The sequence below is a fragment of the Salmo salar genome, chromosome 27 (genome assembly GCF_965601325.2).
Source record: "Salmo salar chromosome 27, fSalSal1, whole genome shotgun sequence".
NCBI classification, from domain to species: Eukaryota; Metazoa; Chordata; class Actinopteri; order Salmoniformes; family Salmonidae; genus Salmo; species Salmo salar.
This window is the reverse complement of record NC_138317.1, coordinates 27,004,155-27,076,243: the sequence shown is the minus strand read 5'-3', so window position 1 is coordinate 27,076,243 and position 72,089 is coordinate 27,004,155. Positions and strand designations below refer to the sequence as shown.

The 72,089-nt window shown below is 43.9% G+C and overlaps 1 protein-coding gene across 5 annotated transcripts; it reads left to right on the top strand.

The window, feature by feature from the left end:
- Window positions 1-35,651: 35,651 nt before the first annotated feature.
- On the top strand, window positions 35,652-69,310 carry LOC106588736 (sorting nexin-13). 5 transcript variants are annotated; one of them, XM_045709232.2, is made up of 26 exons: window positions 35,669-35,919; window positions 52,345-52,457; window positions 52,612-52,714; window positions 52,816-52,905; window positions 53,490-53,611; window positions 53,700-53,821; window positions 53,939-54,040; window positions 54,664-54,752; window positions 55,068-55,151; window positions 55,320-55,458; window positions 57,200-57,288; window positions 57,421-57,520; window positions 59,033-59,223; window positions 59,429-59,536; window positions 59,681-59,813; window positions 60,109-60,146; window positions 60,457-60,526; window positions 61,282-61,487; window positions 61,913-62,020; window positions 62,117-62,227; window positions 62,717-62,878; window positions 63,951-64,022; window positions 64,136-64,281; window positions 64,370-64,438; window positions 64,525-64,637; window positions 64,738-69,310. In XM_045709232.2, the coding sequence occupies exons 1-26, from the start codon at window positions 35,869-35,871 to the stop codon at window positions 64,971-64,973; spliced, it is 2,967 nt and encodes a 988-aa protein (XP_045565188.1). In that variant the 5' UTR covers window positions 35,669-35,868; the 3' UTR covers window positions 64,974-69,310. The 5 variants fall into 5 exon arrangements, with proteins under 5 accessions (XP_045565190.1, XP_045565188.1, XP_014033492.1 ...); XM_014178017.3 differs by having other exon boundaries at window positions 35,670-35,919; window positions 61,282-61,493; XM_014178020.3 differs by having other exon boundaries at window positions 35,672-35,919; window positions 61,345-61,487.
- Window positions 69,311-72,089: the final 2,779 nt, after the last annotated feature.

Sequence of the window (72,089 nt, the reverse complement as noted above, 5' to 3'; positions counted from 1 at the left end):
TTATGTAGGCCCTTGTCCTGGGGGGTGGTTGGGTCAGATGGGCTTCCTCCAAAGATGCCTTCAACAACAGGTTGCCCACTGTTTTGACTGAGGGACATCTCTTCAGCCTCTGTGAGTGGTGGTGGTGGACCCCCACCTGTTTTGACTGAGGGCCATCTCTTCAGCCTCTCTGAGTGGTGGTGGTGGACCCCCACCTGTTTTGACTGAGGGCCATCTCTTCAGCCTCTCTGAGTGGTGGTGGTGGACCCCCACCTGTTTTGATTGAGGGCCATCTCTTCAGCCTCTCTGAGTGGTGGTGGACCCCCACCTGTTTTGACTGAGGGCCATCTCTTCAGCCTCTCTGAGTGGTGGTGGTGGACCCCCACCTGTTTTGACTGAGGGCCATCTCTTCAGCCTCTGTGAGTGGTGGTGGTGGACCCCCACCTGTTTTTCGGCCCTCAGCCTTTTTTCTATTGGCTGTAATGGAGGTCAAATTTGAACGTGTCCAGTAAGCACAACATGTAGAGACATGTATGTATAAAGGCATTTAGATGTTACTTTCAAATAGACAGTATTAAATACTGGCAGTGCTGGAATGGCTGAAAAATGCTCATTTTTTTGCTTAGAAAGTTTCACTAACTACTTAAATATATCACATGTTGAATGTAGCCACTGCTTCATTCACAATTGCTTGTAATGAAATTATACCTTACCTGTTTGCAGTATATTTTAAATGTCATCTTCAGCTGCTACAAAGTACGTTTTGTGCCTGTTGGGTTGCACCTGCATAAATATTAAACACACACACACACACACACACACACACACACACACACACACACACACACACACACACACACACACACACACACACACACACACACACACACACACACACACACACACACACACACACAAATGTTGAATAAGTGGAACACTCAAGAATTTTTTTTTTTTTTTTCAGGTAATACTCACGCATGGACTCGATCAGCAATTTTCTGCCACGCCAGCTCACGTTCGTTTGCTGCTGCTAATGTATTGCTTTTTTTCTTAAATATATACTCATATTTTGCATACGCATTCATTAATATTTCTAACTTCACTGGGCAGAAGTAGGAGGTTCAAGCACTTTTTTCCCCTGTTGCCATGATGAATCATGTTAGCTGCGTTCCATTGATGAGGGCTTTTTATCTCCTCATGTACGCGCTTTACTCAGGGCAAACTTAACTCAGAGTTGATTGAACTAATTGTTATCACCTGTTCTGAAACCGAAAACTCTGAATTTGACAACTTGGAGTTAGTTAACCCAGAGTTCAGGTTTAAACTCAGAGTTTGTTAAACCTGCTTTCTGAAACAGGGCCATGGTCTATTTGATGACTCTGGGAAGATTTACCACTGGGGATTTCTGACCCCGGTTTCTCCTGTTGGCCTGTGGGAACTCTGCAAAAAAAGTTATATTTAGTCATTTTTTTTGGTAATATGAGTCAGGTAAAATATGAGCATATATGAATATGAGTCAGGTAAAACCAGGGCAATCTGGGATTCAAATAACAGTGGTTAACCAACCCCTTTTTTTGTAAACAGCTGAGGGATGGGGATGGAGAAATGTAACCACCTTTGTAGGCATTGAATAAATACATTTACATGAGAAAAAAAATGTATAATATTTTTGGGATACTTCTAGAGGTCTTAAAATTCAAAATGAAATAGAAAAATTATCCTTGGTATGACCTTCTTAAAACAATTCAATACAGCTTATTAGAAAACACCCTCCTTTCATAGCATTATAAGGCTGCGCTGTGACAATGACTTATCAATGACCCAAGCCCAGCTCACTTAATCCCTATAATTGTGTTGCTGAGATTTCATAATGCTTTAGCAAATGTACATTATCCAATGGGTGTTGGTAGACACAATGTAAGTAACATAATTTACTGTATGTCCCTTTAACTGCCTTGAATGCCTCTGCTAATCCTACAGCTATTGTATGCAGTAATCATGTGCCTGTGAACAAAAGTTATACTGTTAACACTGAGGCGGTGTGCCCTAGTAGGAAGTCCACTGTGTGCAGCTTACCCTGCACTAACATAAATAGCATGAGCATGTCTACTTCTGCTAAGCTTCCCAGTAAAGCAATGAAAACAATCAAGCATCCCAGAAAAGTGGTAAAAATAGCTCACATTAACATATGTAGCTTAAGAAACAAGGTTCATGAAATCAATCATGTGCTAGAAAAAGATGACGTTCATATTCTGGCTCTCTGAAACTCACTTACATAATACCTTTGACGATATAGTGGTAGCAATATATGGTTATAACATCTACAGGAAAGACAGTAATGTCAATGGTGGAGGTGCTGCTGTTTAAATTCAGAACCACATTCCTGTAAAGCTTAGAGAGGATCTCATGTTAAATACTGTTGAAGTAATATGGCTACAGGTTCATCTGCCTCACCTAAAGCCCCTTATTGTGGTGCTAACAGTCACTATCTGGATAACATGTGTGAAATGCTTGATAATGTATGTGAAATCATCAGAGGTATACTTTCTTACTGGTTGTTGATTGAAATAATATTTGTTGGTCTGTGGTGTTTAATGAGGAGCAACCAGATTCTGCACTTGACATATTTATGAAATTGCTTATTCCAGTTACTAATAAGCATGCTCCCATTAAGAAAATGATTGTCAAAACTGTTACATCCTTGTGGATTGATGAGGAATTTAACAATTTTATGTTTGAGAGGGATGAGGCAAAAGGAATGGCAAATAAGTCTGGCTGCACAACTGATTGGCAAACGTACTGCAAATTGAGAAATAATGTGACTAAACTGAATAAAAAGAAGAAGAAACTATACTACAAAACAAAGACAAATTATATAAAAAATGATGTAAAAATGTCACGTGTGCTCCCTCTCCGGCCTCTAGGTCACCAGGCTGCTCGTTATGGTGGACATCTGTCACCATTGTTACGCGCACGTGCGTGTCGTCAGACTCACCTGGACTCCATCACTTCCTTGATTACCTGCCCTATATGTCACTCCCTTTGGTTCCTTCCCCAGGCATCATTGTTTCTGTTTCATGTCTGTGTGTTGTTCGATGGTCTTGTTTTGCATTATGTTCCGTTTATTTTATTAAAACACTCACTCCTTGAACTTGCTTCCCGACTCTCAGCGCACATCGTTACAAATATGCTTTGGAGCACTTAAATTACATTTTGGGCAAAAAGGCAAACTCACCTCCATCATTCATTGAATCAGATAACTCATTCGTCACAAAACACACTGAAATTGCCAATTTCAGCATTTTTTAATTGGCACATTTGCAAACTTAAGCATGAAATGCCAGCAACAAATGCTGATACTACACATCCAAGTATAACTGATCAAATTATAAAAGACAACCATTGCAATTTTTTATTCCATAAATTGAGTGTGGAAGAGGTTAAAAAATGATTGTTGTCTATCAACAATGATAAGCCACAGGGGTCAGACAACTTGGATGAAAAATTATTGAGGATAATAGCGGACAATATTGCCACTCCTATTTGCCATATCTTCAATTTAAGCCTACTAGAAAGTGTGTGCCTTCAGGCCTGGAGGGAAACAAAAGTAATTCTGCTACCCAAGAATATTAAAGCCCCCTTTACCGGCTCAAATAGCCAAACAATCAGCCAGTTACCAACCCTTGGTAAACCTTTGGAAAAAATTGTGTTTGACCAGATACAATGCTATTTTACTGTAATTAAATTGACAACAGACTTTCAGCACGCTTATAGGGAAGGACATTCAACAAGCACGACACTTACACAAATGACCGATAATTGGCTAAGAGAAACTGATACATTTTTTGATAAATTGATAAAAAGATTGTGGGAGTTGTTTTGTTAGACTTCAGTGCAGCTTTTGACATTATCAATCATAGTCTGCTGATGGAAAAACGTATGAGTTATGGCTTTAAACACCCTGCTATATTGTAGATAAAGCGTTACCTATCTAATAGAACACAGAGGGTGTTCTTTCATGGAAGCCTCTCTAACATAATCCAGGTAGAATCAGGAATTCCCCATGGCAGCTGTCAGGGCCCTTACATTTTTCGATCTTCACTAATGACATGCCACTGGCTTTGAGTAAAGTCAGTGTGTCCATGTATGCAGATGACTCAACACTATACACTAGTAGTGCAATGGATCACAAAACTCATGGTTCGGATCGTATCATGGTTTTGAGTCATGGATTGGATAATTTTTAGGATCAGCAATAAAAAAAGAGAGACAAATATAACTTCGCTTTCCATTTCTTCCTTAAGGAACTTTTCAATGTTTAAATAAAATATAAAAATAAAATATTCAATACTCAATTCTTAAATTAAAGTTCAATATGAGGCATGATACCTTCTTCATTTAAACAATAGTGAATGAAGAAATTGCCTGTGTCTTTAAAAAAGAGTTTAAAAAAAGAAAGAAAGCAAAGCAGGCTTGAGCTAATAACTACAAATCATTTTTCAAAATGATGAGGATGTCTACATAGTCTGGGGAGAGGGTAGACCTCTTTGCAGTTACTATGGAGAACACCCTCTCGCTAGGAACTGAAGTGCCAGGCATAGCCAGGTAGCATCTTGCCATCATGGCAATGTGAGGGTATTTACACTCATTGCTTTTCCACCATGCAAGTGGATCACCATCCACTGGAATACTGGTCGCTGCCTTGTAGGATGCCACCTCCTCTTTGATGGTGTTGGCAAACGTCTTGCCTGTGTCTTTGCTCATAAAGGTCTCCCCAAAAAGCTCCTTCACGGCCAAATTATTTAGTGGAGGAGATGCCTCTGAGTCTGGTCCTGTCGGCTCTGTGGCTTGACCCTGCAGAAAAAATGACTTGATCTATTAAACTAATAATTTATTTTCATATTTCATAGAACTATGATTGTGGCAATAACATTTAATATAAGCCATTGTAATTCCAAATAAAAAATGGATGATTCCAATAGCAATAGCATAGACTAAGATTAGACTGCAGTATATTTATTATGTTAGTAATTCGCTCTTATTTATTGTTTTACCTCTTCAGTGGCCACAATCTCAGTGGTGAGCTCACTGTATGTCCTCCGGTGTAGGGCAGGGTCTAGGTGAGACAGGGACTTGAACCTTGGATCCAGTGCAGTAGATCTATGAAGGTAGTTCTGTAGATTAGGGGGTATCTGGGGTTCAGGTCCTCTCTAATGGCAGCCTTGACATCTCTAGTGATGGTGCTGTCTTCCTCACTTTGGGCCATAGATTGTAGAATCCTTGTTTTCAGAGGTAGGATCATGGACACAGACGGTGCAGTTTCAGTGCTCAATAGGGTTGTAACCGTTTTGAGGGGGTTGAGCACCTGGAGGAACTCCTCGGCCACCTTCTCATCATCAAACAAGGTGAAGATGTCTATTTTCTTCCAGGGTCTTGTCTGTCAGTGCAGAGTATACAGCTGCCTGCTGCTCAAGATAGTGCTCCAACATGTCAGAAGTGGAGTTCCATCTTGTTGTGACATGGTGTATGAGCTTGTGGGTTGGTAGCTGTAGCATTTCTTGCTTAGTCTTAAGCACATGAGCGGCAGTTGTGCTTCGGTGGAAAAAGAAGGCGGTCCACCTGGTTCACTGAGATTCCCCTTTAGGATGCTAAATTTATCACATGTGCAAAGCAAGCTATCTGTGGCCCCAGTCCATCTTCTATCACAGCATTATCTGGCATTATCTGTGATGATTGGGATATTGTTATTGGGCCTCTCTAGCTTCCACTCTGCTACTGCTCCTAGCAGTACCTGCGCTAGATTTGTACCTGTGTGACTCTCATAGAGGGGGTGTGTCTGTAGCACCGGACTTCGCATCTCCCACTCCTCTGTGGTGTAGTGAGCAGTCACAGTCACGTAGCTTTCCGTTGCCCTGGAGGTCCACCCATCTGTGGTGAGGGCAACAGAGGATGCCTTGGATAATTTGTCGATTTCGTAGCGTGGCTCAAGCACTTTCATCGTATTTTAAAAGTTTTGTTTTCCACAACATAATATGGTCTCATGTCTGCAGTGATAAACATCCCAACACGCATATGTCTTGTCTTTATCTTTTCACTGCAACTCTGCATCGAGATGTAGGGAATTATTACTTCGAAAAACAGCGGCAGTAAAACTGTATTTCACACAATCATATTAGATAGACACTCACACCTAACAGTAGGCCTAGCAATCTATTTCTCACCTGTGTGTTCAGCTCTGTTTTCCATTCTGTTCCTCTCAGGAAGTGAGGGGAGGGTTGTGGATCAACATATTTGAAATGACTCTGCACTCCCCCTCCCTGTATAAACCGTCCAGATTGTATAATAATAACTTCCTGGTAAACAATGTGACAAACTGTACAACATGTAACAACACACCCACTCAGGTGACTTGGGGAGGTGTTTTTGAGGACATACAGTACATCACTCAATGACCAGCCACATCTACAATTATAACTGCTATCCTCTACCACACAAACTTATGAAAGGCACACAACACAGTCACTTCCAAATCCATAATTATTTAAGGAATATAAACACTTTTCTCTGCTTTACTGAAGCCTTCAATGTGGCACCTATACAAACGTAGAAGGGCTGGACACTAGCAACATGTTTCCCTCTTTCTGAGACCGTGAGGAAAACGGCATAAAACAACAAACAACCTATCCAAAATGGCATTCTACATAATGCACTACTTTTGGCAAGGGCAGGCCCTATAGAATAGCCCAATGTGGCCCTGGTCAAAACTAGTGCACTCCATAGGGAATTGGCTTCCATTTCAGATTGAAGATTGACACGTTTAAGACACTGGTTAAGACTTGTTGAACAACCCTACAGCATGTTGATGTGCTCTAGTGATAGCTAGAAGGGTAAAGCTGTAGTTCTAAAATAAATTACTTCTGCAGGTTTCTATAGGAAACAATGTAAACAGCTGTGAGAAGGATCACCCCAACAACATGGGAGTCCTGGGGATGTGATTAGCTAAATAAACAAAGTCACCAGGTCTACTTAAGGCATTTCCTTATAGTCGTCATCATGGTCATCATCACCATCTTTTAATGTTCATTCAGTTTCACAAAATAATCTTGCTTCAGTCTTTTAGTCAGTGTCACAGTCATATTTATTTTTCTTCTTCTTGGTTTTGGGCGTTTCAGAATCGCCATGGAGACAGGACACGATATCATCTCCCCGTTTTCTCTTCCTGTTTAGCTTGTCACTATGGTAACCGCTGGAGTTTCTCCCCTTCAACTCCACGGGAGACCTCCACTCCACTGCCCTCTCCTCGTCTTTCTGTCGCGTCACATTCTTTTCCTTCTTCTTCTCCTCCTATATGTGGCTGTTAGTGCCGCTGTCCTTTGCTGTTCCAAACACAGCGCCTCCGTGCTTGTCGGGTGTTGTTACTGCAGTCTCCTCCTCTGTTTTTCTTTCTCCTCCTCTTGAGTTTCCCAGTGGCGTCGGGCAAGTCCTGGCTTGGTTCTAGATCAGGTTCTAGAGCAGGTTCTGTGTCTGGTTCCTCCAGCTGCTCTGCAGGATTGTTGGGATCAAAACTCTCTCATGCTGTCATCAGCTCCTGAACCCTGAGAGTGAAAAAACCACAACACACACACACACACATCCACACACACACACACACACACACACACACACACACACACACACACACACACACACACACACACACACACACACACACACACACACACACACACACACGACTGTGTCTGAGTCCAGCTGACAGACCTCAAACTCCAGCTCCGCTCCTATTCTGGGCCCTGCCTCCCTCCAGGTCTCCATGGTGACGTGGGCTGGCTTCGGAATACTGGCGTTAAAAGAGCCGTGGATCAGACTCATGACTCACACCAAGCTTATTTACTCTACCCTGGAGAGGAAAGGAAGGGGAGAGAGGGGTAGGGGTAGGGAGAGGGGACGAGGGATGGGAGAGGAGAGAGTTAGCTTCAACTAGACCTTTCAAAGCAGTGTTTCTGACCCTTTCCATATGCACTATGTTATCATTGTAACTAACTACAACATATCCACACTGCAGACTTCTGTAAGTCACATCTGTTCTGTGTCGATTTCATGTCACACCCACAGTTACAAAGCTCTCACCAGTAGTTTCTGTCCTCTCTGGGGGGGGGGAGATGACAAAGTTGGCTTGTATGTCGAGGTGAATGTATCCGTTATCGTCGTAGATGTCTCCATGCTGCCCCAGCACACAGACGTCATCATTGGTCAGAGGCACACCCTTCAGATTGCACAGGTAGACAGATAGGCAGTGTCATATTAATTAGTGCACTGCACACTGTAGCAAACTGAAAACCAGTTTGTCTTTTGGACAAATTCAGGTAGGTCCCTCCCCATTTCGACCAGTTTGCTTCTGTTTGGGTCCTAGTGAATATGACCCAGGTGTGTTGTCAGAAGAGAACATTGGGAGTGGTGCATGCCAAATACACAGATATGTGCAGGCCAGTGGAGGCTCCCTCAGAGGAAGAAGGGAAGGCCAATCCTCCTCAATGAATTCCATTTAAAAAAATTGTGAAACATTAAAAAAGCTATCATTTTTAGATAAAACGATACTAAACATATTCACGTGATGTCACCAAATAATTTATTAAAGCACACTGTTTTGCAGTGAAGGTCTACAGTAGCCTCAGCAGCACTCTGTAGGGTAGCACCATGATGTAGCCGGAGGACAGCTAGCTTCCTTCCTCCAAAGATCAGAGAATGAATCTAGGTCATGAAAGCATAAGCTACAGCTAGCTAGCATTGCAGTGGATAAATTGTGGTTAGTAGTTGACTCAAAGAGAGGAAGACAGTAGTTTAAATGTTTTGAAATTTAATTTTTTTAAATGATGAAGCAAGAGAGAGAGGGAGAGACAGAGCTAGTTATATTTTAATGTATTTTTTTCACTTTCACAGCTAGCTAGTGTAGCCAACTCAAACACCCGGCTCAAACAGCAAGGCATGCTATGTTAGGTAGCTGGCTATAGCTATCCAACACTGGAACTATTCCAAGCCAAGGTAAGCTTTTGGTTTTATAAATGTATTTCCACCTCTGCCCGCCAGTGTAACTGCTAAAGTGCTTGTTGACTGTAGAGGGCAGAGGGCACGAAAAAACCTACTCAGGAGACTGAAAAGATTTGGCATTGGTCCTCAGATCCTCAAAAGGTTCTACAGCTGTACCATCGAGAGCATCCTGACAGGTTGAATCACTGCCTGGTATGGCAACTGCTCGGCCTCCGACCGCAAGGCACTACAGAGGGTAGTGCATACGGCCCAGTACATCACTGGGGCAAAGCTTCCTACCTTCCAGGACCTCTGTACCAGGCGGTGTCAGAGGAACGCCCTAAAAATTGTCAAAGACTCCAGCCACCCTAGTCATAGACTGTTCTCTCTGCTACTGCACGGCAAGCGGTACCGGAGCGCCAAGTCTAGGTCCAAAAGGTTTCTTAATTCTACACCCAAGCCATAAGCCTCCTGAACATCTAATCAAATGGCTACTATTCCCCCTCTCTTTTACACCGATGCTACTCTCTGTTATCATCTATGAATAGTCACTTTAATAACTCTACCTACATGTACATATTACCTCAATTACTTCGACCAACCAGTGCCCCCGCACATTGATTCGATACCGGTACCCCCATATATAGTCTCGCTATTGTTATTTTACTGCTGCTCTTTAATTACTTGATACTTGTAATGGCCGTCGTTCAAATGAGACCATGGTGCAGCGGAGGATGTGTTCATCATGAAAGGATTTAATGATCAACGAACACTATACAAAAGATACAAAAGAAACCAAAAAAACAACTAGCAACAGTTCTGTCAGGAACACACTAAACAGAAAACAATCACCCACAAAAATCCAAAGGAAAAACAGGCTACTTATGTGTGACTCCCAATCAGCAACAACGAACTACAGCTGTGCCTGATTGGGAGCCACACACACACACACACACACGGCCCAAAACAAAGAAATACAAAAACATAGAAAAATTAACATAGAACAATGTAACACCCTGGCCTAACCAAAATAAAGAACAAAAACCCCTCTCTATGGCCAGGGCGTTACAATACTTTTATTTCTTATTCTTATTTGTACTGCATTGTTGGTTAGGGGCTCGTAAGTAAGTATTTCACTGTAAGGTGAATACCTGTTGTATTCGGCGCATGTGACTAATACAGTTTGATTTTATTTGGACTTGGTCTTTTACCAAATAGGGCTATCTTCTGTGTACCACCACTACCTTGTCACAACACAACTGATTGTCTCAAACGCATTAAGGATAGAAATTCCACAAATGAACTTTTAACAAAGCACACCTGTTAATTGAAATGCATTCCAGGTGACAACCTCATGAAGCTGGTTGAGAGAATGCCAAGTGTGTGCAAAGCTGTCATCAAGGCAAAGGGTGGCTACTTTGAAGAATTTCAAATATAAATATATTTTAATTTGTATAACACTTTTTTGGTTACTACATAATTCCATGTGTTATTTCATAGTTTTGATGTCTTTACTTTTATTCTACAATGTAGAAAATAGTAAAAGAAAGAAATATCCTTGAATATGTAGGTGTCCAAACTTTTGACTGGTACTGTATGTTGACTATGACTTTAGATAATATGGTGACAACCATGTAGCGTTTAGCGGTTATGATATGAAGATTTGGCTTGGAAAGGTGCATTCATTCCGGAAAGTTGTATTCAGGGTGGTATTCATTCCGCCGATTCTGTTGAAAAAAAACATCTATCGATGTTACATTGAGCTGGGTGAATGGAATATGAATGACAGTCATCCAAAATGCTGAAATAGAAATAAGGCCATGCTCATAAAATAAATTATCGCCCCCCTCATCTTACATTTACATTTTAGTCATTTACCAGACGCTCTTATCCAGAGCGACTTACAGTAGTGAATGCATACATTTCATACATTTTTTTTTCTGTGCTGGCCCCCCGTGGGAATCGAACCCACAACCCTGGTGTTGCAAACACCATGCTCTACCAACTGAGCTACAGGGAAGGCTGCCACTGATGTGGGCCTGTGCAGGTTAGAAGAACAATAGGCCTATATGTATTGGGAACCACTCATTGTGTTTAGCTGTTATGATCATACAAACTGTTGTGATTCTGTTCTCGTGCTCAGGCACGCAACAGCAAGGATATTCTAAATAGTAGCTATTTCGGAAAGATATGCATTTGATCTGCAAAGTAGATCGTATGCTAGCTCTGGTCCAGGGTGTCATTTAGCTGCGCTCTCAATAACAAATTGTTCAGGGGAATTTTGTTTAGTGGCTGGCGTCAATATATAGCCTTGCTACTTTTGTAGCTCACCAAAGTAAAGATTATGCTAGAGTGGCGAACATTTCTCTGTATGCACAGGCTGTCAGTTCTCCAAAATACGAAATAAAGTCCTTTTGAGCACTTTGTTTACCTCCAAACTACCTCTGGCGCACATGCATCCGATCTGTAGTACGAGTATTCAGCAGATTCCTGCCCTACCGTTGGGCTTGTTTACACTGAGCTGCCCTGGGGTAGGAACGCCATCATGGTTAGTTGGCTCAAAACAAAAGCAAATTAATTAAGCAAGTGGGGTGATGAGTAGGATACTGTTTTCACATACAAAAGTTATTGCTTTTGATAAAAACACATTATCTGCCTTCCCAAGGAATATTCAACATTTATTTAATGGAAAAGTGATATGTTGCTGGATGATGCACTTTGTTGATTTGCCTTGTTGATTTTAAATGATACAATGACTGAGGTTAAAGTGCAGACAGTCATCTTTAATTTGGGGGTATTTTCATCCATAGCGGTATGTGTATTAAAGTAGTAAAAAGTAAAGTATTTGGTCCCATATTCATAGCACGCACTGACTACCTCATTTGCACACACTGTATATAGACTTTTTCTCTATTGTGTTATTGACTGTATGTTTGTTTATTCCATGTGTAACTCTGTGTTGTTGTTTGTGTCGCACTGCTTTGCTTTATCTTGGCCAGGTCGCAGTTGTAAATCAGAACTTGTTCTCAACTTGCCTACCTGGTTAAATAAAGGTGAAAATATATATATAAATAAAAACTACATCAAGCTTGTGACTCTACAAATGTGTTGGATGCATTTGCTGTTTGTTGTTGTTGTTTTTTCTTTTATAGATGACCTGGAGTCAGTTGGTTTGGCGACGAATATGTAGCGAGGACCAGCCAACGAGAGCGTACAGGTCGCAGTGGTGGGTAGTCTATGGGGCTTTGGTGACAAAATGGATGGCACTGTGAGACTGCATCCAATTTGCTGAGTAGAGTGTTGGAGGCTATTTTGTAAATGACATCGCCGAAGTCAAGGATTGGTAGGATAGTCAGTTTTACTAGGGTATGTTAGGCAGCATGAGTGAAGGATGCTTTGTTACGAAATTGGAAGCCGATTCTGGATTTAATTTTGGATTGGAGATGCTTAATGTGAGTCTAGAAGGAGAGTTTACAGTCTAGCTAGACACCTGGGTATTTGTAGATGTCCACATATTCTAAGTCAGAACCTTCCAGAGTAGTGATGCTGGACGGGCGGCAGGTGCTGGTAGCGATCGGTTGAAGAGCATGCATTTAGTTTTACTTGCATTTAAGAACAGTTGGAGGCCATGGAAGGAGAGTTGTATGGCATTGAAGCTCGTCTGGAGGTTAGTTAACACAGTGTCCAAAGAAGGGCCAGAAGTATACAGAATACAGAATGGTAATGTCACGCCCTGACCATAGAGAGCCTTTGGTTCTCTATGGTATAGTAGGTCAGGGCGTGATTGGGGGTGTTCTATGTTGCTTATTTCTATGTTGGTGTGCTTGGTATGGTTCCCAATCAAAGGCAGCTGTTTAGCGTTGTCTCTGATTGGGGATCATATTTAGGCAGCCATTTCCCCACTGTGTTTTGTGGGATCTTGTTTTTGTGTAGGTGCCTATTTGCACTTCACTGTCTTCACGTTTCGTTTGATCATTTATTGTTTTTGTATTTTGCTGAAGTTTCACGTTATAATAAAGATGCTACTCACGTTGTGCCTTGGTCCAATCATTACGACGAACATGACAGAAGATCCCACCACAACAGGACCAAGCAGCGTGCCCAGGAGGAGAGTGTATCCTGGACTTGGGAGGAGATCCTGGATGGGAAGGGATCCTGGACTTGGGAGGAAATCCTGTCAGGACAGGATCGCCTTCCTTGGCAGGAGCGGCAGACGGAAGGTTATGATGGAGGACAGCGATGACGCCGGGGTTCGCGGCCACATAGGGGTGGTCGGCGAAGCCGAGGAGTGAACCAGAGCCAGTCTGGGAGGAGAGGGAGAAACTGGAGGAGAGTGAACGGAGAGAATCAGAGACCGTCAGTGAGTTGAGGGAGAATTTGGAGGAGAGAGAAATGACAGTTATTGAATTGGTGGAGGATGCACAACATTTGCACTAAGGAGCGTGTTATCGGTTTAATGCCACCTGAGTCAGCTCTCCGTACTCGTCCTGAGGAGCGTGCTATCAGTCTGGGGAAAGTTGTGCCGGCTTCACACACCAGGTCTCCAATACGCCTACCCAGCCCTGTACGTCCTGTGCTAGCTCTCCACACTCGCCTTGAGGAGCGTGTCATTTGTCCGGTGCCATGTGTGCCGATCCTACGCACCAGGTCTCCAGTGCGCCTCCACAGCCCAGTACGTCCTGTTGCAGCTCCACGCACCAGACCTCCACTGCGCCTCCCCAGTCCGGTACATCCTGTGCCGGCCCCACGCATCAGGCCTCCAGTGCGCCTTCCCAGTCCAGAGCTTCCAGCGACAGTTCCCAGTCCAGAGCTTCCGGTGACAGTTCCCAGTCCAGAGCTTCCGGCGACTTTCCACAGTCCGGAACCTCCTGAGAGGGTCCACAGTCTGGAACCTCCTGAGACGGTCCACAGTCCGGAATCTCCTGAGACGGTCTACAGTCCAGAACCTCCTGAGACGGTCCACAGTCCGGAACCTCCTGAGACGGTCCACAGTCCGGAACCTCCTGAGACGGTCCACAGTCCGGAACCTCCTGAGACGGTCCACAATCCGGAACCTCCTGAGACGGTCCACAGTCCGGAACCTCCTGAGACAGTCCACATTCCGGAACCTCCTGAGACGGTCCCCAGTCCAGAGCGTCCGGCCACGGTTCCCAGTCCAGAGCTTCCGGCGACGTTCCACAGTCCGGAACCTCCTGAGACGGTCCACGGTCCGGAACCCCCTGAGACGGTCCACGGTCCGGAACCCCCTGAGACGGTCCACGGCCCGGAACCCCCTGAGACGGTCCACGGCCCGGAACCCCCTGAGACGGTCCACGGCCCGGAACCCCCTGAGACGGTCCACGGCCCGGAACCTCCTGAGACGGTCCACGGCCCGGAACCTCCTGAGACGGTCCACGGCTCCGGAACCTCCTGAGACGGTCCACGGTCCCGGAACCTCCTGAGACGGTCCACGGCCCGGAACCTCCGGCGACGGTCCACGGCCCGGAACCTCCGGCGACGGTCCTCGGCCCGGAACCTCCGGCGACGGTCCACGGCCCGGAACCTCCTGAGACGGTCCACGGCCCGGAACCTCCTGAGACGGTCCACGGCCCGGAACCTCCTGAGACGGTCCACGGTCCGGAACCTCCTGAGACGGTCCACGGTCCGGAACCTCCTGAGACGGTCCACGGCCCGGAACCTCCTGAGACGGTCCACGGCCCGGAACCTCCTGAGACGGTCCACGGCCCGGAACCTCCGGCGACGGTCCACGGCCCGGAACCTCCTCAAACCCTTCACACCTGAAAGAGCTAAACTACAATTAACCCAGAGACTCAGGAGTAAACCTGCTCTCTGCTGTACTGAATGATCCACTCTGTGAACTGGAGAAACTCAGGTAAATAATAAATATGTGGTGGGCTGAAATAATACATTTGTTTTATACGGTTTACTTTATACACTTTCCATACTGGTTGTGTATGTCCATACTCAGTCTGTTCTTCAGTTTCATTAGCGTGGACCATGATGGAAAGGGCAGGATCAAACCTGGGCTTATGAAATGTAAGTCATCATGACTTCTGTGGAGAGTTAGTATGCATTTTAAGACAAGAAGGAAATGCAGAGTATAAACAGAGGATCAATGCAACTACATTTCGGCTGGAATTCTATAAAACCCGTCTTTGTTACAAACGACTGCACTTTTTATCCTGAAAACATCTGTGAGGTGAGTCTACCAGGTCGTAGTAAAGGGTTTTGACTCAAACCCATTCTGCCATTTCACCACGAGGAAAAGGGCTACTGCATAGATATTATGATGGGGCTACAATTGAACTGAGCACGTGTTGATAAGTTTGTGAGTTTTGTACATTCGTATGAGTTTTATGACATTGTAATATTGATTTTTCTATTCATTTTGTCTTCTCATTCTCATTCAGATGCCAGTGAGCTCACTCTGGACCCAAACACAGCACATACAGTAAATACCTCTCTCTTTCTGAGGGAAACAGACGAGTAACACGGATGTGGATGCAGCAGCCCTATCCTGATCACCCAAAGAGATTGAAGGTCTGGCTACAGGTGCTGTGTGGACAGGGTCTGACTGGGCACTGTTACTGGGAGGCAAATTGGATTGGGAGAGGGGCTTATATAGGAGTGACATATCAAGGAATCAACAGGAGAGGAATTGATGAAGACCGTTTGCTTGGATACAATGACAAGTCCTGGAGTCTGAACTGAGATGATGACAGTTACTTTGCCAGGCACAATGGGAAGAGTACTGCCATACATGTCCCCCACTCACACTCCAACTCTCTTGGAATGGATCTGGACAGGCCAGCTGGCTAACTGTCCTCTGAAAAACTGACCCACCTGCACACATTCCACTCCACATTCACTGAGCCCCTCTACCAAGGGTTTGGATTGAATCTTCTCTGACTTTGTGCCATGCTTGAAATTCATTCAAATAAACTCAAATGTAACAGAGTGACATGATATAATTTCCACTTACTGTCAGAAGAGGAGTGGTGTGTTTTCCCATGCGCGGTTGGATGTACAGCGGTTCCCTTTCCTCGATGTCAAGGGGTAGGCAACCCTGGTCCTGGAGGGCCGCAGGCACTTCATGTTTTTGATTTAACTGACCTGGAAGACCAGGTGTGTTGAATTTAAGCAATCACTGAACTGATCAATTTGCTCAGTTGGCCAGGGCTTCGTTCTGTACATAAAAACAGAACAGAACATTCAATTGAACGGAAACGGTGGTGTAAGGAATGACTAGTTCACACCCCGGCACTAAGCCACACCCCTGCACACCCACTGAATGGAGCAAACGTATCTCAAAGTCTGTTCAAGAACGTACAAGAACGTTTTGGGAAAACATGTCATTCAGTACAAATCGTGCCCAACATAGCACACGTTCTAGCAAACTGAATGCACCCCTGGTGTGGAAGCTAGTTAGAACAGAATCCTGCAGTACCTGCGCCACTCCGGGAACAGGGTTGCCTACCCCTGTTCTGTTTAGTGGGTGGGATGATCAAACTATTCTGCTTGTACAAAATGTTATGCTGTTTCCAAATGAAATAAAATACCTTTCTCTTGTTAAAGCTTTTATAATTGATTTGTTTGTCTATGTGCTCATGTGCAAAAGAGACATTGACCTCAGCATGACTCCCTGTCAAAATAAAAAGTTGAATAAAAAAATGTAGTCAGTTTGATTTGAACCATTCATTTGAACTATTAGATGGCAGCGTCCTGTATAGAATATGACTCCAGCTTGGCTCTATTTTAAAACATCAGTCCTGTTACTGTGTATGCCCTCGCTCTGGATTAGAGCATTAGGTAAATGACTTAAATATAAATTCAAACATGCAATCATTTCTATTTCAGAAAATAATTATAAAAATGAAATAATTACACTCTACAAAACTAGAAATGCATTTAGAAATTGACCCATTCTTCACTGTTGTACATCAATAAATACATAGTTATTTCAGAATCCCAGGAGAAAAAAAAGCAGTATAACTTTGTATAAACTTGTAGATACAGAAACTGATACTTCATCTGTTTCCAATCCCCATGGGGGGAAATAGTGTAGAGGTCACTTGGTGCAGTCTGCCAGTCTGTGTAAACACTTGGTGCAGTCTGCCAGTCTGTGTAAACACTTGGTGCAGTCTGCCAGTCTGTGTAAACACTTGGCACAGTCTGCCAGTCTGTGTAAACACTTGGCACAGTCTGCCAGTCTGTGTAAACACTTGGTGCAGTCTGCCAGTCTGTGTAAACACTTGGTGCAGTCTGCCAGTCTGTGTAAACACTTGGTGCAGTCTGCCAGTCTGTGTAAACACTTGGTGCAGTCTGCCAGTCTGTGTAAACACTTGGTGCAGTCTGCCAAACAGTGTAAACACTTGGTGCAGTCTGCCAGTCTGTGTAAACACTTGGTGCAGTCTGCCAGTCTGTGTAAACACTTGGTGCAGTCTGCCAGTCTGTGTAAACAGGTGAATTTAAATAATGTTAATAAATATATTGTTAAACAATAATTATTGATTAGTGTAATTCGGTAATCAAACTTGTCTTTATTTGTGTGTTGTACATCAATCGCAGAACGAATGTAAGAAAGTGAGAAATAAAACCCCAGCCTACCCTGTTTGTGCCTCTACAGTGGAGTGAGGAGTGAGAGCTAGTGTGATGTACCAGACCTGGACCATGCTCCCTCCTCCCTCCTCCGTCCTCCCTCCTCAATACTGAGAAGGCATAGCTCAGATGCTCGTGGGCCACATAACCACAGATGGATGCTGCAGACACAGGCCCCTCATTCAAATCCAGATCCATCCCTTTGCCCTGCAGCACGTGGTGGAGGAAGTCTAGAATAAGAAGAAGAAGAATCATCAACATCGCCTTCATCATCATCATCATCATCGTTATTTCTTTGGCACCTTTTATAATGAAATTGCAGCCCAAAATGCTATACAAGATTCGCACCTCAAATTATGACATAAAAGCACTTTAAATTATAACCACTCAAATAAGCCATTAATTGATTGGTTAATTGGTTAATTAAATCATCATCATAACAGTAGGTAGCCTACCTTGTTACCGCATGGCCAGTTTGAGTGTCTGCATCTTGCTGAGTTTGTCTGAGGGCAGCGCAGGGATGATCTATCGTGGTGAGGCGAAGGCCTGGTTGAGTGACTGGGCCCTCTGTCGCTCCCATACGTTGGCCATGACACACTGACTCTGCACATCCTCCAGAGATCTGGGTGGGCTGCTCACGCTGCTGATATCCCTCCCATCACTTCTGTCACTTCATCTCCTCCTCTTCCATCTCTTCTTCACAGGGTTGCAGCTTTTCCGGTTCCCCTCTTCTTCCTCTTTGTCCTGCACCCTCGGTCTTCTTCAGCTTGCCCGCTGTTTTCCGGTGCCTCTCCAGGGCCTCCGGTGTTGAACTGTCTCCTCCTCGCTGTTCCCAATGCTGTAAACCGGAGACTGACAACCCAATGGGGAAAGCATCAAGTCCCCAAACATCACCTGATCACTGACCCTTAATCCCTGACCAATGTACTTAGACCCTGACCCGGGTCACAGCATTGGTACACAGCCCCTGGTAACCTAGTGGATCCTTTCCCTTTAACAGAGGAGTAAAGATCTGTATTTTTCTCTCTCTCTCACTCCCTACTTCTTTTCTCTCTCTTTCCCTTCCCCTCTCTCTTTTTCTTTCTTTCACTCTCCCATACAGCTTTGTCCCTTTCAGAGAGGAGTGTAGATAGTTAACGTTGATCCAGTCTGGCGCCAGCTCCGTGCATCAAGGAGGGGATTCTCTGCCAGTTGGAGGTCTTTATAACAGTGAAGCGCGCCGCGCGGAAATTTTGGGGAGCGGCGTGATTGGGTGAGATCATAATGTGACAGCAGGAGGGGGTGGGTGGGTGGAAGGAGCAGGAGGAACGTTTCCGTTATAAGAAACTAATCTCGCTCATGGTCCATTATGCCTTCTGAGCCAAAAACACCAGAGTACCCAGAAATGATTTCAGAATGTTTTATGTTTTACCAATGCATAGTTGCACATGGGAAGTTTGGGAAAGACTGATTTTAAAAAGTAAAATGTGCATATTTTGATGTATTCAAAGCTGGCAAGGTTAATAGGAGAGATGTAGCGGTGCTTGTCAAATCTTCCTCCGTGGGTTCTACACTAGGGCACAAATGCGCAATTTGGTGTTTCCAAAAGACCATTCAAATTAATTGGATTTCTTTAAGCAAATCAGTCAGGTTTAATTTGTACAATTTACCTTAACTCTTGTAAAGGTCATGAAAACAGTCATAGCCAAATGATAAGTATAGTTATTTGCAGATAATAGATGTAGCCTTCCAGCTAGCACATAACGTTCTGAGAACCATATGTTTCTTAGAGCTTGGTGAAAGCGTCATTGTCCTAGGGTTATTTTGCATACAACTCCACAATGTTCTGGGAATGATGCAGGATACCCAGCTAGCACATAAGGTTCTGAAAACTATATGTTTCTTAGGTGGGAATTTCAGCACTTAAGCATAACGTTTTCTACATGTTTCCTCATGGTTCTATTTAAAGTCATGTTCTCAGAACATTCAGAGAATGTTAAGAAACAACCTTCTTCTGTAGGAATTTCAGTAGATCAGCATAACATTTTCTGCAGGTTCTCAGAACATTAGGAAAACTCCATAAAAACCACCAGAAAACATTAGTAAAGTTTAAAGAAAATTTTAATAATTTTATTTAAAAACACACATTTCCTTCTCAGCGTCAACAAAACTCTCTCAATCCTTGTTAAGTGTGTTCAGATGTCTTGGCCGCACCCACTAATTGGCCACACCTGGGCCTGCATCCATGAAGTGTCTCAGAGTAGAAAATTGGTCGTAAGTGCTGAGAATAGAGACATTTTACACCTACTCTTATAGTAAAAATAAAAGCTAAGCCTCTTTAGTCATAAGCGTCTCACCTAGTCAACAGATATTTAGGACACCTCAGGAGATGTCCTAACCAGTAACGAGTTACCAGCAGGTGTCTTGAAAATAGAAAAATGCAGCAAGTCAGTGGTTGCTGCGCCACATGAAATTGCTTTGGAGTTGTTAAAATAACTGTTTGATATTTGTATATCATCAATCCATAATCTAGATTCGAACTACGTTACAGTATATCATGCTATCCAAGATGGCGCTGCAGTAGGACGTGTGTATCTGTCTTTGTCTTATCCAGTGTCTTATCCTGTGTAAATAGCCCGTCTTTTTAGTATATATCTTAATTTCACTTTCTATCTACGAACTAAATATACTTTCCTACAACCCGCCTCACCCAATGTGGTATGGATCTGCTATTTTTATTCCTTATAACTAGGACTTCCATCGGGAGCTAGCCAGCTAACTAGCTACTAGTCTTTGTTAGCCACAACTTGCGGTCCTCGCCTTTTTTCCCCGTCATCAGCCAGCCTTAGCTCGGACAACACTTGCCAGTCTGCACAGCGCGATATCAACCCAGAGCATATCGCACTACTTCTCTGTACCATATCACCGGATTCCTGCCGCTCTGGATCTTTACACCGGATCATTACTCCGGATAATTGCAGCTAGCTAGCTGAAACGAGTGACTACTGTTAGCTAACACCTCTGTCCCGAAGAAAGCACCAGCTAGCCTTGAGCTAGCCTCAAGCTAGGCCCATATACCAGCTAATTCTAGGGCTACAATACCTCCTTTGCCAATTGGCCTGGACCCTTTATTGTCGACACGGAGCCCCGCCCATCCATCATGACTGGACTGCCGACATGATGGCCCGATGTGGTCTCAACAGGCTATTCTGTTACGATGTCGCCGAAGAACCATCTACTAGCCCGGGCCCGCTAGCTTTTCTGAACGCTGTGTCCCCTGCTCGCCTAGCGCAGTAGTGACTACCGAACAGCACCCTGACTCACCTATTGCTGCTCTTTTGACCCTATGATCACTCAGCTAACAAATGCCCCCTGGACTGTTTCAATAACACCTCATTTTGTTTACCTGTTGGCCCCAGACTCGAACTCAGGTCCTGTATGTACCTAACTGACCCGATTTGCCCATTCTTCGCCATTTATCCGTTGTTGTCTTAGCTCTCCTGATCAACACCTGTGATTGCTTTATTCCTCTCTCTAATGTCAATATGCCTTGTGTACTGCTGTCTTGGCTAGTTTTTACTGTTTTATTTCACTGTAAAGCCTTCAGTCCAGCTCAAAATGCCTTAGATAGCTCTTTCATACCACCCCACACACATGCGGAGACCTCACCTGGCTTAACTGGTGCCTCCAGAGACGAAACCACTCTCAACATCACTCAACGCCTAGGTTTACCTACACTGTTCTCACATCCTACCATACCCTTGTCTGTACATTATGCCTTGAATCTATTCTACCACGCCCAGAAATCTGCTCCTTTTATTCTCTGTCCCCAACACACTAGACGACCAGTTCTTATAGCCTTTAGCTGTACCCTTACCCTTATCCTATTCCTCCTCTGTTCCTTTGGTGATGAAGAGGTTAACCCAGGCCCTGTAGCCCCCAGTTCCACTCCTATTCCCCAGGCGCTATCATTTGTTGACTTCTGTAACCGTAAAAGCCTTGGTTTCATGCATATTAACATCAGACGCCTCCTCCCTAAGTTTGATTTATTCACTGCTTTAGCACACTTAGCCAACCCTGATGTCCTAGCCGTGTCTGAATCCTGGCTTAAGAAGGCCACCAAAAATTATGAAATTTCCATCCCCAACTACAACATTTTCCACCAAGATAGAACTGCCAAAGGGGGTGGAGTTGCAATCTACTGCAGAGATAGCCTGCAGAGTTCTGTCATGCTATCCAGGTCTGTGCCTAACAGTTCAAGCTTCTACTTTTAAAAATCCACCTTTCCAGAAATCAGTCTCTCACCGTTTTCACTTGTTATAGACCCCCCTCAGCCCCCAGCTGTGCCCTGGACACCATATGTGAATTACTTGGCCCCCATTTATCTTCAGAGTTTGTACTGTTAGGTGACCTAAACTGGGATGTGCTTAATTGCCCTTGACCAGCACAAAAACATCCTGTGGCGTATTGCATCAGCATCGAATAGCCTCCGCGATATGCAACTTTTCAGGGAAGTTAGGAACCAATATACACAGGCAGTTTGGAAAGCAAAGGCTAGCTTTTTCAAACAGAAATGTGCATCCTGTAGCACAAACTCCAAAAAGTTCTGGGAAACTGTAAAGTCATTGGAGAATAAGAGCACCTCCTCCCAGCTGCCCACTGCACTGAGGCTAGGAAACACTGTCACCACCGATAAATCTACGATAATCGAGAATTTCAATAAGCATTTCTCTACGGCTGACCATGCTTTCCACCTGGCCATCCCTACCCAAATCCAGATGTTGGGTGAAGGAGAAATGGAGGAGGCTTGGGCAAGTTGCTGTGGGGGGTGCAGAGCTGTTGACCGGGGTGGGGATGGCCAGGTGGAAAGCATGGTCAGCCGTCGAAAAATGCTTATTGAAATTCTCGATTATCGTAGATGATGTTCTGAAAGAGCTGCAAAATCTGGACCCCTACAAATCAGCTGGGCTAGACAATCTGGACCCTCTCTTTCTAAAATTATCCACTGCAATTGTTGCAACCCCTATTACTAGCCTGTTCAACCTCTCTTTCGTATCGTCTGAGATCCCTAAAGATTGGAAACCTGCCGCAGTCATCCCCCTCTTCTTAAATGGGGGAGACACTCTAGACCCAAACTGTTACAGACCCATATCTATCCTACCCTGCCTTTCTAAAGTCTTCGACAGCCAAATTAACAAACAGATCACCGACCATTTCAAATCCCACCGTAACTTCTCCACTATGCAATCTGGTTTCTGAGCTGGTCATGGGTGCAGCCACGCTCAAGGTCCTAAATGATACCATAACCGCCATCGATAAAAGACAATACTATGCAGCCGTATTCATCGACCTGGCCAAGGCTTTCGACTCTGTCAATCACCACATTCTTATTGGCAGACTCAACAGCCTTGGTTTCTCAAATCCTTCACCATCCTTCCCTTCCCCCGTCTCCTTTTTCCTCCTGCCACTTTCTCCATCTTTCTGTCTCTCTCTCTTTGCTCCCTCTCTCTATCTTTGCCTCAGTTCTACAGACACACACTGGTAGGAAAGACCAGTCTGTAGTCATTAGTTAGAGATGACCACTGTCTAAACAGCTCAGCAGTCTGTGGGTCAATAAATCAAATCAAGTCAAATTTTATATGCCACATGCTCTGAAAACATCAGGTGTAGACCTTACAGTGAAATGCTTACTTACAAGCCCTTAACCAACAAGGCAGTTTTAAGAAAAATAAGTGTTAAGTAAGAAATAGGTATGTAAAAAATAACAAATAATTAAAGAGCAGCAGTAAAATAACAGTAGCGAGGCTATGTACAGGGGGTACCGGTACAGAGTCAATGTGCTGGGATACAGGTTAGTCGAGGTAATTGAGGTAATATGTACATGTAGGTAGAGTTAAAGTGACTATGCATAGATAATAAACAGAGAGAGACTGATACAGACTGATGGTCAGATTAAAATGTGCTTTTCAAGTGGATTAATATAAATCTGTGTGTGTGTGTCCTTGGGTTTTTATTTCTTATTTAAGACCAATATTTACCCAGCAGCCCCAGGGTGAGATTACCTCATATCTTAGTACAGCTGTGCTTTCACAGCATTTCCACAACTACCACCGGAATGTCATCGTTTACCCTCCTACCAGGACAACAGAGAGAGAGAGAGAGAGAGAGAGAGAGAGAGAGAGAGAGGTGTGGGGCAGGTCTTGGGGAAGGGGTTAGAGATTAAGGAGAACCACTAAACTTTGCTGTTTAGTGCTGACATACATGCACCTGAACACACACACACACACACAATGGTGGAAAAAGTACCCAAATGTCATACTGTAGTAAAAGTAAAGATACCTTCATAGAAAATGACGCAAGTAAAAGTCACCCAGTAAAATACCACTTGAGTAGAAGTCTGAAAGTATTTGGTTTTAAAGATACTTAAGTATCAAAAGTAAATGTAATTGCTAAAATATACTTAAATATTAATAGTAAAAGTAAAATTTTAAATAATTTCAAATTCCTTATATTAAGCAAACCAGACGGCATCATTTTATAGTTTTTAAAAATTGATGGATAGCCAGGGGATGACCAGGGATGGCAGTAGGGATGACAGGAATGTTCTCTTGATAAGTGTGTGAATTGGACCATTTTACTAGCCTGACAAGCATTCAAAATGTAATGGGTTCTTCTGGGTGTCAGGGAAAATGTATGGAGTAAAAAGTACATTATTTTCTTAGGAATGTAGTGAAGTAAAAGTAAAAGTAGTCAAAAATATAAATAGTAAGGTAAGATACCCCCAAAATTACAGATTGTACCCTTTTTTCCAATTTTCGCTTAAAATGACATACCCAAATCTAACTGCCTGTAGCTCGGGACCTGAAGCAAGGATATGCATGTTCTTGATACCATTTGAAAGGAAACACTTTGAAGCTTGTGGAAATGTGAAATGAATGTAGGAGAATATAGCACATTAGATCCGGTAAAAGATAATACAAACAAAAAAACGTCTTTACATTTTTTTTCCGTAATCTTTGAAATGAAAGAGAAATGCCATACTTTCAGATAGGAGTATAGGTGTAATTTAGATTTTGGCCACCAGATGGCAGCAGTGTATGTGTGCAAAATTTCAGACTGATCCAGTGAAGAATTACATTACTTCACAATATTTTGCCAGGAGTTTGCCCAAATGTGCCGAATTGGTCAATGTATACATTTTCAGGTACATAACTATAGAGAACAAACAAAAATGCTATGGTATGTAAGTTTACACACTCCCAGGAATGTCATACATGATGGATCATTAGCTTATACACTAACTTTCACACATCTAGAAGGCCGGGCGGGGTGGGTGGGGAGCCAGAGACATTCCTACATTTGAACATAAAAATTGATTTTATCAAACAAAACTATGCTACATTTGATCTCTGGGACCCTCAGGATGACAAATTAGAGCAAGATTACTGAATGTATGTACATTATTTACCTTCAGAGGTGAATGTATCAAACCAATTGCTGTGATAAAAGTTTTTGTTGTTGTTGTGCACTCTCCTCAAACAATAGCATGGTATTTTGTCACTGTAATAACTACTGTTAATTGGACAGTGCAGTTAGATTAACAATAATTGAAGCTTTCTGCTGATATGTCCTGGAAAGTTGGCTGACGTATACAATGTCATTCTAGTCACATTAGTGAAAATTAGCAACAACCGTCCTGGTTTGGGGACACCCATCCCGTAGAGGTTAAGTAGTGCTTTACACCACCCCACACACACACACACTGTTGTAATGTTGCTCCCCCAGACCCAGACTGTATGGCTTTTCTGGGACTGTGGTATGGATGATGTTGCTTCTTTAGTATGAAGTGTTGTGAGTTTTGTGAAGAGGGTTGTGAGTTTGCACCCCAGGTCATGATGAAATTTCCCACAGTGTTCCAGTGTGAGTAAGGTCCATTCCCGAGGACCCCTAGTTAAACCTTGGCCTTCTCTCTTTCTCTCCTCTCCTTCTGTACTTCTCTCCTCCTCTCCTGTAACTCTGGCCTCTCCTCTCCACATCTGGTCTCCTCTCCTCCTTTGGTCTATTCTCCCTATTTCCTCCTCTCCCTCCCCTCCACTCCTCTCTTCCTTTCATTCTCTCCTTCTCTCCACCTCTTATCCTCTCCTCCTCCTCTCCTCTTCCCTGGCTTCCCATCCAGGCCCATACTGTTGTGTGGACACTGTCCTCCTACCATGGGAACGAGCAGCTATTTACACTAATTTGCAACAGAAAGCCTTGTGGAGGATAGCGACAGTTGGGAATGTACTATTTGGTGTCTTTCCCTCTCTGGCCTGTGTAAGTGGTAGAAGTGTCATTATTTAGCCTATGAAGCGAAGGAGAGAGAGGAGAGCAAACAGGACTGAATGACCCTCGGGTTGGACTGGCTCTCCTCTTCACTACCTCATTAAAGCTTGAAGCGTTCAGACGAACAACACATCAAATGGTGGGCCCGACCTTAGGGTACTACTCTCCTATCCTACCCAGCTCAGTTCACTTCCATGGAGATCAGCTCACAGTTAACTTCTGAAATGGACTCCGTTTAGAAGTATAAGGACATGAAAGGCGTGGCGCTGGGGGAGAGGAGAGAAGGGATTTATTAAAACAGCAGGACAGATGACGGTTGGCGGTTGGACTCGAGCCAAAGAGGAACTCGGAACGCACCCATTCGCAGCCTGACAGGATTTGGAAACCTGTGGACTAGACAGCTATTCAAAAATCATAACAAGAACATTAAACAAGATTGGTGTGTCTTTCATCCAATATTTTGGCAAAAAGATTTTACTACACTTTTTAAATTAAACTCATGATCCTTTGGCCCCAACTGCCTACATAGGATTTGAAAATCTGGAATAACGGTAGGAGGATTGATGTCTTCCACCACAACCAAGGCAGGCGACTGTGTCCGGTTATCATCAGGCTTAAAGTGAATGGTGTTGGAGCGTTTACCTTCATGGAGCCAGACCCTAATCTAGTCATGGCTCAGATTATAGATTATTGTGCTTGACTGAGTTCCTAAAGTAACAGGACTATATATTCATTAAATGAACTCTCCCTCCAGACAGAGAGGCTGCTGAAGCCTTGAAGACTCGTGAGTAGGTGTGTGTGAGGTGAGTGCGTGTGTGTGTGTGTGTGTGCGTGCGCGCGTGTGTGTGTGCGTGCGTGTGCGTGCTTGTGTGTGTGTGTGTTTGTGTGTTATAAATGGAGAGGCAGGGCCGTCTTGGGGACTCGGCACTGTATGACTTTGTCAGTGATATAAACCTCATGGAGATTCACCCAAAGTCCACTTCGGGTTCAAAACAGCTCATGGACAGCTTTCTCCCAGCCACTGGCTACCGGGGCCGGTACTATAACCTCTCCTATGTTAACGGGAGCCACCGGGAAACAGGTACAAGCGAGGGGGAACAAACCGGACATGGACATCCCCTGCATGAGATGGCCACAGGGAGCACATCTGCCTACACCTACTACAGCCCAGGCTCTTTCTCACACACATCTCACACACACACCTCAGACACACACACCGGGCGGTCGAAGCGGAGGCGTGTGATCAATGTGGGCCAGCGTCAGGCGGCGAACGTCCGGGAGAGGAAGAGGATGTTCAGTCTCAACGAGGCATTTGACGAGCTGCGGAGAAAAGTGCCGACCTTTGCTTACGAGAAGAGGCTGTCACGCATCGAGACGCTCCGCCTCGCCATCATTTACATCTCCTTCATGACGGACCTGTTAGAGAACACCTGACATGATCAGGATCACATAGATCCATCAGGGTGATCAGAGCCAGGTCAATTAATCAGACTGGTGAGTTTGATTGATGCTTCACCTCGGCATCTTTTACAACTCCTTCATGACGGACCTGTCAGAGAACACCTGACCTGATCTATCAGGGTGATCAGAACCAGATTGATTGAGTAATTGGTTAATTGATCAGATATTCAGTTCATGGCGGACCTATACTGGTAAACAGCTGATCAGGATCTATCTGAGTGATCAGATATCAGATTGACTACATCGATTATATCATATGTATTTATGGAATATAAAGTTTTAGAATGGGGCTATGGTTGTAAACATATATACATTTAATAATATCAAGTAGCTATTTATGCTGTTTTTATAGTGTTGTAGAAATGTGTTATTAACATTATTCCAAGTGAAATTATGTGTGCCAGAGCAACAAAAAAAACGCTTGTTTTGTTTTAATAGGTAAAACTGGGTTGATTTTCATGGATTTAATTATAATGGGAAATCAAAGAGATTAGAAAACGTAACTGATGTTATTAAAAAATATGTGGGTTAGGGGAGGGAACAGGATCCAACCCAACGAGGTTAGTCTGTGCATAATAAGGGGATCCAGATAGGGACAGATTTACTTCTCATGTTTATGTATCTATCGAGGTGCTAATATTATGAGAGGGTTTCAGGGTAGAGATAAAAATGTTGGGTAGGAGGGTGATTAGAGAGATTTACCCAGAGGAGGCTGCTGGGAGGAGCTATAGGAGGACGGGCTCATTGGAATGGCTGGCATGGAATCAATGGAACAGTATCAAACACATCAAACATATGGAAACCACATGTTTGACTCCGTTCCATATATACCACTCCAGCCATTACAATAAGCACATTCTCCTATAATCCTCCCACCAGCCTCTTCTGGATTTACCACTTAGGGAAAAGTTACCTCGTCAGACCCCACTGTGTGTGTGTGTGTGTGTGTGTGTGTGTGTGTGTGTGTGTGTGTGTGTGTGTGTGTGTGTGTGTGTGTGTGTGTGTGTGTGTGTGTGTGTGTGTTTGTGTGTGGAATTCCCGGGTCAGCGACTTAGCCCTCCTCCTTTTATAGGAGAGAGTTCGCCACCTAATGGCCAATACAGTTCCTTTAGAAAGTATCACACCCCTTGACTTTTTCCATATTTTGTTGTGTTTCAGCGTAAATTTAAAATTGATTACATTTAGATTTTTTTGGTCCCTGGTCTACACACAATACCCCAAAATGTCAAAATGGAATTATGTTTTTTCAAAATGTTTACAAATTAATAAAAAATGAAAAGTTGAAATGTCTTGAGTCAATAAGTATTCAACCCCTTTGTTATGGCAAGGCTAAAAAAGTTCAGGAGTAAAACTTTGCTTAAGAAGTCACATAATAAGTTGCATTGACTAAAAGAGTGTTTAACATGATTTTTGAATGACTACCTCATCTCTTTACCAAACACATACAATTATCTGTAAGGTCCCTCAGTCGAGCAGTGAATTTCAAACACAGATTCTACCACAAAGACCAGGGAGGTTATGGGTATGCTTGTAATCGTTAAGGACTGGGGAGTTTTCCAGGATAAAAAATAAACGGGATGGAGCTAATCACATGCAAAATCCTAGAGGCAAACTTCAGTCTGCTTACCAACAAACACTGGGAGATGAATTCACCTTTCAGCAGGACAATAACCTAAAACACTAGGCCAAATCTACACTGGAGTTACTTACCAAGAAGACAGTGAATGTTTCTGAGTGGCCGAGTTACAGTTTTGACTTAAATCTACTTGAAAATCTATGGCAAGATCTGAAAATGGTTGACTAGCAATAATCAACAACACATTTTACAGAGCTTGAAGAACTTTGCTAAGAATAATGGGCAAATGTTGCACATCTTAGTGTGTGTGTGTGTGTGTGTGTGTGTGTGTGTGTGTGTGTGTGTGTGTGTGTGTGTGTGTGTGTGTGTGTGTGTGTGTGTGTGTGTGTGTGTGTGTGTGTGTGTGTGTGTGTGTGTGTGTGTGTGTGTATGAGTGTGTGTGTGCGCGCGCTCACGTGGGGTTCACTCTCTGCGCCTTTCTCCTCCACGCACCTCCAATGTTTGCCGTCCACCGCATCAGTGACCTGCTGTGAGCTTAGAACCGCCCTGAAACTCCCTTGGCCGACTTGCTTTTTAACCTGATCCACTCTGCCGGGGTCCCAGAAGGGGGGTCAGAATCACTTAGCCGCATACCTTAGAACTAAGCAAAATAAACAGCCAAACTTAGGCTATGGAAAAATTGCTGTTTTACCCTCCTCTGTTCCTATAGAAATGGCTGATATTCTCCCTGGCTTGTCTTTTAGTACAATGGTGCAGAATAGGTCATATCCCAAAGATAAGCACATTTGGTTCCTTGGAAGTTGTGGGAACGTAAGTGTTTGGTTTCTCATTTGTTCTGGGAACAAAGCTACACGTTTCCTGACCAGTGAACCCTAACATTTTCAGAACGAAAGTGAAAATGTCACCTGTTCTGGGAATTTTTAGGTTACAGGGAGGTTCTGATTCCCTGAAAGTTCTCCTGGAAGGTTTTATTAACTTTCTGAGAATGGAAATTATAGGTTATTTGAAAGTAATTAAATAACGTTCTGAGAGCATGTTTAAATAAGACTTTTAATAACACTGCTAGCTTAGTTTGGGCTAAATTTTTTGAATTCCAATCACAGATAGAACACATGGAAATGAATTTTCTCAGGCATTAATCATGCAAACATTTATTGTGGCACGGCATCAGTGAGAATCAAATCAATGATCTCCTGTTCTCTATCCATGGAATCAGTCCACTTTGCCCCAGGATGGAGCTAGCATTGCATGTTTGTTTTTTTACTCATACAAAGCTGTTTATTTTAGTCTATTCAAACAGACCCCATTTCAAAGGAAACAAGTGCTCATTAAGATCAGGGCCCGTATCAGGGCCCAAAGCATCTCAGAAAAGGTCCTAAGAATCCTGTTAAAACCTGTTTTAAGACAAAAAAAACTCCCAGCTCAGAGTCAGATTTAGGATGATGAAGACACTGCTCAGACAAAATTAGAGCTAGGAGTAAATCAACTCCTAAAAGTTTATGTCAGCTGATAATCACGACAGATTCAGGTACGGCAACGGAAAGATAGTGATGACGCTCACTGACATTGTTGCAAATGATTGGGAATAACCAGTTGCCAGCTGTGAAGTCTAAATAGCACCCTTCATACAACGCAGTGAATTTCACTGTAGATAAATGTTGTAATGTTTCTCCTCCCAGTGTGTGTCTGTAGAACTGAAGGAAAGATAGAGAGAGGGAGCAAAGAGAGAGACACAGAAAGATGGAGAAAGTGGCGGGAGGTAGAGAGGAAAAGACAGAAAGAAAAAGGTAAATATTGAGCTCGTTTCCTAAACCCTCCCCTGCTTTCTGAGTTAGATCGGTGTGTGTGTGTGAGCTGCAGACTGCTGTGTGTCAGCAGAAGTCTTGGGGGGGGAGAGGGGGGAGAAATGGTGAACGATTTGAGACTGGGAGGGTGAGAGGAAAAATTATCTCCCCCTTCCTCGGGAGATGCAGAGCTATTTCTCTCTCTGCTCCTGTTGTGTGGTTCTTCTCCATTCTCAGAATAACACACAAAGCCTGAAACTGGAGACACAAAAAGCTGGCCTGTGAAGTCAACTCAGATGAAAAAAAACGACATTTGTTCTCCTTTGTTTTTCTCCACCTATATATTGTGACGCTCCTCGTAGAGAGGAGACCAAGGTGCAGCGTGGTAAGTGCACATGATTACATTTTATTTATACTCAGAACACTAAACTAACAAACAAAACAACAAACAAACAAAACAACAAACAAACAAACAAAACAACAAACAAACAAAACAACAAACAAACAAAACAACAAACAAACAAACAAACAAACAAACAAACAAAACAACAAAACGTCACTTTCTGCAAGCATTCATTGAGCTGTACAAAAACAAAATCCCACAACTGAAGGAGGGAAAAAGTGCTGCCTAAGTATGATTCCCAATCAGAGACAACGATAGACAGCTGCCTCTGATTAGGAACCATACTCGGCCAAACACAAAGATATACAAAAACTAGATTGCCCACCCCACATCACACCCTGACCTAACCAAACTAGAGGAAATAAAACGTCTCTCTAAGGTCAGGGTGTGACATATATTCTCTTCCTCTCTTTCTCTTCCTTTTTCCTCTCCTTCATATTGCTTTATATCCTGCTACGGCAACCACCCTGTTTTCAATAAAAGTATTCAAAGAAAAAGAGAAGCCTGATTTTAATAAAGTAAAGGCTTGCAGGGTTATCCCTGCACTGTGCTCCATTCAGACTCAGCTGAGATTGTCCTAATATTGTCCTGAGGTTATCCTAACATTGTCCTGAGGTTGTCCTAAAAAACGTTCCCCAAACAATCCCTGAAGATTTGTGGTATTCCTACCCACAGAGCCCCCGGGCCCCTTACCAGTTTTTTTCATATATCTATGAAGGGCAAGTTTATTATTTTCAACCTTCACGGTTTAAACCATAGAGATAGATAGAGGACTCTAGTGCCCAAAAGCATGGGCAGCGCCACTGAGGACTTTCACCATTTTTAAGTAGTCAACTACATCTCAGAAAAGGTCCTAGGAATCCTGTTAAAACCTCTTTTAAGACAACAACAACAAAACATCCCATCTCAGAGTAGGTTTTAGGATTATGTGCCCAGACAAACTTTGAGCCAGGAATATATTTAACCAGGAATGTCAGTTAAGAACAAATTCTTATTTACAATGACAGCCTACCGGTGAACAATGGGTTCAGGGGAAGAATTACAGATTTTTACCTTGTCAGCTCAGGGATTTGAACCAGCAACCATTCAGTTACTGGCTCAACGCTCTAACCACTAGGGTACCTGCCACCCCAAGACAATTTGAGGTAAAACAAAGATCAGGATGACGCTCATTGACATTGTTACAAATGATGGGAAATAACCAATCACGGTAAGGCATCGCCAGCTGTGAACTCTATAGTATGCTTCAGACAACCACAGTGAATGTGACTGTACATCAAATGTTGCAATGGAAAAACGTTTGATGTCATTTTTGCTTGACACGATCACTTTGCCTACTCTTAATTATTATCTAATATGTTGCCATGCATAACCTTTTTTTTTTTACCAATTCTGATGTTTGTTACAAGCGGAATTTGGACAATATTACAGTTATATCAACACACTCAACACTCCCGTTTTAACAACTCTAAATTGCTTTGACACAGTAGGCATCAAGTCACTTGCCAATAATGCTGCATAAAACGTTTGAAAAGTCTATAATTTTCATCAAACTCAATCAAAGTTAACAGAACCCCTAGATGCCTTCATTTACCAAATGTATAAGCATGAGGTGTCCTAAATATCTGTCGACTAGGTAGGACTCTTATGACTAAAGAGGCTTCATGCATTGTTTTGTTTTTTTACCAATAAGCGTATGAGTAAAATGTCTCTATTCTCAGCACTTAAGACAAATGTTATACTCTGAGACGCTTTGTGGATACGGACCCAGGTCACCAGGAGGGATCAGCCAAATAATTATACTCGTGAGGAAATAGTCCATAACTCCAGGTAGCAGTAAATCACCAACCTTGGCTTTATACCTGTGCAAACAACACACTCTAGGTGGCAGTGTGCACCCTTTTAGTTTGTTTGACAACTCACAGAAATAGTAGAAGAAGAGAATTGGAGACGGACTCATTACAGTTCCACAGTATGAGTCGTAATACCCATAAAACCTAACGGTCAAACAGGGAAATGGTTTCAATCATTTTTTCACCATAAAATTTTCCCATAGGGGATTTTAGAAACACTTCAAATAAGGGCTGTATTTCGTTTAGACTGACCCTGGTGTGATGTTTTGATAACTGTGCAAATCTCTCTAGGATATGGTGACTTTTATCAATGTATTCGCCTGTATTTACCCCCCCAAAAGAAAATGTAAATGCTAATTAGTTGCTAATGTGGGTGTCATAAAGAACTACAAATGCCATGATGATCTGGACCAGACTGCTGAATCGAGGCAAAGATAAGAATCTCTGGGTTAACTATCTAATGTTAGCTAAATGTAGTAATTAATAAATTGGCTAGATTTCTTTAAATTGACAATTCTGTGAACTGTCTTGTGCAAGTTGTAAATTGACAGAATACCTGTTAGCAAAGGTGTCAGCTCGAGATGACGTGCAGGAGTTTATAGGGATTTGTAGTTTTGCATGACATCTACTTTGACGCTAATTAGTGTGTGGCTTACCTCCCTGGTGCTGGCAGCAGAGCCTGGGACTATATTCAACTCTACCCCTGCTTACTGTGTGACCCTGCTGGGGCCCTGCCCACTTGGAAAGAGGTAAGCATCCTCACTCTATTAATGAAATTAAATTGAAATGGCATTATTGGCATGGGAAAAATATGTTTACATTGCCAAAGCAGGTGAAATAGATAATAAACAAAAGTGAAATAAACAATAAAAAATTAACAGTTAACATTACACTCACAAAGGTTCCAAAGGAATAGAGGCATTTAACATGTAATATTATGTATATATACAGTGTTGTAACAATGTGCATATAGTTAAAGTACAAAAGTGATAATAAATAAACATAAATATGTGTCTCTAATATGGTCATACATTTGGCAGGAGGTTAGGAAGTGCAGCTCAGTTTCCACCTCATTTTGTGGGAAGTGTGCACATAGCCTGTATTCTCTTGAGAGCCAGGTTGGCCTACGGCGGCCTCTCTCAATAGCAAGGCTATGCTCACTGACTGTGTACATAGTGAAAGCTTTCCTTAATTTTGGATCACTCACAGTGGTCAGGTATTCTGCCACTGTGTACTCTCTGTTTAGGGCCAAATAGCATTCTAGTTTTCTCTGTTTTTTTGTTAATACTTTCCAATGTGTCAAGAAACTGTCTTTTTGTTTTCTCATGATTTGGTTGGGTCTAATTGTGTTGCGCATCTCTCTGTCTCTGTGATCTCTCTCTCTCTCTGACTCTCTCTCTCAATTCAATTCAATTCAATTCAAGGGCTTTATTAGCATGGGAAACATATGTTAACTTTGCCAAAGCAAGTGAAGTAGATAATAAACAAAAAGTGAAATAAACCATAAAAATGATCAGTAAACATTACACTCAGAAGTTCAAAAATAATAACATTCTAGTTTGTGCTTTTTTTGTAAATTCTTTCCAATGTGTCAAGTAATTATATTTTTGTTTTCTGATGATTTGGTTGGGTCTAATTATGTTGCTGTCCTAGGGCTCTATTTGTGTTTTGTGAACAGAGCCCCAGGACCAGCTTGCTTAGGGAACTCTTTTCCAGGTTCATCTCTCTGTAGGTGATGGCTTTGTTATGGAAGGTTTGGGAATCGCTTCCTTTTAGGTGGTGCTAGAATTTAACAGCTCTTTTCTGGACTCTCTCCTCTCTCTCTCTAGTGCCAGCATACAAAGGTGTAAGGTATAGCCAATGTTACCAGTGGGACCCTGAATAATGCATCTATGTGGTAACTGGTCAGTCACTGGTCAATCATGTGATTCTCTCTCTCTGCAGGTTAGATGGCTAGTTGTCAACAGAGGCTGGTAATATGTTTGATACGGTTCCATTTATTCCATTTCTGCCATTACAATGAGCCCGTCCTCCTATAACTCCCACCTGCCTCCTCTGGCTGTCAACCACGTGTCAATCATGCACTTGATAGTTATTTGTAACTTTAATTGATTTTATGTTGAGAGAGAGATAGGCTTTACTACATTTTCTTAGGCAGCTGTCATGTATGCAGTCCATCAAACAATGCTGTGGGCCCGCCTATCTGCAAAACAGTAGCAAACAATCTAAGTTAACTTTCCCCACCGAATATAACATACAATCAAATGTTGATTATGTGTTTCAGTGAAAGTATTTGGCTCAGTCGCAATTGTTAAAGTAGTAGATGAGAATGTTTGTAGAATTCAACAACACTTAGTCACGGGTGTGTTGCTTGCATCGTAACAATTTTCAGCCAATCAGAGAGCGACGTCGAGAAAAGGGGTGCCCGAGACGTAAAGCTTGTGCAACATGGCGACTCTCCGAAGAGACTACGGAGAGTGGAGATACAACCGCTTTTAAACCAGAAAATCCATATATTTGTGCCTTGTACAATGTGGCGGGTTTAGCCCAAGCTACGACATCTACAACATTGTAAACGATGTTTGCAGAGGTAAGTTCATACTCGCTTAAAGGCGAGTCTATAGTTTGTTTTCCGCGCTGGGCAGTGACAGCGTTGAGTGACAGCAGCCAAACAGCTAGCTAACCGTTTAGCATCCGACCACAGGTAAACATTGGACGATGCGCACCGACAGGCTTGTCTGTTTTGAAAAAAAAAAACTCCTTGCTCTGTCAGTTAGTCCAGGATTAGATGGCTAATACGATGAGCTGAAGTTATCCTTGGTGACAATACCGTGCTGGAATTAGCTCTCTGGCTAGGTGGAATAACCAACGTTATGCGTTTACATTATTATGAGTAACGACGTTGCTAACAGGAGAATCTCTTCAGCTCAACTGATTCAGGTGAGAATGGAATGGGCGCGTCCAAAAGTAGTTATTAACTAGCTGGCTAGTTAGGTGGTGGCTAGCCCATTCAATAGTACATTCTTGGGCTAGGTGGCTAACAACATCGATGTCAATTGCTCCATTTGCTTCCTAGCAATATAACTTAGCCTGCTAAATACTAGTAACATTAGATAACTTTAACGTTAATTAGTAACGTTAACTAATGTTATAGCACAACCTTATCACAGTTCGCTAACTAGCTATGTGTCTTTCTGATTTGACATTTGACCAACTTACTAGCTTTCTAAGTAGTTACTTGTTACTGCTCTGCCCTGTTCTATGTGTAACATTAGCCATCCATTTTGATGTTAGGCAGCTACATTTAGGTAAATACGTGACGTTTAGTCTGTCTGCCCCATCATTACATTATCTGGCTTACACCTGGAACTGTCACCAGTCAAGTTTCTGGTACCTTCTGTCATAAATTCTGTTATGTAGGCTAGCTATGTGTTCCAATTATGCCTATGCGGTTGCACCTACATTTCCTATGGTGTTATTTAATTTAGCTAGCTAGCTACATGCAAAGTAGCTACAGTTCTCATCAAAGTGGTAATAAGTAAGAGTTTCTATCCAGCCCCACTTCCTGTTCCTTTAAATGGGGCTAGTCAAGTTTCTATCCAGATCAGACCAGTGTCTGAAATGGATGTGTGAAGAACATATGACTGCCTGTCATGTGGAATTGGGAGTTGTGTTAGTTCAGCAGTACTTCTCATTACTCTAATCTGTATTGTCTCAACTGACAGTGTTTTCCATTCCAAGGGTTTTATCTAAAGATAATGCTCTACGCCCATTGAACCTGGTCTGTTTGACTAGACTACTTACCGCTAATGTAGTTATAACTGCTTATAAAGCAACTCTCTCTATATAGGCCTCTACAGTTCTCTGGTAATTAGGCCTACCTACCAGGTCAATATCCAACAGTTTTACCCTAGTATCAAAGCCCTTCCTATGTTGGAGACCTATGGTGTGTTGCTCTCTGCCAGGGGTGGTAGGCCTAATCTAATGTTAGACTATATCTCCTAAATCTCTGCTGGGAGAGGTATTTTATAGCTCTACTGCTTATAGTCAGTCACTATCCTAAAAAAAAAAAAATATATATATATATATTAGGCAAGTCAGTTCAGAACAAATTCTTATTTACAATGACGTCCTACCGGGGAACAGTGGGTTAACTGCCTTGTTCAGGGGCAGTTCAACGGCAGATTTGTACCTTGTCAGCTTGGGGATTCGATCCAGCAACCTTTCATTTACTGGCCCAAAGCTCTAAATAGTAGTCTACCTGCTGCCCCCTAACTCTGATTACTAGCAGGTCTATATGACCTCACTGGGGTAAGTTTAAGTTGTGGCTGACATGGCACATTGTCTCCAGTTAATCTGGTATGTTATGGAAGAAAGAGGGCATTGTGTTGTGCTAGATATCACACCCCAGTATAAAACAGTATTCTTGTCTCTAACCTTTAGAGTTAACCAGTCACAACCTGGACACAACCTGGAGCACAGTAGCCAGCCTGACTGAAGGGAGCTGACTGTTGTGGAGTAACTGGTCTTACAGTGTAATATGCACCCTCAAGGATATGTGTTTCTCTCACAGCTAAATCTCATTAGTATGTCTTAATCAAGGCTTATTGACAGGAAGGCGTCAGTCCATCAGAACTGCTCCGCCACGCACGCACACGCGTCCTGCATCAGTCTAAGGTCACCCTAATAGGGAACTTTAACTGGCCCAGGTCACAGTGCAGTTCTATGGGAGCAGGAGGAGCACGCAGCCCAGTATCCATCATACTGAGGCCTCCAGCCCCACTCAGCCCAGCTCCCTCACTCCCCTCTGGGAGATCCACTCACTTTCTCAGAGGAGAGCTTTAATGTGCTGAGCTAATCCTTCAACTACTAACCCCTCACTCATTAAACCCTAACCCCTCACCCAATGTCAGTAACTCCTGACTGTTTTTGGGGCCAAGGGGGCTGTGCTGCTGACAAAGTTGAAACATATATTCGCTAACCCCTGACCTCTTACCCAGAAGAGGACTGGCCACCCCTCAGAGCCTGATTCCTCTCTAAGTTTCTTCCTACATTCCTGCCTTTCCAGGGAGTCTTTCATAGCCACTGTGCTTCTGTATCGGCATTGCTTGCTGTTTGTGGTTTTAGGCTGGGTATCTGTATAGCAGTTTGTGACAACTGCTGATGTAAAAAGGGCTTCATAAAATACATTTGATTCCCCCCTTACCCCCCTTACCCCTCAGTCACTGCCATTGGTCACAGGGGCTGTGGTAATGGAGGGAAGTGAAACCTGTATGGGCTGACTTCATGTGGCAGGGAGTTGTGCAATGTCCTACATGTCCTACTTTTTTTAGGGAGTCTACAAGGAATGCTTTGTGCTGCTTCAGTCTGGAACCCTCAGCTCTTGTCCTGTGATAGTTTGTGTTTGTGAACACCTGTGTCATCCTCTCCAGTCTCCACTAGTCTGTAGTCTAGTCTGGTACAGTAGTATACTGGAGAGTGGAGGCTCTCTAAGCCAGTGGAGGAGTGGGTCAGCTAGCTCAGTCTGTAAGTAGTAGAAGTTAACCCTGTAGTGGTTTAATAAGCCCTGTCATCCTCTAGCTCAGGTAAACTATGGGTCGGGAGCCAAAGTGGGCCCTGGGAACTTGAGGTGGGTTGCGAGTTATGAGAATACATCTAGATTTGCACACTATTTCATCTTCATTTGGGTCATCGGAGGACGATTAAGGTCCCAGGAGGACTGTCAGTTTGAATGATGGACATTATACAGTGGAGTGTATGAGAGACTGGACAGCCAGGCAGGACTACAGGCAGCTATAGGGCAGACTCTTCGCAGCTGTCTGAGGCTATGGTGGGCAGAGAGGAGTTTTATTAAAACGTCTGACCCCTTTCTGTTGGAATGCTTTTCCTGAACCTTCTTGCTACCGTACATTATCATTTGTGACGCGTTGTTTTGTTGTGGCTGGTGAGCTGTTGTTTTGTATTCTCTCCCACTAGTCCCTGTCTGTCTGTCTGTCTGTCTGTCTGTCTTTAGCCCTGATAAGGTTAGCCTCTATCAAAGTAGAGGGGGCTAGTCAGTAGCCATATCATAACTTGGCCTACCTGTCTGTCCCTATATTCAGACAGTGATTGTTCCCTGGCGGCTCCACTGTGACGCTGGTGCTTTGATAACCCTAGCCCAGGCCCGCTCATATGGGCCCTCTAACACCATTTACGTGTGTGTGTGTACGTGTGTGTGTACGTGTGTGTGTGTGTGTGTGTGTGTGTGTGTGTGTGTGTGTGTGGGGAGTCAAGGACGTCTGCTAGCAGCCAGGCACCTCGTGAATGAATAGAGGCCTCCTTATCCCTGCTGTTGTTAGTAGTATAAAGACCCTGATTGACTGAATACCAGGCGGGTCTAACAATCAAGTGTGTGCGGTATAATGTTCATTCCTCAGTCAGGGTGTCTGAGTAACATTCTGTAGGTTGTGTCTCAGATGATACCTGGCTAGTATGCTGCTTCTCACTAGAGCTAGTCTAGAGAAGAACTTGGGATTTGGCCTGAAATATAGGCCAAGACGTGACAGCCCATCCTCTTAGCTACTGTAGTATATGTATGGTACAGTGCATGCTAGTGTTTCTAAATCCCCCTGTTTGTAATAATGTAATGTAATAGGCTGTGTAACACAGAGGTCAATAACCTGCAGTAGTCAGTCAGTGCCATGTGTTGTTGTTTGGCCATGATGACTCTGTTGTTTACTCTCAGGTGAATGTGTTAGCAGCAAGGGACTGACAAGCCTGTTTGACTATGTGAGCGAGGGGAAACGCTATGTGTGTGTATTGTGCACTTGTACAGTGTGCGACTTTGTACACTAATATGCGTGTGTGTGTGTGTGTGTGTTGGTGATATAAAGTTGTGTAAGGGATAGCCCGGCTCTATCCAGCGTGGTTGATTGGAACAGATGGTGTATGTTAAATCTGTTTAAGCTGGAATGATTCAGAGTATGCTGCTGCTAGCTCCTGCCTAGTGTGACGCTTATAGCTGTAATACTGCTGCACTACTCAACACCATCACCCTGACCCCTGGAAAGGTCAAGACATATCCAGTGTGTGTGTGTCCTTATAGCTGTAATACTGCTGCACTACTCAACACCATCACCCTGACCCCTGGAAAGGTCAAGACATATCCAGTGTGTGTGTGTCCTTATAGCTGTAATACTGCTGCACTACTCAACACCATCACCCTGACCCCTGGAAAGGTCAAGACATATCCAATGTGTGTGTGTCCTTATAGCTGTAATACTGCTGCACTACTCAACACCATCACCCTGACCCCTGGAAAGGTCAAGACATATCCAGTGTGTGTGTGTCCTTATAGCTGTAATACTGCTGCACTACTCAACACCATCACCCTGACCCCTGGAAAGGTCAAGACATATCCAGTGTGTGTGTGTCCTTATAGCTGTAATACTGCTGCACTACTCAACACCACCATCAGCTTTTACACAGAAGCGTGAGTGACCTGACCTCTGGAAATGTGCTCTCCCCTCAATCTTAGCTAGCTAGTTAGTTATACTGTATCTAAACAAAATCTGGCAAGGTAACAATGATGACAAAAGCTTTTCCTACTAATTATTTGCCTCCTTCTGAAATGTCATTGTGTTTCCAAGCCACAGTAATGCACTTTTCACTAAATCTTCATCAGCACTAGTGATGCACCGATATGACATTTTTGGCCAATACCGATATCCAATATTTTCCTTGCCAAAAAAAACTATACCGATATTTAAAATGTTAGCGTCCTTTTAATCATTCTAGTACAGTTAAATAGTTGAAACACACATACTGACCAAAAAGTTATTTTGTTGCCATTTACGTATGTCCCCATTACCAGAAAAACATAATCAAAACCTATTTCTTTCACTTACTTGCTGTGCTGTTTCATTGTTCATTTGTTCAGTCTCAACCAGGATTTTGTCATACATGTCAAGCAGTTAAGTTTCAGCTCTGTCTGTCCGTGGCCTCTCATCCTCTGTGCACACTGTCACTGTGTCCATTTCCATCTTGTCCAGCTGTCTAACATTTCACGTACACCCTGTTCCTTGTCTGCATCCAGGTAGCGGTCCTTGTACCTAGCATCGAGCATGGTGTCGACACAGTAGAGGCTCAGAGAGAATGCCACCGACTCGCTTGTTCACAGGCTCTAGTAGAGTACTTTTCCAAGTTAACTCCACGGTCTGTGTTGGCATTTTTGTTGAGCAGGTGTTTCAATGCCATGACAGGGTATCACTTCTGCTGCAGACGCAGTTGAGCTTATTTCTCCAGTCGTTGGCGTTAAACTAGACATCGGGCAGATGCCGATTTTGGCATTTTTAGCGAACATCGGCTGATTCCGATATGCTTACCGATATATCGTGCATCCCAAATCAGCACCCATTGAGACTAAATGCTCAGCTGGGCATCAGTCCTAAAACAAAATTTCAAAACAATGTTGTGAAGAAATGTGCAACCCATGAATAGGATTAAGACTAGGGCCTATTGTTGCTATGAAGGAGGAGTGGCCATGTTTCAACACATCCTAGAACACTGTTGCTATGGTTCTGACAAACTGAGTCATGTTCCCAACTAGTCTAGTAAGTGTCTGCTGCTCTCTAGTCGGGTCATGGCTAGAAGGGATATAGCTTTTGTTAAATTGAAGTCACTATTTTTTGTTGTTACATTTTAACTAACCCTTTTCCTAACATTAACCTTTTTTCCTAACCTGCTATGTTAGTTCTAACCTGCTACGAAAAGTCAAATCTGACAAAGGCTGTATCCCATCCAGTCAAAACCCTGTAGTTGGACTGGTTCTACCAAAGATAATTATAACTAACCCAAGAGTTTGTCTGGGTCATTTTCAATGGAGCAAATGAAGCAAAGTGGGCAGAACAAGCAAGGAGGTGGCCAGAGTCAAACACGAGCTAGCGAGATCCTAGTATGTATTTGGATATTTCCGTTAGGGAACGCCTTCTCTGTAAAGTATGCAAATTCTCCCTCCTTGTAAACAGCACGATTTCTGAATTTTTTGTGAAGGGTCACGCCTACAAAACGTATTGTACTCTGTTTGTAACAGATTGTAGTTTTGGGAATAGAAAACTGTATTGAGGTTGGGCTTTTCTTCGATGAGAAAATCTGCAGAATGTCGGCCCAGTTTCATCTCGCTCCATACTCTCCCACTGCAGGCCACTGGGCTTCCTCTCCTCATCATATTTGGTGGGTAGTGGGAATTCTAACCGGATGCTTCAGATTTATACATCCGGTGAAACATCTGGCTCCTTGTTTTACCATCTCTCCTCAACGATGGGCTCTGGTCATTCCTGAAAAAGATTAAAGCCAACTGAAGTTAATGTCGGTGGTTTGATTGGCTGCTGGGAACTGATATACGATTGGCTCTGGTCATCCCATCATATGTCACTGATATTAGATTGGTCCAGCATGTTATGTGACGGGCTGATCGTACGTGTCTGATATAATACGATTGGTAGTGTCTCGTCAACCAACTACCTATCTAACTGTAGTATGTTTGTTGGTTACTGATATACAGGTTTGCACTTGTCTATTGTTATGTATCAGAGTGAGAAAACAATACCTAAACTCAGCAAAAAAAGAAACTTCCCTTTTTCAGGACCCTGTCTTTCAAAGATAATTCGTAAAAATCTATTTTAAAGGGTTTAAACACTGTTTCCCATGCTTGTTCAATGAACCATAAACAATTAATGAACATGCACCTGTGGAACGGTCGTTAAGACACAGCTTACAGACGGTAGGCAATTAAGGTCAGTTATGAAATCTTAGGACACTAAAGAGGCCTTTCTACTGACTCTGGAAAAACACCAAAAGAAAGATGCCCAGGGTCCCTGCTCATCTGCGTGAATGTGCCTTAGGCATACTACAAGGAGGCATGAGGACTGCAGATGTGGCAAGGGCAATGAATTGCAATGTCCGTACTGTGAGACGCCTAAGACCACGCTACAGGGAGACAGGATGGACAGCTGATCATCCTCGCAGTGGCAGACCATGTGTAACAACACCTGCACAGGATTAGTCCATCTGAACGTCACACCTGCGGGACAGGTACAAGATGACAACAACAACTGCCCGAGTTACACCAGGAACGCACAATCCCTCCATCAGTGCTCAGACTGTCCGCAATAAGCTGAGAGAGGCTGGACTGAGGGCTTGTAGGCCTGTTGTAAGGCATGTCCTCACCGGCATCAACGTCACCTATGGGCACAAACCCACCGTTGCTGGACCAGACAGGACTGGCAAAAAGTGCTCTTCACTGACAAGTCGCGGTTTTGTCTCACCAGGGGCGATGGTCGGATTCGCGTTTATTGTTGAAAGAATGAGCGTTACACCGAGGCTTGTACTCTGGAGCGGGATCGATTTGGAGGTGGAGGGTCCATCATGGTCTGGGGCGGTGTGTCACAGCATCATCGGACTGTGCTTGTTGTCATTGCAGGCAATCTCAACGCTGTGCGTTACAGGGAAGGCATCCTCCTCCCTCATGTGGTACCCTTCCTGCAGGCTCATCCTGACATGACCCTCCAGCATCACAATGCCACCAGCCATACTGCTCGTTCTGTGCGGAATTTCCTGCAAGACAGGAATATCAATGTTCTGCCATGGCCAGCGACGAGCACATTGAGTACGTCTGGGACCTGTTGGATCGGAGGGTGAGGACTAGGGTCATTTCCCCCAGAAATGTCCGGGAACTTGCAGGTGCCTTGATGGAAGAGTGGGATAACATCTCACAGCAAGAACTGGCAAATCTGGTGCAGTCCATGAGGAGGAGATACACTGCAGTACTTAATGCAGCTGGTGGCCACACCAGATACTGACTGTTACTTTTGATTTTGACCCCCCCCTCCCTTTGTTCAGGGACACATTATTCAATTTCTGCTAGTCACGTGTCTGTGGAACTTGTTCAGTTTATGTCTCAGTTGTTGAATCTTATGTTAATACAAATATTTACACATCTTAAGTTTGCTGAAAATAAACGCAGTTGACAGTGAGAGGACATTTGTTTTTTTGCTGAGTTTGTCTTTATAAACCTTCCTCCTGTATTGATGGTTCTCAGCCACGTTATCTATCTAATGTAGATGAGCTGATAGACATACAGCTCACAGTGTTATCCTGATCACTATCAGCAGCATGGTGGCTCTACAGTGAGAGGGATCAGCAGCATGGTGGCTCTACAGTGAGCAGGGTGACTCTACAGTGAGAGGGATCAGCAGCGGGGTGACTCTACAGTGAGCAGGGTGACTCTACAGTGACCAGGGTGACTCTACAGTGAGAGGGATCAGCAGCGGGGTGACTCTACAGTGAGCAGGGTGACTCTACAGTGACCAGGGTGACTCTACAGTGAGAGGGATCAGCAGCAGGGTGACTCTACAGTGAGCAGGGTGACTCTACAGTGAGCAGGGTGACTCTACAGTGACCAGGGTGACTCTACAGTGAGCAGGGTGACTCTACAGTGAGAGGGATCAGCAGCAGGGTGACTACAGTGAGCAGGGTGACTCTACAGTGACCAGGGTGACTCTACAGTGAGAGGGATCAGCAGCAGGGTGACTCTACAGTGAGCAGGGTGACTCTACAGTGACCAGGGTGACTCTACAGTGAGAGGGATCAGCAGCAGGGTGACTCTACAGTGAGCAGGGTGACTCTACAGTGACCAGGGTGACTCTACAGTGAGAGGGATCAGCAGCAGGGTGACTCTACAGTGAGAGGGATCAGCAGCAGGGTGACTACAGTGAGCAGGGTGACTCTACAGTGACACTGTACAGTGAGCAGGGTGACTCTACAGTGAGAGGGATCGGCAGCAGGGTGACTCTACAGTGAGCAGGGTGACTCTACAGTGAGAGGGATCAGCAGCAGGGTGACTACAGTGAGCAGGGTGACTCTACAGTGACCAGGGTGGCTCTACAGTGAGAGGGATCAGCAGCAGGGTGACTCTACAGTGAGCAGGGTGACTCTACAGTGAGCAGGGTGACTCTACAGTGAGAGGGATCAGCAGCAGGGTGACTCTACAGTGAGCAGGGTGACTCTACAGTGACCAGGGTGACTCTACAGTGAGAGGGATTGGCAGCCGGGTGACTCTACAGTGAGAGGGATCAGCAGCAGGGTGACTCTACAGTGAGCAGGGATCAGCAGCAGGGTGACTACAGTGAGCAGGGTGACTCTACAGTGAGAGGGATCAGCAGCAGGGTGACTCTACAGTGAGCAGGGTGACTCTACAGTGAGAGGGATCAGCAGCAGGGTGACTCTACAGTGAGAGGGATCAGCAGCAGGGTGACTACAGTGAGCAGGGTGACTCTACAGTGAGCAGGGTGACTCTACAGTGAGAGGGATCAGCAGCAGGGTGACTCTACAGTGAGCAGGGTGACTCTACAGTGAGCAGGGTGACTCTACAGTGAGAGGGATCAGCAGCAGGGTGACTCTACAGTGAGAGGGATCAGCAGCAGGGTGACTCTACAGTGAGCAGGGTGACTCTACAGTGAGCAGGGTGACTCTACAGTGAGAGGGATTGGCAGCAGGGTGACTACAGTGAGCAGGGTGACTCTACAGTGAGAGGGATCAGCAGCAGGGTGACTCTACAGTGAGCAGGGTGACTCTACAGTGAGCAGGGTGACTCTACAGTGAGCAGGGTGACTCTACAGTGAGAGGGATCAGCAGCAGGGTGACTCTACAGTGAGAGGGATTGGCAGCAGGGTGACTCTACAGTGAGCAGGGTGACTCTACAGTGAGAGGGATCAGCAGCAGGGTGACTACAGTGAGCAGGGTGACTCTACAGTGAGAGGGATCAGCAGCAGGGTGACTACAGTGAGCAGGGTGACTCTACAGTGAGCAGGGTGACTCTACAGTGAGAGGGATCAGCAGCAGGGTGACTCTACAGTGAGCAGGGTGACTCTACAGTGAGAGGGATCAGCAGCAGGGTGACTACAGTGAGCAGGGTGACTCTACAGTGAGAGGGATCAGCAGCAGGGTGACTCTACAGTGAGCAGGGTGACTCTACAGTGAGAGGGATCAGCAGCAGGGTGACTACAGTGAGCAGGGTGACTCTACAGTGAGAGGGATTGGCAGCAGGGTGACTCTACAGTGACCAGGGTGACTCTACAGTGAGAGGGATCAGCAGCAGGGTGACTCTACAGTGACCAGGGTGACTCTACAGTGAGAGGGATTGGCAGCAGGGTGACTCTACAGTGAGCAGGGTGACTGTACAGTGACCAGGGTGACTCTACAGTGAGAGGGATTGGCAGCAGGGTGACTCTACAGTGAGCAGGGTGACTCTACAGTGAGAGGGATCAGCAGCAGGGTGACTACAGTGAGCAGGGTGACTCTACAGTGAGAGGGATCAGCAGCAGGGTGACTGTACAGTGACCAGGGTGACTCTACAGTGAGAGGGATTGGCAGCAGGGTGACTCTACAGTGAGCAGGGTGACTCTACAGTGAGCAGGGTGACTCTACAGTGAGCAGGGTGACTCTACAGTGACCAGGGTGACTCTACAGTGAGAGGGATCAGCAGCAGGGTGACTCTGAATCAGATCATGGACAGATCACTTTCTTTTTATTTCTTTATTCCCCTGGGGTCCTCCTTCCTTTCACACAATACTTTATAGCAGAGCTCTCTGAACCTGTTCCTGGAGACCTACCGTCCCAGGGCTCTACGCTGAACTCTTTTACAAGGAGCATGTGTGCCCCAAAGTTGAAAAATGTGGGCACACACAAATAAATGTGGGTTTTGAGGAGAGGAGAGAGGACGCTAGAAGTATGCAATTGAGATTCTCCCCATGGCCTAATTCTCTCTTCCTTCCTGCACCTGGAGTGCCTGCTTCCTTGAGTGACGCACACACTCACACACACACAGTACCATTCTCACCTCACCTATTGCGATCTTCCTTCCTGCACCTGGAGTGCCACATTCCACCTGAGTGCCCCCTCTGTGACTGTCACACTACTCTGTGGGTGGACACACACCTGCCTCACCCATATCACTTCACCTAGCACTCCTGGAACCTTTAGCTGTCACAGCAAACATCTGAAGAATGTGAACAAATGAACTGTGATCTAGACCCTGGTAGACAATCCTCATGCAAAATAGATTCCGGACCAGCTTTAGCTGTTAACCTGGCTGTCTTTCAAGTAGCCTGAAGAATCCCTCAGATGTAGGCTAATGACCTGAGGTAATGAATAAACCGATTGTATCTTGTTCGCCTGTGTGATGTGTGCCAGTGTTGGCTGGAGACTGGGTTACGTACAGAGTCTGCTAGCATAAGCTTGCTAGTGTTAGTCTGCATTTAGGCTGTGTAAGACTTCAGGATGCAGTGAGAAAGCTAGCATAGCATTAGCAGTTAGCTTGTAAGCATGAAACTGGTTCACCGGTAGCTAAGCGACTTAACTCCAACATATATCTTCTGCAGAGGTCCAATGCAGCCGTTTTTTAAAAAAAATCTCAATATCAAATCATTTCTGGTTAAAAATATAAGTACATTACAGTGATTGTTTTAAATTAAAATGGTCAAAAAGTAACAAAATAGCTTCTTATCAAAGAGCAATTTCTCAAGCAAGAATTTTGCTAGGTCTGTCTGGGAGTGGTCTGAGTGGGGAGGGGAAAACTGAACTAGCTGTTATTGGCAGAGAGATTTGAAACTCTTTCTTATTGGTCTATTAACCTCTCTTGGGTATGTGGGACGTGACTGTCCCACCTGCGGGACACACTCCCAACAGCCAGTGAAATAGCAGGGCGACAAATTCAAAACGACCAAAATCTCATAATTCAAATTTCTCAAACATACGACTACTTTACACCATTTTAAAGATACACTTCTCCTTAATGCAACCACATTGTCCGATTTCAAAAAGGCTTTACAGCGAAAGCCAAACATTAGATTATGTTAGGACACCACCTAAACAAGAAAAGCCACACAGCCATTTTCCTAGCATGGAGAGGCGTCACAAAAAACAGAAATACAGCTAAAATTAAGCACTAACCTTTGACGATCTTCATCAGATGACATTCATAGGACATCATGTTACACAATACATGTATGTTTTGTTCGATCAAGTTCATATTTATATCCAAAAACAGCATTTTACATTGGCGCGTGATGTTCAGAAAATGTTTGCCTCCCAAAACTTCCGGTGAATGTGCACATTAATTTACAGAAATACTCATCATAAACGTTGACAAAATATATAACAATTATTTAAAGAATTATAGATATACTACTACTTAATGCAACCGCTGTGTCAGATTTCAAAATAACTTTACGGAGAAAGCACATTGTTCAATATTCTGAGTACAGAGTTCAGCCATCAGTGCAAGCTATACAGTTACCCGCCAAGTTCTGGCATCAACAAAACTCTAAATTAGTGTTAGAAATGTTTCCTTACCTTTGCTGATCCTCGGCGGAATGCACTCGCAGGACTCCCACTTCCACAAGAAATGTTCATTTGTTCGATAAAGTCCATCATTTATGTCCAAATACCTCCGTTTTGTTGGCGCGTCCAGAACACTATTCCAAAGGCATGATGCGGGAGCGCAAATCAATAGACGAAAAGCTTAAAATTTCCATTACCTACCGCTTGTAGAAACATATCAAAAGATGTTTACAATCAATCCTTAGGGTGCTTTTAACATAAATAATTGATAATATTCCAACCGGACAATAGCGTATTCATTACAGAAGAAAAATAATAAATGCTAGCCATGCGTGAATGTGCATGAAGTAACTACATGACCTCAGACAGTCCACTGCTTGAACCGGCTGTTATTCCCTCAAAATTCACCATAGAAGCCTCAAACAACTTTCTAAAGACTGTTGACATCTAGTGGAAGCCTTAGGAAGTGCAAAATGACCCCTAAGTCACTGTAGTTTGGAAAGGGAATTCATTAAAAAAAAAACTACAGCCTCAGATTTTCAACTTCCTGGTTGGATTATTCTCAGGTTTTTGCCTGCTATTTGAGTTCTGTTATACTCACAGACATCATTCAAACAGTTTTAGAAACTTCAGAGTGTTTTCTATCCAAATATACTAATAATCTGCATATTCTAGCTTCTGGGCCCGAGTAATAGGCAGTTTAATTTGGGTAGGTTTTTCATCCGGCCGTGAAAATACTGCCCCCTACCCAAGAGAAATTAACTAGTCACCAGGCAGGCCAAAACTCCATCCCACCAAAACAGGCTCAAATTTCAGGCAGTCTTTTCAAACAGATCTTACACTAAAAGGGCATTATCATAATTGTCACAATTTCACAGTATTCTTCCAACCTCAGTGTTGAAAAATACATATTAAAAAACACTGGCAAATCATGTTTTTTGACTGCATTGGGCCTTTAAGTTGTGATGCGCCCAGAAGAGTGTGCCGCCAAAACTAGTAAAAATGTCTATTTTTATGCTTACCTTGTATCTGTTTGTCTGTAACTGCAAGCTTTTCTTTGGGTGCTGAAATCTGTAGTAGTCTGTCAAATTGCGCCACCTAATCCACAGTTTTCCAATGGAGTAGGAAGTTAGCGACTTCAAACATGCAGTAACTCAATACTTTATAAAAGTATAAAAAATATCCATTCTTTAATCCTTACTGTGTACCTGTGCTTGTCCTGATTGCTATAGAGTTGTCTGTTTTGAATCAAAAACATCTGATTTTGATGGGGTCCTCCTCCTCTGCTAACAAACAAGAGGTTGCGTAAAATGCTACTTTTGTCAAAAACTACAGATTTCAGCACCCAAAGTGAAGCTTGCAGTTACACAGGACAAACCTAGAGAAGGAAAACATTAAATAATGGACAGCTTTACAATTATTGACTGATAGTGACTCGATGTAGTTGGCGGTACATTCTTCTGGGCGAATCACAACTTCTCTCCGTAGAAGACATTATACACCGAGTGTACAAAACATTAGCAACACCTGCTCTTTCCATGACATAGACTGCCCAGGTGAATCCAGGTGGAAGCTATGATCCCTTATTGATGTCACATGTTAAATCCACTTCAATCAGTGTAGATGATGAGGGGGAGACCGGTTAAAGAAGGATTTTTATGCCTTGAGACAATTGAGACATGGATTGTGTGTGTGTGCCATTTCAGTGGGTGAATAGGCAAGACAAAATATTTAACTGCCTTTGAACAGGGTGTGGTAGTAGGTGCCAGTTACACCGGTTTAATTGTGTCAAGAACTGCAACGCTGCTGGGTTTTTCATACTAAACAGTTTCCTGGGCCAGCTACCCTGTGGAATGCTTTCGATGCCTTGTAGAGTCTATGCCCTGACAAATTGAAGCTGTTCTGAGGGTAAAAGAAGGGTGTGCAACTCAATATTAGGAAAGTGTTCCTAATGTTTTGTACACTCAGTGTATATGTCAAACAGCCTAGTCTACATGGGTGATACCTAGTCAGTTTTAAAACTGAATGCCTTCAACTGAAATGTCATTCGCATTTACTTCTTAGCTAGGTCACAGATTGCAATGCAAGTGCTAGCATTAGCAGTTAGATTGCTAGCATTAGGCTTGTAGGCTGTGTGAGATCAGGTTAGGATGCAGTGAGAGAGCTAGCGATGTTAGCAGTGAGGTCAGCAGTTTCTCTTTTTCCTGCTCTGACAATAACAGGAAACCTGAGGATGAGAAACTCTCTTCCTCTCGCTTTGTCTCGATCTGACTTTCTGTAGTGTTTTATATTTTATTTAACCTTTATTTAACTAGGCAAGTCAGTTAACAAATTGTTATTTACAATGACGGCCTTCCCCGGCCAAACCTGGATTACGCTGGGCTAATTGTGCGCCGCCCTATGGGACTCCCAATACGGCCGGATGTAATATAGCCTGGATTTGAACCAGGGACTGTAGTGACGCCTCTTGCACTGAGATGCAGTGCCTTAGACCGCCACAGTTCAAATGTGAAATTAGTTGGGTGATTGCTATATGTTAACCTGTTATGGCTTGATCCCGTTAGCGGGATCGATATGACGACAGCCAGTGAAAGTGCACGGCGGCAAATTCAAAACAACAAAAATCTCAAAATTAAAATTTCTCAAACATACAAGTATTATACACCATTTTAAAGATAAGATTCTCCTTAATCTAACCAGAGTGTCCGCTTTCAAAAAGGCTTTACGGCGAAAGCAAAACATTGGATTATGTTAGGACAGCACCAAAACACGAAAATCACACAGCCATTTTCCAAGCAAGCAGAGGCTTCACAAAAACCAGAAAGTCAGCTAAAATCAATTACTAACCTTTGATGATCTTCATCAGATGACACTCCCAGGACTCAATATTACAAAATACATGTATGTTTTGTTTGATAAAGTTCATATTTATATCCATAAACCCCATTTTACATTGTTCAGAAAATGTATTCCCATCAAAACTTACGGTGAATGAGCACATCAATTTACAAAAATACTCATAATTAACGTTGATTAAATTTACAACAGTTATTGAAAGAATTATAGATATACTACTCCTTAATGCTACCGCTGTGTCAGATTTTAAAATAGCTTTTCGGCGAAAGCACATTTGTCAATATTCTGAGTACAGAGCTCAACCATCAAAGCAAGCTATACAGATACCAGCAAAGTTCTGGAGTCAACTAAACTCAGAATTAGTATTATAAATATTCCCTTACCTTTGCTGATCTTGGTCGGAATGCACTACCAGGACTCCTACTTCCACAATAAATGTTCTTTTTGTTTGAAATACTCCATATTTATGTCCAAATACCTCCGTTTTGTTCGTGCGTACAGATCACTATCCAAAGGCATAACGCGTGTGCGTAAAATAAGAGACAAAAAGTCAAATAGTTCCATTACCGTTCGTAGAAACATGTCAAACGATGTTTACAATCAATCCTTAGGGTCTTTTTAAAATAAAACGTCGATAATATTCCAACCGCACAATAGCGTATTCATTACAGAGGAAAAAGGAGAGGCGCGCCAACGTGCCCGCGCAGTGAACAACTCACTGCTCCCAGGCAGTCCACTGATAGACTGAGCTCCTATTCTCTGCCCAGTAACAGGAGACACATGAAAGACATTTCTAAAGGCTGTTGACAGCCAATGGAAGCCGTAGGAAGTGCAAAATGACCCCACAGACACTGTAGTTTGAACAGGGATTAGATAGAACTACAAATCACTTCCTGGTTGGATTTTTTTGTCAGGTTTTTGCCTGCCATATGAGTTCTGTTATACTAACAGACATCATTCAACCAGTTTTAGAAACTTCAGAGTTTTTTTCTATCAAAATCTACTAATAATATGCATATCTTAGTTTCTGGGAGTGAGTAGGAGGCAGTTTACTCTGGGCTCGTCAGTCATCCAAGCGACTCAATACTGCCACCATCCATAAGAAGTTAACCCCCTCCCTCCCCCCTCCAGGCCAGTCTGTCTGTTTGGGGATGGGGGGGTCTAGGAGTGGTGCTGTTCCTCATCACTTTCGGACCCTTCGCTATCTTCTACCTGGCCTTCTATATCTGCTGCGTTGTAGGCGGGTAAGTGTGCAAAACCTGTTTGAAGTTAAGTCATTTATAGATGTTTATGTGAAATGATCTGTCTTGGTTGTATCCCAGCTTTCAATAGGTTTTTACTGAGATTACTAATGAATCTGGTTTACCTGTCTTCTCCCTCTCTCCTCTCCTCCTCCAGTGGTTTTGCGGTCACTCTGTTGTTTGGGAAGACTAACTCAGAGAGACATCTAGAGAAGTGTGAACACTCCTACCTGCCAGCCACGCAAACGGGTATACTGAAGGTATGAAACACACACATGCACACACTCACCAACACACACTCACACAAATAATGACTCTCTCTCTTCTCCCCTCCCCCTTCATCTCTTTCTTTCCCCCCCAGACGTTGGATGAGATGAGGTTGGAGCAGAAGCCTATAAAGATAGACAGGAGACTGACTGGCTCCAACTACATAGACGAGCCTCTGCAACAGGTAAGTAACAGATGGATGAAGGATGGGCAGATGAAAACAAACGGAGAGGGAGCACAGTGCTGACACACAGATACTTTCTGTTTACTGGGTTCTGTCTATACAACTACGATTGAAGCCAAGTCACCAGTTTTAGTCTGCAACTATCTCAATGTAGACATTTATGTCTCTGTAGCAAAGGGGTGTGTTTGTATTTCTGACTGTCTTAGTAGATGTTTATGTATGTGTCTCAGTGTTGAACATAACAGACATATTCCCTCTGTTAGTCCTAGAGAATGATAGCTGTGACTGAAATGTCTCCACTAAAGTGCTAGTTACTTAGTTGCTATAGCAGCCAGATAAAGTGAGAACATGTCATTAAGTAGCCTAATTAGATCATGACCTGCCTGGATCAGCAGCCCCACTGTCTCTCTGCAGACGTCACTGTGTGTTTGTGTGTGTGTGTGTGTGGTCCTGCATGGTTTATCTCCCTCTTGTGTTCTGTATGGCCACTGTGGGTTTAATGAAAATGGACTTCTCACCTACAATAATGACTGGCCAGTTTCTCTCACTCAAACACTCTCTCTCTTCCTCCTCTCCCTCTCCAGGTCATCCAGTTTGCATTGAGAGATTATATTCAGTATTGGTATTACACTCTGAGTGAGGATGAGTCTTTCCTGCTGGAAATCAGACAGACTGTCCAGAACGCTCTGGTCCAGTTCTCTACACGGTAACATTCTATTACTACTATATTACTGGTGATTTACTGCTCTTCCTTACTTCTCTATAACTAGTGTGTTATTATTAATATTATACAGGTCTAAAGAGGTGGACTGGCAGCCTTATTTCACCACCAGACTGGTGGATGACTTCGCTACTCACCTCCGAGTCTTCAGAAAGGCCCAGGACAGACTGGAGCGCAGGGATGACAATAAACAGAGTACTAATACACACACACCGACAGACATGCACTCTCCCTCTCTCTGACATGATGATTGTGGTGATGTTGATGAAGGTGATGATGATGATGATGAAGATGGTGGTGATGTGTTTCTAGGGGACTTGGAGGAGATGGTGGAGTCATTCTTTGAGGCGGAGGTAGAGATGGAGAGGAACGTCTGCAGAGACGTGGTCTGCACCTCCCTGAAGGATGAAGAAGGTAGACACACACACTTCCCATTAGAGCGAGGAAGGTTCACACGCTGCACCTCAACACGAAAGTTGAAGCAACTTTGAATATATATATATATATATATATATATATATATATATATATATCTATCTATCTATACACACACACTGAGTGAACAAAACATTAAGAACACCTGCTCTTTCCATGAGACTGACCAGGTGAATCCAGGTGGAAGCTGTGATCCCTTATTGATGTTACCTGTTAATTCCACTTCCATCAGTGTAGATGAAGGAAGGACAAAATATGTTAAGTTCCTTTGAACGGGGTATGGTAGTAGGTGCCAGGCACACTGGTTTGTTTTTCATGCTCAACCGTTTCCCGTGTGTATCAAGAATGGTCCACCACCCAAAGGACATCCAGCCAACTTGACACAACTGTGGGAAGCATTGAATCAACATGGGCCAGCATCCCTGTGGAACGCTTTCCACACCTTGTACAGTCCATGCCCTGATGAATTGAGGCTGTTCTGAGGGCAAAAGGGGGGTTGCAACTCAATATTAGCAAGGTGTTCCTAATGTTTGGTATACCCTGGTGTACATCATAATGTTGACATTCAGGTACTGACATCTCTGTGTGTGTCTCTGTGTCAGGGTTCCTAAGGGACTTGTGTGAGGTGCTGCTCTACCTTTTACTACCTCCTGGAGACTTCCACAACAAGAACATGAGATACTTCCTTAGGGTGAGACACACACACACACACACACACACACGCACACGCACACACACGCACAAGACAAGCACACACTCACACTGTGACACAAACACACACTGAAACACACAAACCAACATGAAATTGAGTGTGATGTGTGGTCCTGAGTGGCTCAGTCAGTAGAGCATGGCACTTGCAACACCAAGGGTTGTGTGTTAGATACCCACTGGGGCCACCCATACATAAATATCTATGCACGCATGAATGTAAGTGGATAAAAGCTGTCTACTAAATGGCATAAAGTCATATTTTATGTGATGTAATTTGATTGTGTCCATGTCCCAGGAGATTCTGGCTCGCGGCGTTCTCCTTCCCCTGGTCAACCAGCTGAGTGATCCTGATTACATCAACCAGTTCGTTATCTGGATGGTCAGTATCAGTAATCACATTGATAATCAATATCATTATCAATATTACCACTTGATCAACCAGTTGTATAAGGTTAGTAGAGATCAATAACATTCATCAACTGATATAAATGTTACATAAGCGCGTGTGTATGCCTGCATGCGTGTTTGTGTGTGTATATGTGTGTAGATCCGGGACTCTAGCTGTAACTACGAGGCATTTATGAACATCTTGAAGCTGACAGACAAAGTGTCTGAGCTGGAGGCTGTTAAAGACAAGGCCCTGGAGGAACTACAGTACCTACGATCACTGGACACCGCAGGAGACGGTACACACATGCACACAGACATGCATGACACCACACTTTTACCATAAAATAAACTCAGCAAAAAAAGAAATGTCCCTTTTTTCAGGACCCTGTCTTTCAAAGATAATTCGTACAAATCCAAATAACTTCACAGATCTTCATTGTAAAAGGTTTAAACACTGTTTCCCATGCTTGTTCAATGAACCATAAACAATTAATGAACATTCACCTGTGGAACGGTCGTTAAGACACTAACAGCTTACAGACGGTAGGCAATTAAGGTCACAGTTATGAAAACTTAGGACACTAAAGAGGCCTTTCTGCTGGGGCGGCAGGGTAGCCTAGTGATTAGAGCAGTGGACTAGTAACCGAAAGGTTGCAAGTTCGAATCCCCGTCGTTCTGCCCCTAGGCCGTCATTGAAAATAAAAATGTGTTCTTAAGTAAAGGTAAAAATAAAATAAACTCTGAAAAACGCCCAGGGTCCCTGCTCATCTGCGTGAACGTGCCTTAGGCATGCTGCAAGGAGGACTGGTCACCATAGCAATAGAGGACTGCAGATGTGGCCAGGGCAATAAATTGCAATGTCCGTACTGTGAGACGCCTAAGACAGCTCTACAGGGAGACAGAACGGACAGCTGATCGTCCTCACAGTGGCAGACCACGTGTAACAACACCTGCACAGGATCGGTACATCCGAACATCACACCTGCGGGACAGGTACAGGATGGCAACAACAACTGCCCTCCATCAGTGCTCAGACCGTCCGAAATAGGCTGAGAGAGGCTGGACTGAGGGCTTGTAGGCCTGTTGTAAGGCAGGTCCTCACCAGACATCATTGGCAACAATGTCGCCTTTGGGCACAAACCCACCATCGCTGGACCAGACGGGACTGGAAAAAAGTGCTCTTCACTGACGAGTCACATTTTTTTTCACCAGGGGTGATGGTCAGATTTACGTTTATCGTTGAAGGAATGAGCGTTACAACAAGGCCTGTACTCTGGAGTGGGATCGATTTGGAGGTGGATCATGGGTCTGGGGCGGTGTGTCACAGCATCATCGGACTGAGCTTGTTGTTATTGCAGGCAATCTCAACGCTGTGTGTTACAGGGAAGACATCCTCCTCCCTCATGTGGTACCCTTCCTGCAGGCTCATCCTGACATGACCCTCCAGCATGACAATGCCACCAGCCATAATACTCGTTCTGTGCGTGATTTCCTGCAAGACAGGAATGTCAATGTTCTGCCATGGCCAGCGAAGAGCCCGGATCTCAATCCCCTCCAGGATCGAAGGGTGAGGGCTAGGGCCATTCCCCCCCAGAAATGTCCGGGAACTTGCAGGTACCTTGGTGGAAGAGTGGGGTAACATCTCACAGCAAGAACTGGCAAATCTGGTGCAGTCCATGAGGAGGATATGCACTGTAGTACTTAATGCAGCTGGTGGCCACACCAGATACTGACTGTTACTTCTGATTTTGACCCCCCCTCCCCCCTTGTTCAGGGACACATTATTCAATTTCTGCTAGTCACATGTCTGTGGAACTTGTTCAGTTTATGTCTCAGTTGTTGAATCTTATGTTCATACAAATATCTACACATGTTAAGTTTACTGAAAATAAACGCAGTTGACAGTGAGAGGACATTTTTGTTGTTGTTGCTGAGTTTATACATACAATCCCTCAAAAATATATATATTAATCTCTCATTCCACTCTCCTCTCCCTCCCTCCATCCCATTCCTTCCCTCTTTCTCTCCCTCTCTCAGATATCAATGTTATAAAGAATCAGATCAACAGTCTGTTGTTTGTGAAGAAGGTCTGTGAGACCAGGATACAGAGGCTACAGTCAGGGAAGGTCAGACATGGGCTATTATGGAGAGTTTGATGAACAGTGAAAATGAGTTAAACACACACTTACTAAACCTCTTTCTCTCTCGTTCTCACGCTTTCTATCTCTCCTTATCTCATCTCTCTATTTCTGCTGTAGGAAGTAGATACTCTAAAACTAGCAGCTAATTTCGGCAAGCTGTGCATCATACCGCTGGAACACATCCTTGTTCACAACATCGCCTTGCAATTCTTTATGGGTTAGTACTGTACCACACACACAACACTGTCATGCAAGCCGACTTGTTTTTATATTTTATTTAACCTTTATTTGTTTTATTTCATCTTTATTTAACCAGGTAGGCCAGTTGAGAGCAAGTTGTCATTTACAACTGCGACCTGGCCAAGATAAAGCAAAGCAGTGTGACACAAACAACAACACAGAGTTACACATGGAGTAAACAAACATACAGTCAATAATACAATAGAAAATCTGTAATACACTCTGTGAAGTGAGGAGGTAAGGCAATAAATAGGCCATAGTGGCAAGTAATTACAATTTAGCAATTAAACACTGGAGTGATAGATGTGCAGAAGATGATTGTGCAAGTAGAGATACTGGGGTGCAAAAGAGCAGAAAACAAAAAAACAACTATAGGGATGAGGTAGGTAGTTGGTTGGATGAGCTATTTACAGATGGGCTGTGTACAGCTGCAACGATCGGTAAGCTGCTCTGACAGCCGATGCTTGAAGTTAGTGAGGGAGATATGACTCCAGCGATTTTTGCAATTCGTTCCAGTCATTGGCAGCAGAGAACTGGAAGGAAAGGCAGCCAAAGTAGGTGTTGGCTTTGGGGATGACCAGTGAAATATACCTGCTGGAGCGCCTGCTACGGGGTGGGTGTTGTTATGGTGACCAGTGAGCTGAGATAAGGCGGGGCTTTACCTAGCAAAGACTTATAGATGACCTGGAGCCAGTTGGTTTGGCGACGAATATGTAGTGAGGGCCAGCCAACGAGAGCATACAGGTAGCAGTGGTGGGTAGTATATGGGGCTTTGGTGACAAAACAGATGGCACTGTGATAGACTGCATCCAATTTGCTGAGTAGAGTATTGGAGGCTATTTTGTAAATGACATCGCCGAAGTCAAGGATCGGTAGGATAGTCAGTTTTACTAGGGTATGTTTGGCAGCATGAGTGAAGCAGGCTTTGTTGCGAAATAGGAAGACGATTCTAGATTCAATTTTGGATTGGAGATGCTTAATATGAGTCTGGAATGAGAGTTTACAGTCTAGCCAGACACCTAGGTATTTGTAGATGTCCACATATTCCAAGTCAGAACATCCAGAGTAGTGATGCTAGGCGGATGGGCGGGTGCGGGCAGCGATCAGTTGAAGAGCATGCATTTAGTTTTACTAGCGTTTAAGAGCAGTTGGAGGCCATGGAAGGAGTGTTGTGTGGCATTGAAGCTCGTTTGGAGGTTTGTTAACACAGTTTCCAACCAGGCAAGTCAATTAAGAACAAATTCTTATTTACAATGACTGCCAGGCAAGAGTCAAATGGTCTCCGGTGGGGACGTGGGACAACACAGACAGAAGACACTGGAAAAACCACATACAACAGCAAACAAAGTGTGTGTGTGTGTGTGTGTGTGTGTGTGTGTGTGTGTGTGTGTGTGAAGGCATGTGTGTGAAGGCATGTGTGTGCCTGACAGTGGAGGGCTACAGAGGAACATCCTAACCCCTTACCTCTGACCTCTGCCCTCTCCTGTAGACTACATGCAGGCGGCTGGGGCCCAGGCAGAGCTGTTCTTCTGGCTGACAGTAGAGGGCTACAGAGTAACAGCCCAGCAACAACTAGAGGTGATGGAGGGATGGCAGAAGGATGGAAAGAAGGGAGGTTCTACTAAAGGACTGCTGAAGGCTGCAGCACTAGGGGTCTATGAACAGTACCTGTCTGATAAGGTAACACACACGCTTTCACAACATACACATACACTTTTGCAACACGTGCTCAAACCCACACATTTTCTTAAACTTTTGTCCACCTTTCTTTCTCTCTCTCTCTCTCTCTCTCTCTCTCTCTCTCTCTTTCTTCCTCTTCCTCTTCCTTTCTCTTTCTCCCTCTTCCTCTCTCTCTCTTTCTCCCTCTTCCCCTCTCTCTCTCCAGGCGTCCCCCAGGGTGCAGGTAGATGAGGTGTCTGTAGTCAAACTGAGAGAGAAGCTACAGAAGGAAGGCGACCCCACGCCAGAGATATTCGACGACATCCAGAGAAAAGTGTGTTTTTGTTAGTCTGATTAAAAACGTTATCAACTGTCGGAGACTGTAACAGCTAGCAAGCATATTGGAGACCTTTGTACTCAATGCTTCGTTGTGGATCCAAATAAAGTATTCCCATGTGTTCTGGTGTGTGTGTTGCAGGTGTATGACATGATGCTTCGTGATGACAGGTACTACCCGTCGTTCAGACAGAGTCCCCTCTACATCAGGATGTTAGCTGAACTGGACATGCTGAAAGAACCCTCTTATAGAGGATCAGATGACGGAGATGGAGGTTAGTACGGTCTGTCTGTGCACTGTAAGCATAGCTTAACCCTAACCCAGGGGTGAGAGGAGGGTTTTTGCTTCTCCCCTGTTTTATCAATGAAGGTAATTGATTAGTTAGGAACTCACCTCACCTGGTTGTCTAGGTCTTAGTTGGACACCTATTGAAAACAAATAACAAAACCAACAGGACACACGACCCTCCGTGGAATGAGTTTCACACCCCTGGCCTAACCTATTCCCCATGACTTTGAAGAGAAACTGTTGTCCTATATCTCAAACTATTTCTCTCTCTTCCTCTACAGAATCGTTCAACGGTTCTCCAACAGGAAGCATTAATCTGGTAAGTCCTGGTCAGTCCCTGAGACACACCAGCGCTCAGTGCAGTCATGAAATACAGCCCGAGTCACGGTACTGTCTTTTAGAACCGGTGTTATTGGACCTCTGGTGTTCGCTACCCTGCTATAGAGTTGTTAAGATTTAACAACTGTTAGGAAATGGTTGACTTTTATTGCGGTCGAAGTAGCAGTGTCGCTGCTGTTGATTGGCTGTTAGTACAGGGATTAACAGTATCACAGGTGTTGATTGGATGTTAGTCCAGAGATTGGCAGTATCTCTGGTTCTTAATGGTTGTTTCTCTCCACTGTTTACAGTCTCTGGATGACCTTTCGAATTCCTGCCATGACGACAATATACAGCTACACGCCTTCATCTCTGACACAGGTACTCACACACTTGAATTCAGACTTGTGATATCCAGTCAGATGAGTGTGTTGTCTGTGGTGGGATGTGATGTATTGTAAGCTAGTGTGCTACTGAAAGTTAACCAACTACCATTGTCCCCTCACTTGCATGTGTGACTACTGACTACTAATGTGGTTTCATTCAGATATGTGTGGGTACAACAGTAGTGGCCTTAAAAGCGTTACCCTGTCAAAATGCCTTGATGCTGTAAGGAGCCTAGATGCAGTGTTGTCTCCTAACACTACAAGACGGCAGTCCAGTGAGTTCCATTATTTATGGCATGGAAGATGTGTCTTGGATGATAAAATAGCAAGGGCAGGGTGGGCAAGATTTTACAGCGGTGCGACGAGTAACTTTTTTTATGGCCAGGACTGTGTGTGTGCCTTTTTGAACTACTGACCACTCCCCCGACTAGCCCCCACCTCCCCTCTCATCACCCTTTGACCTGTAACCTCATCTCCTCACGTTAACCATCAACTTGTATCACTCATGTTACCATCTCATTTTGCTGCTACTTTTCTTTTTACACTTTCATTATTTCATCACCTTTACCATTTCTTCTCTTTTTCCTTTTTCCTTCACTTATTCCTTTGCTACTTTTTGTCATCTGTCCTCATTCCCCTTCTCTGTCTCTGTCTGTGCACTTCCTGTTTCTCCTGCCTCCCTTCCCTATCCCTCTCCTCCTCCTCCTCGCCCTCTCCTGCCTCCTCTTCCCCCTGGGCTCTGTGTATCAGTAGCTGATGCTTGTCTCCCCGGGGCTGGGTTGGGTATGGGGTTGGGGCTGCTGGGTGCTACAGGGGTGTGTAACGACCACGGCAAGACCTACGCCCTCTACGCCATCACCGTGTGCCGCCGTAACCACGACGGCAGCGAGGACTCCTGGAAAACCTACCGCCGCTACTCCGACTTCCACGACTTCCACATGAGGATCACGGAGCAGGTAAAGGTAAATATATGTGTTCCTATAACAAAGTCCTTCTGACTTCTAAGGTGTGTACATAGATTTGGAAAGGTGGCATACCTTCTATCCTTGCAATTGCATCTTCTGTGACAGCATCTCCATTTTAAAGTTGTACGTTTATTCTACTTCTAAGAGTGCATTGGCAGTTTGTAAATAAACTGAAAAGGTGCATAACACCACCTAATGTGCTGGAGTGCATATAGTCTGAACAGGTATAAAGCCAATGTTGGTGATTTACTGTCTCCTGCACTTATGGAATTTTGCTTACCTGGATGAAATGATGTGATCCTGCCTTAACCCATAGCAAGTCCCACCCAGTCGACTACTTCAAAGTGGTGGAAGCCTGTGTGTTGTACCTCCATTTTGGGAACCTGGCATGTATGTGTGTGTTTGATATATTCCAGTTTGAGAACTTGACGTCGATCCTGAAGCTGCCAGGGAAGAAGACGTTCAACAACATGGACAGAGACTTCCTGGAGAAGAGGAAAAAAGATCTCAACGCATACCTACAGGTAGGAGTGTGTGTGTGTAGTTGTTTCTTTAGTATACCTGTTTTACGTGGCTATGACCATTCCTCTCTTCTCTCTCTCTCTGTGTGTGTGTGTTAGCTGCTGCTGAATCCAGAGATGGTGAAGGCCTGTCCTACTCTCGTCCCATATGTCTATGACTTCCTGGAGAATAAGCAATACAGCAAGGGCAAGGGAGACTTCGCACGCAAGGTACACACACACACACACACACACACACACACACACACACACACACACACACACGGCAGATAGCCTATCGGTTAAGAGCTTTGGGACAGAAACCGAAAGATCGCTGGTTCGAGTCCCCGAGCCGACTAAGTGAAACATCTGTCAACGTGTCCTTGAGCAAGGGACTTAACCCTAACCCTAACCCTAATTGCTCCTGTAAGCAGACACTCTTGCTCTGGGTAAGAGTGTCTGCTAAATGATATATCTTTTTATATTTAAAAACACTCCCGTTGCCCAGCTGTACATACTCAAGTGGCTTAGTTACGGCATCGCTCACTACACTCACCTGTCGCGTGTTTGTCTGTGTGTGGCCCATTTACATTATTTAGCAGATTCTCTTATACAGTAGTTAGTGAATACATTTTCATACTGGTCCCTCATGGGAATCGAACCCACAACCCTGGCGTTGCGAGCGTCATTGTTTACCAACTGAGCCACATGTCTCAACAGATGGATACGTTTGTGAACCCGCTGCGTAGCTCGATGCGTAACGTGTCGAACGCAGTGAAGAGACTGCCAGATAGTCTGGCTGAAGGGATGAACACTGCTGCTGACAACATGGGACGCATGTCAGAGAAACTGGGACAGGACATCAAACAGTCCATGTTCAAGGTAAGGACTCTACCTATTAGGGATGTGACAAATGGAAAACATTTCTTAACGTTTAAACTGAAAAAATCATATTGGTTTTCCATTTAAAACGGTAAGAAAATGCACATAATTCCACGCGATGCAGCTGTGCTGCTGCCAGCAACAGTTTAGGTCTCATGGTGCGTCCCTTTCAGATGGTGAAGCATTGCAGCTGTACTACCATTACTGTCCCTCAATTCCACCTTACAAAGTTTACATTTCCTTCTCATTTAACTTGTCAAAGTATTGCCCTACAGGGTTTCGCTGCCGTCGCTTGTCTTTCTCTACCATTTTTCCAAATGTTAACAACGATGAAGTAGTGGAGTGTCGACTCCAAAAGAACTCCTTGCACGTCGACTCCTATTTCTGAGTGTCAAGATTCAGAATTTTTGGAACAGAGGAGACTTAGTTGCCATACTTCTGAAAACAGAAACACTTGCATCTTTCATAGCGAGCTAGCGAGGAACGGAGAGAGAGGGGAGGGGCACAGTCTAGGCGGGTCGGCCACCAGGCAGAAAGTCAGAACCGTGCACTAGGCCTATCCTGCCAATCAAAAACTGTATCTCGCAATTTCTTGGCTTGCAACGTCTCACAGCGTCAGTAAAGCAAGGCCTATCATCGATGAATAGGCTAGGATACTGAGATGCAACACTTGGCTCTCACAGTGTCTGCGAATGTGCACTGATTCGCTTCACGCTGTTCAGTGTGGTTGCCAGGGCACCAAAACAGCGGAGAAGTTGAGCCTCGCGCTTCAACGATCTTAGTTGTTGCGGAATTTGACCCACTATGCTGTTTACTTTCTGCATCTATGAAAGGGTTTTTCTTAACGTTAAGGATCCCAATTAAACATTTAAACGTTCACGGGCCTACTACCTATACTACAACCTTAATATAACCGACATTGGACGCATGTCTGAGAAACTGGGGCAACATCAAACAGTCCATGTTCAACAGTCTTGCTACACTCTCTAACCTTAAAAGTCCAACCAGACTGACCATGTACTAATTATACTTAGACTATACATCTGACTATACTCTACTGTCTGATGTCCAGGTGCCCCCACTGCTCCCCAAGTCTGACATTGACCCAGAGCACTGCCGGGTCTCGGCCCAGCTGGACGACAACGTGAGTACCACACCCCGACTAGCACACGGTCCCACCTCTCCTCTGAAACATGATCAATTAGTGAAAGCAATATAGTGGTATGACGTTTACATTGGGAGGTGTGTGTGTTCCAGGTGGATGATAACATCCCTCTGCGTGTGATGCTGCTGCTGATGGATGAGGTGTTTGACCTGAAGGAGAGGAACCAGTGGCTTCGCAGGAACATCAAGAACCTTCTGCAGCAACTCATCAGAGCCACATACGGAGACACTATCAACAGGTACTGTACACACACATGCACACACACACACACACCAGGGCCACATACAGAGATCTGACTGTATTGTCTGCCCCTCTGGTCTCTGCAGGAAGATTGTTGATCATGTGGACTTCATGACAGCTCCAGAACAGGTGGCAGACTACGTCAAGAAGTTCAGGTGACAGACACACACACACACGCACTATTAGATCGCTGTGTGTGATTGGTTAGAAGGTAACTCTCTGTGGTCCCGTCCCTGTGCAGGGATTCATACTGGCCCAACGGAATCCTAGCAGAGTCTCCGCCCCGCCGGGACAAGAACATCCGCATGAGGACACGGGTCGCCGCCAAGACCAACCTATTGGGAATCATGCCAGGTAATGCACACAAACACACACACACACACACACACACACACACAGACTGAACACACTTGTTCACTATTAATCCATCATTTCTCACTCTATCCTCCTCTAGATGAGTTGAAGCACATCATAGGGGCGGATACGACTCGTAAAGGCATCCTTCGTGTGTTTGACATGTTCCAACACGGACCAATGAATCGTCGGCTGGTCTACGTGCTCCTAGAAGGATTCCTGGAGACCATGTTCCCTCAGTACAAGTTCCCAGAGCTGTTTGTCAAACTGCACTCCCGTTCGCCGCGCACAGCTAGATACACACAGAAACTTAAGAGCACCTCCCTGAAGAGGTGACAGGAGACTGGGATTGGGCAGTGTACTTGGTGACACACACACTCGCTCACACGCCGTGAGGTAACAGAGGGAGGAGGGGAGTAGTGGAGTAGTGGGGAGGGTGTGTATGTGTGCTGGTGAGAAGAGGTGTGCGTGTCCTTCTTTCTATGTCAGAGGTGCTTTTTGGGCCATCCGAGCACTTAACTCTTCCTCCTCTCCCCTACATGCCTCTCACACTCTCCTCTACTCACTCACACACACCCTCTCCTCTCCTGTGCACAGTTTAGAGACCTCATTTGGGTTTTATTTTATTTTTGTACTTTTTATTTCCTACTAAACTATTTTATTGTAGATGTGTGGTCAGACTGACAGCTGCTCTGATATACACAGCAGCTGATCTCCGTTACTGATACCAGAGAGCAGAGCTATGTATAGAGAAATACATGGGTCGTTTCATGTAATGAGTCCCTTTTGGGTAGTGTTTCCCAAATTCGGTCCTGGGTTCAGTTTTTTTTGCCCTAGCACTACACAGCTGATTTCAAGTAATCAAAGCTTGATGATGAGTTTATTAATCGTCTTTGTAGTGCTAGGGCAAAAACCCAAACATGCGGGACCCCCTTAAGGTCCCAAGGACCAAGTTTGGGGAAACGCAGGGTTAGAGTAATTTGGTGGGAAAGAAATGTAGATTTAATGAAGAGCATATTTTCAACCTAATAAAAAGCATAGTTTCCCATCTCAAGAGGTTAAAGAAAAAAATAACTGGGTGGCAGGTAGCCTAGCAGTTAAGAGCATTGGGCAAGTAACCGAAAGGCCGCTGGTTGGAATCCACGAGCCGACTAGGTGAAAAATCTGTCGGTGCCTTTAACGGCAATTAACCATAATTGTTCCTGTAAGTCGCTCTGGATAAGGGTGTCTGCTAAATGACTAAAATGAAGAAACAAACATGCTAAATGTAAGTGCCAGATAAAGTAACAGGGTTGACCGTAACAGGGTTGACCGTAACAGGGTTGACCGTAACAGGGTGACGATTTCATCTTAAATCAGCCATAAATCCCTTGTGACCGGGGGAATGGAAGGCTCTTGTGTGCAACAGGGAGGGGCAATTGAATACCAGCTTCACAAAAAACAATGAATTGTTAAAACATTTTTTGCCTTTGTATCTATGAGTAACGGGGTTGACGTGTTATCCTCAACCCACTCAGTTTTCCACCACAAATCAAGAGAAAATGGCAAAAAAAGAGTATAACCAGCTCATCTGCTTTTACATTATAATTTTACTGTTAAATGTTCCATTTTTCATTTGAATTTTTAAAAAAAGGAATAGGATAGTTCATTTAACAGGGTTTACCTGAATGAATCACACTAAATAAATACTCTTCACAAATTACATTGTCAAAGCAACAATATAACTTAGTCTTCACAGTGATGGTGAAAACTTGGGTTAACATCTTCCTAGAAGTCACAGAGAGTGCACAGAGGGACATGGCAAAATGCAGAATTGTGGCACTTCAGCAAGTCTATTCATATTAAAAATCAAATGTGTTGAATTGTCCATGTGGTCACTTCATTTAATATAACAGGCTTTTAAAGATGCACTATGCAGAAATCGATCTGCCATTTCCTGGTTGCGAAAATTCTAGTAGTTCACCTAATTTCAGTTTATGACGAAACAAGCAAGTACAGGGAAGAGAATCATTGTACTATGTAAACCGCCCTGAAATAGCTTTTCGATAACCCAAAATATTGTATTTTCAGCTGTTTGACGCTGGTGTACAAAAAAACGAAAGTAAAAGTTGCTAAATGAAACTTAAGACCGTGAAGCATAGAAATAACCCACAGAACATATATACTGCTTCTAAGACTTGCTTTCAATGAGTGACAGATCTATAACTCATATTTCTGCGTGAATTTGGTCGGGTCGCCCAAAAAGTAACATATTGCAGCTATAAAAATCAATATTGCCGCACAATTTCTACTAAAAATATCAAAGGGATGCAAAAGGGACTCATTTCGTAGAACGACCCACATAGGTTGAATGGCATATGTTGTGTATATACTGTACCTGTACATAGAAATAGAATTAATAGATTCTTTTTCTACGGGTATATATGGGTCTGACTTATACTGTAAGCTTTTAAACAGCAGGAGACAGATGAGGAAATAGAGACAGAGAATGGGCCTGCAGTGTCAACCACATCCGGTTCTGCAAGGCGTGTGTTTTTTCACGTTTTTGTTATTTTGTGTTTTTTTTACACAATGTGACATCATCCATGCCTGCCATAATCCTTTCGGACACAAGGAGGCAGGGTTTGGCCTAAAGGCCATTTCCCCTTTTTAATGCACCGGTCAGTAGCCATGACAACCAAAGCCCTAGCTGTTTGTGTGTCTGTGTGTAGACAGGCAGGATAGAGACAGCTCTAGTCTACTCACTGTGCTTCCTATTGTTAATCATGTGAAAGAAGAAGAAACCAGAATGCACAGCTCACCTGCTCTCTCTAGAGCTGAGACCTGGGTAAATATGAAATGGCACCCCATTCTAGTGCACTGCTTTTGGACAGACGGAGCCTAATAGTAGTCCACTTTTATATTAGGAATATGGTGCCATTTTGGACAGAGCCAGAATGAAATGAAACAGGCCAGACTGTGTGAATGTTGCCGTCTGTAGAGGTGACTGTCTGTCGGGTGTTTTCGCATACACAGGTATGCCTATTACAATGTACTCTGTGGGTCCTGTCTGTCTGTGTTAGGTCTTTTAGAGGTTTGTGTGTGTTTCTGTGCGTTTGTGTGTGTAGCAGTAAGATGCAGCCCTCCCCAGTCAGACACTGTGCCAGTGTGAGCTTTAGTGAAGCAGCCTTAATACAGACCAAGAGACCATGCTATAGTAACGCTCTCACACACACACTCGCAGCACTACGTTACAAAGAGAAAACCCACTGATATCCTTACTTAATCACACTTTTATTGTCATTCATTTTGTGCAATATTTTTCTTTAATGCATGTGTATTTGAATAACTGTATATTGTATAAAATGTAAACTAAAATGTTTTGAAAAATTGTAGAAAAGGTGAAAGAATTATCCCCCTTCCCCAAAGAAAAAAAGTATTCTAACCCCAACAACCTACATTCCGATGTTAAAAAAACAAAACAAAAAAAATGTATTTAGACTTGTTTTATAAGTCTGTGTTTTTTGGGGGGGTTTCTCACTCCTGATGAATCTGTGGTTTCCGTGCTGATATGTCAGTAGCAGGAAAGAGGAGTGATCCAGCCAGTCGAGCTAAAGCCTCTGGATGGGAATTGCATCCTGTTATATGAACCAATGACAGGAGAGACTTTGTCATCTGACCAATAGAATTGCAGGAATACTGTGTTCCTGTGAACCAATAGAATCACTGCTGAAGAGCACTTACTACCGGAGTTCTTCCATTGGCCGAACAGAGCTCCATTCCACTGCTGCCATTGGATGGAACTGTCTCTCGTCTGCTGTGATTGGCTGGCAATGAGCAGCTCTTGACTGTGATTGACAGCGTGAGGACATTAACTCTGAGCTGTGACACCTTTTTAAAGGGAGGTGGATATTTGTCCCCGGACTGGAGAGTTGACCAGGGGAACCCCATAGGACTTCACCTTAAAAGCCTCCACACTCTCCTCCCGTTCAAGACGGCTTGGCTGTTGATGTTTTTTAATCCCTTAGGGACAGGTTTTCATAGCATTTACCCCACATCAACATGATCCTGTGTTGTATAAATCATGAAATGAATGGGAACAGAATCTAATGGGTGAACACAATGAGACAACACAGCCTCATGTAGATTTTGATGAAACTTTGCTGTGAAAAACTGGGATCTCCTAGTACATTATGAATCTATGATAATGAACCGTGTGCATATCTGTGTACAGTACGTGTCTATAGTGTGCCTAAATGTCTGTCAACTCTATTTTCATATTTTTCTTTAACAAAAGACAAAGATCAAACAGAATGTCATGGTCATTTTAGACTGAAAAGAACTCAAGACTCTAGAACCAGAGAAATCGAAAGATTTTAGAGCCAGGGGTGGGTTCTAGACTCTAGAACCAGGGGTTGCCAACCCTCTTCCTGGAGAACTACTGGCTTTTGCTTCAACCCTGCTCTGTTCTAATACACCCAATTTAGCCAATCAAGGTCTCGATGAGGAGCAGCTGAACCAGGTGTGTTAGAGCAGGGCTGGAGCAAAATCCTGCACAGGAGGGTAGCTCTCCAAGAACAGAGTTGGAGACCCCTACTCTGTGGTGTTTCTTGCATCATGCTTATCAAACTATTCCTTTGGAGACCCTGAACTCCGATCAGTATAACACTAATAATAAAATGGTAACTAACTGACCACTGTGTGGTGTGTGGCACGTGTTGCTCTTCAGTGATCTCTCTCTCTCTCCTTCAGAGTCCCTTGCATCCTCCCACTCTGTCTCACTTTTCTCCCTCACTCTTTTCCTCTCTCTGCAACCACACACTCCAGCTACAGTTAGCAGGTGCTGCTGTTAGCAGCTTAACACGGTTTAGGAGATGTAGATTTGTAAAAACATTCACACTCACCAGCTTAGCAGCAGTCTAGCCTAAGATGGCTGCAGGGCTTAGAGTAGCTGTAGGGCATCTCTCACTTACATACAACATGAATGATGCGTTAAAAACAACTGGGAACTAAGGGGGAAAAATTGTTCCGACTAGGAAAAATAGTTTTGAACGGTCATCCAACTCGGAATTCTAATTCGAAAACTCAGGCATCTTTCTGGAGCTCCGACCTGAAGATCACTGACGTCATGATTTGACCTTGTTTTTTTCCAGAGTTCCCAGTTGTCTTGAAAGCACCAAAATACACTCCCCTTGGCAGCTGATTTGTAGCCAGTGCTATGTCATGACTTCTGTCGCTGCAAGGTGGCGTCCTTTCATCTTCAGTGGACCATACTGTATTAATCTGTCTGGTCTATAGACTTTAATCCGATGGCTCCTGGGTATCTCATATCTGAGCCACATTATTCACTGATATACATTTGATAAGGAATGTCCCCAGGTCGGGGAGACTCTTCAGGCAAAAGGTCAGAGGTAGCCTATCCAGTGACAGCACAAGCTATTAATAACAGTCATTATAGGGACAGACTGCATGTCAATCAACCACCCTGAGCAGGGCCAGTTCCAGGCATAAGTGACATGAGGTCATTTAGGGCCCCCAGCCATTAGGGAACTCAGTCGGGCCTCAAACTTACTATTGAGAGTAGGGATAGTAGAATACACTAAGAATACAATAAATGTGATTGTGCATCAGCAGTTTTTCTCTGGTTATTACAGTCACTGGCAGTCACTCATTTAGCCATGTCAGCTAATCATTTTTAGATTGGTAGTTAGTCTAGTCAGCTTAGTCAGCTATCTAAACTTGTAGTAATTTTGGCCAAATACCGACCTGGCCTTCATGGGGCCCACATTGATTTTGTTAGTCATTCTCACTCAGATACTATTTTAACATTGCATAAGTCATTACATTTGTAGAATTGCAGGAAATTAGCTGTAAAGCTGCAATGTGTAACTTTTTGGGTGAACCTGACCAAATTCACATAGAAATAAATGTGTTATAGATCTGTCATTCACATTGAAAGCAAGTCTAAGAAGTTGTAGATATGTTCTATGTGTGCTATTTTTGTTTATAGATCTTTTACTTTTGGTTTTCTACACCAGCTTCAAACAGCTGAAAATACAATATTTTTGATTATGGAAAATATATTTCACAGCCGTTCGGATGGTACAATGATTCGCTACACTATACTTGCTTGTTTTGTCACAAACTGAAATTAGGCGAACTATTCGAATTTGAGCAACCAGGAAATGGGAGAGCAATTTCTGCGTAGTGCATCTTTAAAACTGCAAACATGCAAAATGGGTAGAATTTCAGGAAATGTTATAACATTACGTTTTTTCTCCGCTCCATGACAAAATGTGTAGAATCGCAGAAAACGTGCTTTAAAACTGCAACATTTTCTCTACGCCCGATAGCAAAATGTGTAGAATTGCAGGAAATGTACTTGAAACAAAAAATATATATCTCCACTGTCAAGAGGGTGGCCACTAAAATGTTTAGCTGCGAGGTGGGGGGGCCAACCAAATCTCGCTTATGGCCCCCAGAAGGCTATAACTGGCCCTGACCACGAGACTGTATCTACTTTACTGATGCATTATGCAGTACCAGTGAAAAGTTTGGACACACCTACAGTGGGGGGAAAAAGTATTTGATCCCCTGCTGATTTTGTACGTTTGCCCACTGACAAAGAAAGGATCAGTCTATAATTTTAATAGTAGGTTTATTTGAACAGTGAGAGACAGAATAACAACCAAAAAATCCAGAAAAACGCATGTCAAAAATGTTATAAAATGATTTGCGTTTTAATGAGGGAAATAAGTATTTGACCCCTCTGCAAAACATGACTTAGTACTTGGTGGAAAAACCCTTGTTGGCAATCACAGAGGTCAGACGTTTCTTGTAGTTGGCCACCAGGTTTGCACACATCTCATGAGGGATTTTGTCCCACTCCTCTTTGCAGATCTTCTCCAAGTCATTAAGGTTTCGAGGCTGACATTTGGCAACTCGAACCTTCAGCTCCCTCCACAGATTATCTATGGGATTAAGGTCTGGAGACTGGCTAGGCCACTCCAGGACCTTAATGTGCTTCTTCTTGAGCCACTCCTTTGTTGCCTTGGCCGTGTGTTTTGAGTCATTGTCATGCTGGAATACCCATCCACGACCCATTTTCAATGCCCTGGCTGAGGGAAGGAGGTTCTCACCCAAGATTTGACGGTACATGGCCCCGTCCATCGTCCCTTTGATGCGGTGAAGTTGTCATGTCCCCTTAGCAGAAAAACACCCCCAAAGCATAATGTTTACATCTCCATGTTTGACGGTGGAGATGGTGTTCTTGGGGTCATAGGCAGCATTCCTCCTCCTCCAAACACGGCGAGTTGAGTTGATGTCAAAGAGCTCCATTTTGGTCTCATCTGACCACAACACTTTCACCAGTTGTCCTCTGAGTCATTCAGATGTTCATTGGCAAACTTCAGACGGGCATGTATATGTATTCTTGAGCAGGGGGACCTTGGGGCGCTGCAGGATTTCAGTCCT

Bases quoted from the DNA above. Each gene is read 5' to 3' on its own strand.
- LOC106588736 (XM_014178017.3), top strand. From the start codon at position 35,869: ATGAGTAACGACGTTGCTAACAGGAGAATCTCTTCAGCTCAACTGATT. The intron at 52,715-52,815 runs GTATGAAACACA...TTTCCCCCCCAG, and splicing joins CGCAAACGGGTATACTGAAG to ACGTTGGATGAGATGAGGTT. The intron at 60,147-60,456 runs GTAAGTCCTGGT...CACTGTTTACAG, and splicing joins CAACAGGAAGCATTAATCTG to TCTCTGGATGACCTTTCGAA.